Source organism: Staurois parvus, unplaced genomic scaffold, assembly GCF_062004578.1.
Source record: "Staurois parvus isolate SC_StPar_1 unplaced genomic scaffold, SC_StPar_1.0 ptg001253l, whole genome shotgun sequence".
In the NCBI taxonomy this organism is placed as follows: Eukaryota; Metazoa; Chordata; class Amphibia; order Anura; family Ranidae; genus Staurois; species Staurois parvus.
The window spans coordinates 54,191-119,607 of NW_028319049.1; the positions used below are offsets into that span (position 1 = coordinate 54,191).

Consider the following 65,417-nt stretch of genomic DNA (forward strand, 5'->3'; position numbering starts at 1 on the left):
CATATTACAGCCCTCTATCCACGGTCCTGAGAACAGCTATAACACATCATCACCATGAACATATTAATGTCCTCCGTCCATGGCCTCTGGGGGCCAGATAAAACACACCACCCTGTACATGTTACAGCCTCACTCCAAAGGTCCTGGGAACCAGCTGTAACACACCATCAGGTACATATTACAGCTACAACCGAGGGCCCCTGGGGGCCAGCTATAATACATCACCCGATATAACAGCCCTCTGCAGGAGGCCCTTGGAAGCCAGCTATACCACACCACATTGTACATAGTACAGCCTCACTCCAGGGCCTCTGGAGCCCAGATATAATACACCACACTGTGCATATTACAGCCTCACTCTATGGCCCCTGGTGGGCAGCTATAACACACCACCAGGTATATATTACAGCCCTCACTCTAGGGCCCGTAGGACAAGTGTTTGGGAGGTTTGAGAGCTCCCCATGCAGGGGGTACCTTTCCATAGGTGAAACAATTGTTGCCAGATCTTCTTTGTGTGGCTGGTCCAAGATTTCCAGAAAGATCAGAAATGAACAACACAGCAATCCCCACAGTGACCAGCACATATGCTTTTTCCAGATGAGTGTGCACGCTCAGATCTTCAATGTGAACCATTGGAGAAGAGCAACAGGTCCACTTTAATGGTGGCCCTGATGATCCCAGCCATCGGGGGCAGGGAAAATAGCCACAATCAGGCATCAGAGATTGAGAAGAATTTGGGAGTCATAATGAACAACATTCCACTCTCATTTTCCCCAAAATTTGCAAGTCAGTACCAAAATCTACTGGATTGACATCTCAGGTCTATGCTTAAAGTGGTTGTAAACATCAGACATGAAATATGTACAAAGCATATCCCTCTATAGTATGTATTTGTCTCAATTAAGTGCACTTAGTGTCATGTATGTCTGCTTCTTCGTTCCTCTGCTATCTGTAGGAGTCACTTCTGACAAGTTTTCCTGACACCAAGAGAAAAATGGTGACGGGAGGGATCTCCAGCAGATTGACAGGCTCAACTCTGTTCCTGTGATTTGTGTGAAGGAGGGTGTGTCCTTTCCCTCCAATCAGCTCTCTTCATTGAGCTCTGCAGAATGTAAATTCAGCTGTTCGTCCCCTCTCAACACTTTGAAGGGATGAAGAGAATACTACAGATAAACAGGTACAACTTATGTAGGAGGATTTGTTTCATATTTGTGTATCACCTGAGGCCAGTCACTTCACAAACGGTAGACAAAGTTAGAAAGGTTGCATTAGCATCGTAAAACCTTACTGAGCAGGTCTTTAAAATATTCCTAATGAGACCCTGTTATAAATGGCTATGTCATAAACAGTCTGGAGAAAGGTCTGAAGACAACACATCTGTCAAATGGGGGGTTGTGACCTATATTAACTTACAGCTGAATTTAAACAAATACGAGAGTACGGCTCAAAGCCCCAATATTTTCAATCCGGTGATTCCCACACACTGACAAGTGCAGCTCCAAAGGGTCCCGCACCGTCCAATTTGATAAACAACAAGCAGAAGATAGGAGAACCCATTGAAGGGACGGCACAGGTGAGTACAGCGCTGGATCACAGGACAGGTAAGTGTGTTTTTGTAGCTGCTGACTTTTAATAAACACAAAACTGACTGGAACTCAACTTTAAGTACAATGCTTTGTGAATGTATCCCGCCCCTTCCTTGTTTTTATCCCATTTTACCCACAGTGAAGCATGGTGGTGGTGGTTGCAGCATTATGCTGTGGTCAGGAATGAAGAAAATATGGATGGTGCTAAAAACAAAGCAATCCTTGAAGAAAACCAGTTTTAGTCTGCCAGAGATTTGAGACTGGGACACATTCCAGCAGGACCATCGCTCTAAGATTAAAATGGAGTAGTTTAAAGGGAAACATTTTCAGTATATGTCCTGGAAATGCCAGGACCTCAGTCCAATTGAGAATCTACGGCATGACTTGAAGGTTGCTGCACACCAACGCAACCCATCTAACCTAAAGGGGGAGGTATATTCTTTTGCACGCTCAAGATTTCTGTTTTTTTTTCTCTTGTCCTAATTATTGTTTGTGTCATGCTAAAATAATAACTGTGCCTCAGTGGAGAGCTAATGTCATGCAAACTCTGTTACATTCCTATCTGGATGTGCCAGCGGGTGATACATTTTTTTAAAGGTCAAAGTTGCAACAGGAGATGCTCTTGCAGTTAAAGATGAAACATTGGCAACTACCATGTGTAAAAGGTTAACAAGGGCTATCACTCTGTCTGCTGATGCTTAGATTGTTGTCCTATGAACTGGAAAATCTCTGCACAGGATAAGACTAAAAGCATAATTGTCACAGGTACATACAAGTTTCCAGCTCATATTTATCATGTGGTTGGTTTCACAAGTAGGAAATACAATTCTTCCAATATGGGTGCTAAAAGCAGTTCCAATCATCCAAGTTCTGATGTCACAATGCACTTCAGTGGAAGTTCCTCTTCCATTAAAGTATAACGAAAGGCATGTATTTTAGTTCTGAACAGATCAGAGATGTATTAGAAAACCTATTAGGTTTTTATTGCTGTCTGTGCCTCCATTAGGGAGATTCATCCTCTCTATCTGTCCTGTTTACCATTATCATTGAAAGTGAAAGTAAAAGAAAATCCAAATTTTTGGGTTGTCTCCAGAATAGTAATAGAGGAGAAATCTTCCAATAGCCCAAGTTTACACAGGAGCGGTGTGGGAAACCTTCCTGCATTGATTCCCATGCTGAGCAAAGAGTGGGAGAGAACGGCGCGTGGGGATCTATACCTTGGTGGCAGATGAAGGCAGCTCTCAGTTGTAGGAGAGGAAGGCTTTCTCTCTTCTCCTTGCAGGGATAACAGTTCGGGCTAGTGGGTTTTTGATTGGTCAGCACTGTCACATGGACGGTGCTGAGCAATCAGAAGCTGTCTAGCCTGTACTGTCATCCCTGCAAGGAGAGGAGAGAAAGCTGCTTCACAGGTCTGGGAATTTGAAATCCCCACGTCTTTTTCTCCTTCCCTACAGCTGAGCGCCTGTCACCAAGATATACATCCCCACATGCCATTCACTCCCACTCTTTGCTCAGCATGGGATCAATGCAGGGAGGTTTCCCTCACCACTCCTGTGTGAACCCAGGCTTGTCATAGCCCGACTTCACACAGGAGCGGTGCGGGAAACCTCCTTGCATCTATCCCATGCTGAGCAAAGAGTGGGAGAGAACGGTGTGTGGTGATCTATACCTTGGTGGCAGATGGAGGCAGCTCTCAGCTGTAGGAGAGGAAGGCTTTCTCTCTTCTCCTTGCAGGGATAACAGTTCAGGCTAGTGGGCTTTTGATTGGTCAGCACTGTCACATGGATGGTGGTGAGCAATCAGAAGCTGACTAGCCTATACTGTCATCCCTGCAAGGAGAGAAGAGAAAGCTGCTTCACAGGTCTGGGGATTTGAAATCCCGACGTCTTTTTCTCCTCCCCTACAGCTGCGCGCCTGTCACCAAGGTATACATCCCCACATGCCATTCTCTCGCACTCTTTGCTCAGCATGGGATCAATGCAGGGAGGTTTCCCTCACCACTCCTGTGTGAACCGAGGCTTGTCATAGCCCGACTTCACACAGGAGCGGTGTGGGAAACCTCCTTGCATCTATCCCATGCTGAGCAAAGAGTGGGAGAGAACGGTGTGTGGTGATCTATACCTTGGTGGCAGATGGAGGCAGCTCTCAGCTGTAGGAGAGGAAGGCTTTCTCTCTTCTCCTTGCAGGGATAACAGTTCGGGCTAGTGGGCTTTTGATTGGTCAGCACTGTCACATGGACGGTGGTGAGCAATCAGAAGCTATCTAGCCTGTACTGTCATCCCTGCAAGGAGAGGAGAGAAAGCTGCTTCACAGGTCTGGGGATTTGAAATCCCCACGTCTTTTTCTCCTCCCCTACAGCTGAGCGCTGTCACCAAGGTATACATCCCCACATGCCATTCTCTCCCAATCGCAGCATGGGATTGATGCAGGAAGGTTTCCCGCACCGCTCCTGTGTGAACTCGGAGCTATGACAAGCCTCCCTTCGCACAAGAGCAGTGGGGAAACCACATGCGATTTGGACAGGAATAGCATTCCTGTTCAAATCGCATGCTAATCTTTGCAGCGCAATTTCCATCCATACATTTTGTATGGATGCAAAGTTTTGATACTCAGTATAGGCAAGTACCTGACCGAAGGTATTGGTATTCGTTCTCGACAATGAAAAAAACGATATCGGTGCATCTCTATGACAAACCTACGTGCACACAATATCGGTTTCCAGTATTGGAAGCATTTTCAGGAGTATGAGTACTGCTGATAATACTCAGCTTTGGCACTGATGCCAATATTAGTGTATCCCTACTTGGAAATAAATGTCTCCAGCTTCTTGTCTCCCCATTCTGCTTACTTTTCCTTCTTATTACAGTGAATGATCAATCACCGCCACCTACAGGAAAGCTTTGGTAATAACAACTGCTTCATGACCTGAATACAGAGACCAGTCATTGGATGAAAGAAAACCAGCACTGCAAACACATCCTTCTCAGTATCTTCTTATATTGCTATGCAGTTCCAGACTGCCAGATAGGTAGACTACAGGGGCGGACTGACCATTTTGAAACTCGGGCACTGCCCGGGGTCAGTAGGGGGCCCCATGAGATGCCCCTGGTACCTTTTTCATAGGCTTTTTTGAGTTTGGGCAAGGACACAGGGGCCCCATGAGTTGTCAGTCCACCCCTGGTAGACTAGGCACCAGCCCACGGGCCCCAGGCTGTTTTAGGGGGTCCTGCAACAAAGGATCAAAACAATATTGATTTGATCTTGAAAGAAAATACCAAAGAAGTTTCCTTAAATTGCTTACAAAAGACAGAAAAAAAAGAATCAACTCAAAGAAATGAAAACTTTACTTTAACCACTTGCCCTCCATAGGATTTACCCCCCCCCCCCCTTCCTGACCAGGCCATTTTTTTGCGATACAGCGCTGACAATTGCGCGGTCATGCAATGCTGCATTCAAATGAATTTTATATCCTTTTTTTCCCACGAATAGAGCTTTCTTTCAGTGGCATGTGATCGTCCCTGAGTTTTTCATTTTTTGCTCTATAAATAAAAAAAAAAAAGACAATTCTGAGAAAAAAATATATTTTTGACTTTTTGCTATTAAACAAGTCCAGTAAAAAAATGTTAAAAATCCAATTTCCTCATAAATTTAGGCCAAAATGTATTCTGCTCCATGTCTTTGCTAAGAAAAATTCCCAATACGTGTAAATTAATTGGTTTACATTAAAGTTATAGCGTCTACAAATGGCGGTTTATATACTGGAATTTTTGTTCTTTTTACTAGTAATGGCGGTGATCAGCGACTTATAGCAGGACTGTGGCGGGCATTCTGTCACGGGGGGGACTGACTTGGTGTCACTGACATCCCCAGTGACACCAATACAGTGATCAGTGCTAATAAAAAGCACTGACACTGTACTAATGGCACTGGGCACTGTAAGCACACTGCTTTGTATGGCTCTGCTATGCAGAGCCATACAAAGCAGTGTGCAGGACTTGACAGGGGAGAGATCTGTATTGTTTACATACAGGTCTCTCTCCCGTCGGAGATAATTGTCGATCACTGGGTGCCGGCAAGTAATTTTCAGCCAGGACCTGGTGATTTACAGTGGCACAGGTAGGGTGCGCGCCCCCTACCCGCAACTGCAAAATCACGTGTATATATACGTGATTTTGTGCACCCGTGCCACCCTGTAGCAGTATTTCTGCTATAGGGCAGTGTGGAACCGGTTAAAGACTAGAGAAAATACTGTATTAATGTAATGTACCCAATAACTTAATGTACTGTGACAGTACAAGGTTCTGTCACTGTATAAGGCTAGGTTCACATCTGTGCGGGTGGTGCCACTGCAGATCCGCACAAAAATCCGTCAGCCGCACCACCTACACAGAAGAATGCGGACCCGTGGGCAGGTGTCATTAATTCTTATGGCACGCCGCCCGCACTGGAATTCGCAACCGCACTGAGAATCGAGGTTCCTGTGTGGGCTGCGGTTTCCAAAGAAGTGCAGGAACTTTTTCCCTACGTGTCCCAGGGGCACAAGAGTCCAGTCCTGTCACGATCGCACGGTCGTCGCCACCAACATGCGACAATCGCACGACCACGACTAACAGTAATACGTCCCGCCCGCGGCGTCAGACCCCCGACCTTCTCACCAAACTTGTGACCGAAGGACCGACCGATCTAAAACCGCGGTGTAACGTGCGTAACAAGGCCCCACCCAGCTGCACCCTGCACAGCTATTGTCCAGCTAATGGGCTACAATCGGTGCCTGCAGCCTGAATGCGCTTGTTACTGGGTCGGGTTAATTACGCAACTAACCCTCTACTGCCACCACCACTTTTGTCGGAGACTGGGAAACTCCCGTTATCAAATATACACTATAATGATTGAAAAGTCGCCTGTCCAATACGGTCACCTCAGGCCGATTGGGCAGAGGATTAAACAAACACAGTAGCGTCTCTTCAAAGGCAGGAATTCGTGAATTGCAAGTAAGCTCTTAGAAACAGTTTAACACTTTCAGAAAGAAAGATTTATTACTAAAAGAGTCAAACAGGTGCAATACAATATTTACAAAGAGATGTCACGAAAATATATATGTATATAAAGATACAGCAAAGAGATATTAGGAAGAAAGTTACAGGGTTAAGTTACTTGCCCATATGCCTTGGTTTGCAGATCCAAGTTGCAGAGCAGGATGATTCTTTGATCTCCTCTGTTACGATGTTCAGCTGTTAAAAACTCAACTTTCAGGCTTGCAGCCTGTCCTTTTTAAAAATCCCTCTGAAAGGGGGGTTGCTCTCACTACGCTGTGTTGGGAGGGGTCAGGGGAACTCTGAATTAAACTACCAGCTTCATACTCCATGATATGATACATACAGTTGACCTGAGGAATGTTCAATTACTACTGGTCAGTTTTATGATGTGGGGGCTTACACAGTTTTGGGTCAGTGCTTCCCAATTCTCTGAGAAATGCTGGCCTTATCAGAACGTAGGTGAGAAAGGTTACATTTTCCCCAGACTGCTGGCACCAAACCAGGGATGCCTTCACCTGTGTTGACCCCCCCACTATCTGTCACTCAGAAGATAACATTTGCCTCTCAGGAAGGGAGGGGGGTAGGGAATGAGGGCTGAGAATTACTTCCACTAAAAGAAAAAGGGGAACTTTGTGTCTAACTCTGATGAGCTAGTTTGCTACAGTGCCCACACAAAGTCCTGAGTGCAGGACTAGGGAGCAGATGTTCTGAGTGGAGAAAACTGCTTTTTGCAGCTTTCTCCATGTTCTGGTAGCCCTGGATGGGGCTCCCTAGTTTGGAGATTACATAGTGCCTTGGGCGGGACAGAATCTCCAACCCAGTGTCCAGGTTTTGTGGAGGAACAGCAGGTGTATGCCCAGGTGCACACAACCCTTATAGTGGAGGTTTAGGAATACCTCGGGCTCCACCGAAAAGAGACAGAAGGTCTCCTGCAGGAGTCAGAGAGGCTGCAGGTGGCAGCCGGAGTATGAAGGTCTGCAAGAGACAGTTAACGGCCCGAGGAGCTGTGTGCATCTGAGTTTATGGCCTGAGGACTTGGCCAGAGGAGTTGTGTGCAGCTCTAAGCTGTGTGCCTAAAAGAGCTGGGGGTCAGAAGGACCAGTAACTATAGCAGCAGTGCTGCTGATGAGTAGCCAGGTGGGCTAGCATTTTCATTTGGATTGTGTATTTTTTGCTGTAGAAGAACCCCTGCGTGGGAAACATTGTGTTTTGGATTTTTCTTTTTTTTTTCTTTTAATAAAAGTGGGCTACCAAGGCCTGAAAAATAGTTCCTGACTGGCGTGAACTCACTTGCAAACGCATCTACCACTGAGCTAGACATCCCCAAATATTACAGTACATAAACCACAGACATCAGCTTCACATGAAAATTTGTCTCTTAAAAGTTCATCTTCTTTCAGCTGTCAGTTTGTTAAGAAATGTTGGAGCAACATACGTATGTGTAATGTACAGTAGTGATGGTCATCTCTATCTAGCGGCCGGCGCGCACACTACTTAGTCCAATGTTATCTGACTAGAGCATGTTCATGAGAAACCTCCAGAAATGAAGCATTCTATGAGTTAGTGTGACCAGGGGCGGACTGACAACTCATGGGGCCCCCGGGCAATAGGGGATCATGGGGCCCTGTGTCCTTGCCCAAACTCAAAAAGCCTATGAAAAAGGTACCAGGGGCATTCATGGGGCCCCCTACTGACCCCGGGCCCTCAGGCAGTGCCCGAGTTTCCAAATGGTCAGTCCGCCCCTGAGTGTGACACAAGTTTCTGCTGACTCCAGATCCCAATAGAATATTGGGTTGGTAAAATTAAAAACGTAGGAGATAATTTGCAAGGGGGACCCCAAGGTTTCAACTGCCTAGGGGTCTCCACAGAGTTTAATCCATGACTGGTGCTATGGACACTACTACAAAGGGCCACTTCTCCTCTCCTGTGTGCCGGGTGTAATTCTTGGTTATCTGTTCTTATTCTGTATGTATGGACTCTGCACAGTTCCACTTCTCCTGTCCTGGATGCCGAGTGTAATTCTCGGTATCTGTTCCTATTCTGTATGTATGGACTCTGCACAGTCCAACTTCTTTTGCTATTTATGCTGGGTGAGTGTAATGATGGCATCCTCCTGTTCCTCTCCTGGAAGGATCAGAGGCGTCTATTGTGTATTCCGGGAAGAGGCTGTATGAGGTGACACTGATGACCTCATTGCACTAAGGTCCTCCATTGTTCTCCATTTAGATGGATGGCAGGGAAGGCGGCTGGGCTGATGTCCCACATTCCTAGCACCTCCCACTCTGCAGACTGATGAACAATGAGATTCTTCTACTGGTCAGTCTGGGTTCTGTAGTCATGTGACCTCATCATTCTGACCTCCTTTCCCGGGAATGTTGTACAGCAGTCTGTAGAGTTTATATATAAAACTGTACAGCACTAGATGCACCAACGCCTATTCTCTCCCTGTTTGTAAATGTCCCTGATGTCAGAACACCAGACAAAGATTGGGCCTCTCACTTGATTAATGAGTCACACTTAGCTTGGACGGATCTGAGAATACAAAGTAAATAAGTCTGAGGGCCTTCCAACTATGACTGGGTTTGCACTTATTAGTGGAGATCAGGGCTGCTGTTAGAAACTACGGGCCCCATATAGCATACCTGGCAGGGCCACTCCACCAAAAAAAAAAAAAGAGGGCTTCAATTCTGAATGAACACAGTGAGTAATTGATACCGATCACTCATTGTGTTCATTCAGGACAGGAAGGGCTGGTAAATGTGTCATAATTAGGAGACTCTTTGTCCACTCTCCATCCTGAAGGATCCTATTGTGTGCTTGCAGATGCTGGTGGAGAAGAGGGGAGCCAGAAGCACTTTGGGGTGGGGGCACACAGGGGGGCCTGGGCAGCAGGGGGAAACGTATAGTGCACAGGGAGGGTGATGGGTGCGGTGGGGGCAATTACTGGAACTAACCCCCTGTATGGCTCTCTCTACTGCAGCTGAAAGCCAACGGGAGGAAGAGGAGAAGAAGCCAACCTCTCTGTCCACCTCTGATTCAACCAGCTGCCTGGGTCCCCCTGCTGGGATGGGCCCCATACCCCTTATCCACGGCTCTGATTGAGATAACGACTACTATTCTGTCATGTGCACTCCATTAGCGAGGTTCTTGCAGTTTATTCTCTATTCTTCCATAATGATGATTTACCGTATACCCTCAATAGTTTCTGTCTCTGCCCCACCCACAATGGGGAGATTTCTCAGCATTAGGGTGTCTGCCGCCACTACAATGGTGAGATTTCTTTGCTGTGTTTGTGTCTCAGCCCCGCAACAATGGTGACATTTCCCTGCACTAGTTTGTGGATCCATCTCACCCACAGTGATGAGATTTCCCTACAGTAGTTAGTGTCTCCATCCCCTTACAATAGTGAGATTTCTCTCCAGTAGTTTGTGACTCCCCCCTCTATGCCATATGATAGAAAGATATCAGTTGGTAACCCATTCGAGGAGTCGGTAAAGAAATTGAAAGATGGAAAATCTACTTTATCCACAAGGCAAAAAGAATAAGTAGTATTTTTTACAGGCTAAGCCACTACACATTCATAAAGAATAACAAGGTTCTACTGCCTGAGAAGAGAATCTCTTAACCTGGCCATTAGATTAAAGATTAAAAAAAATTTAATTTTCAGGATGTTCATTTGATTTTATAATCATTGGAAGGGTCAAATATATGCTCATTTGTGACCGTAGTGAGGGGCAAATTAGAAGGTGCAGGATGTTCGTATGAAAATCTACTTATGTGTGGGCAGCCTTAGATTCCCTTGGAAAGATTCTGTCTCGGGAATGCTACGCTGAAGACTACCAACTACCAAGGGTCTACAGACGAGTACCACCTAGCTTTTTGGTGGTTGGCTGGAGAGTTTGAAGTCCTCATCCACAAAGCTGAGAGCAACTTGGCTTTAAAGTTTTTTTGGCACCTTCTCTGGAATCAGAAACTCAGGATAAGAGAGGACACCATGACTGCAGTCTGTTATATCTCTAGACCAGGGGTCTCCAAACTGCAGCCTGCAGGCCAGATGTGGCCCTTTGCTTACTTTTATCCGGCCCTTGGGGCACTTTTCCTTCCACTGATACCAAGCACTATTCCTTCCATTGACACCAACAATGTGGTGCTATTCTTCCCACTGACACCAACGATGGGACACTATTCCTCCCACTGACACCAACGATGGGGCGCTATTCCTCCCACTGACACCAACGATGGGGCGCTATTCCTCCCACTGACACCAACGATGGGGCGATATTCCTCCCAGTGACAGCAATGATGGGGTGCTATTCTTCCCACTGACACCAATAATGGGGTGCTATTCCTGCCACTGACAAACGATTGGGTGCTGTTCTTCCCACTGACAACAATGATGGGGCGCTGTTCCTCCCACTGACCCCAATGATTGGGCACTGTTCCTCCCACTGACCCCAACGACGGGGCACTGTTCCTCCCACTGATTCCAACAATGGGGAACTGTTCCTCCCACTGACACCAGGGACAGGGCACTGTTCCTCCCACTGACACCAGCGACGGGACACTGTTCCTCCCAATGACACCAGCGACGGGGTACTGTTCTTCCCACTGATACCAGAAATGGGGAACTAATTATCCCATTGACGCCAAGGATGGGGCACTGTTCCTCCCACTGACCACCAAGCCTAGGGTATTGTTTACTCCCACTGATGCCAGGACATTTTCTACTCCCACTAGCCACAATCCGGCCCCCTATAGTTTGAAGGGCAGTAAACTGACCCTTTGCTTCAAACGTTTGGAGACCCCTGCTCTAGACAATGGGCCACCCAAAGCATTTCCTTTCTTCTGGAATTTTCATCCAGGTACAGTCTAATCTGTAGAATCTAACAGTGGTGATCATCCTAGGGTCTGTGAACATTGCAGCTATTTTTCTGAGCAATGTTTTGATCCCAAAGACTAGCTTCTAAATTTGAAATATCTCATCAGGTTCTTCAGCAAGTGGGGTGTTCTACCATTAGACTTCATGGCGTCAAACTAAAAATTCTGACTTTCAGTCTATTTCTCCAAGATATTGTACTGCAAGGCTCTAGGACAAATGTCTGTTGTCTGCACAGGAAGTTTTCCAATGTGTATTTTTTCTGCAGATCCCTCTAATTCTAAAATGTTTTGCAAAGACTCTGGAGAAAGCACTAGGTGTCCCTACACTATCCACTTCGCAAATGTGCGCCAACTGCAGTAGGACAATGCCATTTATTAGCATTGCCCTTTTTAAAGATGGCCATGGAAGTCATTCAGTGTAGCAGCGTCCAATTGGACAGCTGCTCCCCTGATGACACCTATGGAGGCCTCAGAGGAACAAAAGCTCTACTTCCTTCTATTCCCTCTGCACAGTGACTGCCCAAACATTGCCATCTTCAAAGGGGAGTCTAAACTGCACCTGCCTACAAATGCATACCTTGGATTTCTCCCAAGTGGGGTGAATAAAGGCGTCTCATACAATACTAGTCCTAATACTAAAATGCCCTGTCATCTCTTGCAGGTAAGAAATGGGCTTCAGACTGTTAATCGTTCAATTTTCAAAGGCTTTGCTGAGCTCAGATTGCCCAGAAAAATTGGATCTGCCATTGGTCTTACTAAGTGAGTCCCTCACCTTCTACACTTCACATCTACAGAATGAGTCCCTCACCTCCTACACTTCACACCTATAGAACGAGTCCCTCACCTCCTACACTTCACACCTACAGAATGAGTCCCTCACCTCCTACACTTCACACCTACAGAATGAGTCCCTCACCTCCTACACTTCACACCTACAGAATGAGTCCCTCACCTCCTACACTTCACATCTACAGAAGGAGTCCCTCACCTCCTACACTTCACACCTACAGAACGAGTCCCTCACCTCCTACACTTCACACCTACAGAATGAGTCCCTCACCTCCTACACTTCACACCTACAGAATGAGTCCCTCACCTCCTACACTTCACACCTACAGAATGAGTCCCTCACCTCCTACACTTCACATCTACAGAAGGAGTCCCTCACCTCCTACACTTCACACCTACAGAACGAGTCCCTCACCTCCTACACTTCACACCTACAGAACGAGTCCCTCACCTCCTACACTTCACACCTACAGAATGAGTCCCTCACCTCCTACACTTCACATCTACAGAAGGAGTCCCTCACCTCCTACACTTCACACCTACAGAATGAGTCCCTCACCTCCTACACTTCACACCTACAGAATGAGTCCCTCACCTCCAACACTTCACACCTACAGAATGAGTCCCTCACCTCCTACACTTCACACCTACAGAATGAGTCCCTCACCTCCTACACTTCACACCTACAGAATGAGTCCCTCACCTCCTACACTTCACATCTATAGAAGGAGTCCCTCACCTCCTACACGTCACATCTACAGAAGGAGTCCCTCTTTAGTACCACAAATTTAAGATAGTGTTTCTTGTGTCAGTCACTTAATCTTGAACGATTTCCAAGCATGAAGCCCTACAAAGAATCCTCCTGTGCCATCTTTCAAGGTAAATTAGTGTTAAGACCTTTATTAGAGTTTTTATAAAAAATAGTGCTATAGTTTCACCTTGTGATGGAATTCTGATGTTCATAAGTTGGATTTCATAAGGTCAATTTCCACACGCCTGCAGGGTACGGCCTTTTTCAGATCCTCTGACAAATATTTCTTCCCATTGACTTCAGAAAGGGCCAAGCAGCATTGACTAAGACCTCTACAACCGGATTGTCAGGACCACTTGTACATTTTACATAGTCATAGATATTATTACCCCTGTCAAGTTCACTGCACATTCCACTCGAGGTGTGGGAGCTTTATGAGATTCCCTGGGCCCTTTCTTTTCCCAAACAAAGAACTGAACCTGAATATTGAATCATGATACATAGTTAAACTCTAAATAGGCCTTGCTATCCCTCATATGCTAATTATGATCAGCTCTTATGTTATGAACCCTCCAAGACCTAATGTGATTACTATAAAGGAAAGTTGGCAATCTGTTTATATTAGATATACTTAGGCATCGAAATTCGGATGAAATTTTCATTATTTGGAGATTTGGATGTATCTGAATTTCCAATACCAATAGTAATACATTTCAATGATTCTGAAATAAATTATAATGAAGCAAATTATCCGAATTTGAAAATGAATTCAAAAATGAATTTTAATTCAAATTCTAAAATTAATTTTAATTCAAATTCTAAAATGAATTCAAAATGTAAACATATTGCAATAAATACAGTAAGATATACATGTGAAATAAGGGGATGATTCCTACTTAGGCCGCTGAATAGAATACAATAAAATAGAATAGATAAAAGTATAGAATTAAACCAAATAGATTAGACTAAAAAATGAATAGAATAGAAAATAAAAGAATAGAATAGAAAATAAAAGAATAGAATAAAATATAACTAGTCTATGGAACACCTCAAAGTCCCCATCTCTACAAAGAGTGGTCGCCAATCTCAATCTCCAATGTGATATGGAAAGAAGATTCTCCAGTTCTAACTTATCACACAACAAATTTTACAAAGCCTGGCATATGTGAGCATTTCATCCTAAATGTACAGTTGCAATTTGATGGCATTTACCTTTTTTGGAGTACAACTGACAACTATGCAAGAATATCCTAGCTACCTTGACTGGTATTTTCAAATATTCAGAATCCATAAGTTATAATAGTTTTTCTCTCCCCTTTCCCCCCCAATTCTCCCTCCATCCTCCATCCCCCCCCCCCTTATCTTACCCCACCCCCTCCCCCTATGGTTCAAACTGCCTTAACCGAATATGGTGATTGCATCATCGATACTGTTTTTGTATGCTCATGCACTACTGTGAATCTATGGATGTCCGTGTTCTTGTCTACCTTGTTAACCTAAAACTAATAAAAAAAAGAATTGAATAAAAAAAAAAAAAGAATAGAATAAAACAAAATAGACTAGAAAATACATGAATAGAATAGAATCAAACATAATAGAATAGAAAATAAAAGAACTGAATACAACAGAATAGAATAGACTAGAAAATAAATTAATAGAATAGAATAAAACAGAATAGAAAATATTAGAACAGAGAATAAAAAAATAGAATAAGATATAAAATTAAAATAGAATTAAAAAAAAGATAGAAAAAGTAGGACAGAATAAAACAGAATGAATATAGCCATCTTCCCAAATTCAAATTTCAAATCGATACGAAAGTAATGAATCCGAATATACGAAACATACTCTGAAAACAAATCATTCTAACATGACGAATACGACAAAATGAAATTATTAACTTCCCCCCCCCATATGCAAACTTGGTCTCTCCCACCCCCCATATGCAAACTTGGTCTCTCCCGCTCCCCCCCCCCATATGCAAACTTGGTATCTTCCATTCCTCCCAATACGTAATTCTGGTATCTCGCGTTCAACCCATACACAACATTTGTATCAGCTGTGCCCTATACACAAATGTGAAATCCCCCATCCTCCCTATACGCAAACTTGGTATCTCCTGTTCCCTCCTACGCATACTTGTTATCTTCCATTCCTCCCATACACAAACTTGGTATCTCCCATTTCGTCCCCATACGCAGACTTGGTATCCCCCATAAGCAAACTTGGTGTCTCCAGTTCCCCCCATATGCAAACTTGTTATCTCTCATCCCACCATATGTAAACTTGGCATCACCCATTTCCACCCCCCCCCCCCTCCCATCTTAGGCAAACTTGGTGTCTCCAGTTCCCCCCAAATGCAAACTTGTTATGTCCCGTCCCCCCATATGCAAACTTGGCATTTCCCATTTCCACCCTCCTCTCCATCACTGGCAAACCTGGTGTCTCCTGCTCCCCCATATGCAAAATTGGTATCTCCCATATGCAAACTGGGTGGGGCAGGAAATACCAGGTGTGCATATGGGAGAGTGGGAGATACCAAGTGTGAGTATGAGAAGGGGGGACAAAGATACCCAGTGTGTATGGGGGGGGGAGCGATGGTTGATACCAAGTGCGTGTATGGGGGGGGGGCGGTGGTTGATACAAAGTGCATGTATGGGGGGGTTTGTGTGGTGGTGGATAATTATACAGGATTTATACAGGATAATACCAAGTGAGTGTATCTCCGCACCTCCCCATACACACTTGGTATCCCATGGCCGCTAATACGCGCACTTGGTCACCTCCTCACCTCCCATAGAGTTAAAGTGTTTCTAAAGGCTGAAGGTTTTTACTTTAAGGGCCAGTTCACCAAGTTTGCGTATGGGGGGGTGGGAGATACCAAGTTTGCGTATGGGGGGGCAGGAGATACCAAGTTTGCATATGGGGGGGCAGGAGATACCAAGTTTGCGAATGGGGGGGCGGGAGATACCAAGTTTGCAAATGGGGGGGCGGGAGATACGTTTGCGTATGGGGGGCGGGAGATACCAAGTTTGCATATGGGGGGGCAGGAGATACCAAGTTTGCATATGGGGGGCAAGAGATACCAAGTTTGCAAATGGGGGGGTGGGAGATACGTTTGCGTATGGGGAGCGGGAGATAGCAAATTTGCATATGGATGGATACCAAGTTTGCGTAGGGGGGGAGATACAAAGTTTGCGCATGCAGGGGAGAGATACCAAGTTTGAGGAAGCAATGAACTGGAATGCATAAAAACCACGCATGCAGAAACGCATCTGGACTGCGGTTCTATAGTGTAAATTGACCCTTATACATTCTCTGCATTAAGATAAAAAAAACTTTTGTGATCAGTTCCCCCCTCAGCCCCCCCCCCCCCAAAATACTTACCTGAGCCCCATTGTATGATGTTTTTATTGTTTGAAGAAAAAAATCACTTTATCTTATCCTCCCCCTTCCCATAGTCATTATTGTAAGCCGTGTGACAGGGTGACAACGTAGGAATATAAGTGGAAAACAAGTACAGAGTGTTGTCACCCTATAACAGGAAGTATGTGATCAAGGACCCCCATGGCAGGATCAAAGGGGATTATCCTAATAAAACTGCATGTTAAAACGACTTTTAAAATCCCATGACTTGTGTGTTTATAGATTTATATCGATCGGGTTTATATATAAAACAATCTCTTGCACAGGAGAGGGGCGGGCTCTCTGTCTTGCTGGGGGCGGAGTCTTGCAGCATCATAGGAAATCAGTGGTGCTTCTGCTAGTGACATTGACAGATCACGTGACCCGGTAGGCACACACCCCCGTCGCTAAGCGTCTCCGCCCAATTACCCAGAATCATGTCTATCCTGCAGACAGCCAATGAATAGGCTCCAGCTCAGAGGGACGAACGAGCGAAAGCTCCGCGGCGTGGCCTCGCCTCTTCCGGTGAGGTAAGTTCCGCTCGCCATGGCTCCGTTGGTACCGGCGGTAGCGCTTCTCCTGGCTTTGTGCGGTTCGGTTCGGTCCATTTCCTTCCAGCTGCCGCCCAACAGCCGCAAATGTCTCCGGGAGGAAATTCATAAGGACGTGCTGGTGACCGGAGAGTACGAGGTGTCCGAACCGCACGGCCAGGGCCAGGTTCGCCTGAAGGTAAGTTCGGGGCATACCAAGTGTATCTATGGAGGGGGAGGCAGGAGGAGAGCCGGGGCTTACCAAATGTGTCTATGAAGGGGGGCAGAAGGGGTTGTGTGGGAGGTGATAGTGTGTATATGAAGTGGGGGGGAGGAAGAGAGCAGGTCCACCAAAAGGTTTAGGGGAGGGGTACTATAATTTTGTATAGGGGGATCTATTTCATCTGTATGTGGGGGGAGGGCGACGCCAAGTTTGCGCATGGGGGGGCGGCGGGCGACGCCAAGTTTGCGCATGGGGGGGCGGCGGGCGACGCCAAGTTTGCGCATGGGGGGGGCAGCGGGCGACGCCAAGTTTGCGCATGGGGGGGGGGCGGCGGGCGACGCCAAGTTTGCGCATGGGGGGGGCGGCGGGCGACGCCAAGTTTGCGCGTGGGGGGGCGGCGGGCGACGCCAAGTTTGCGCGTGGGGGGGCGGCGGGCGACGCCAAGTTTGCGCGTGGGGGGGCGGCGGGCGACGCCAAGTTTGCGCGTGGGGGGGGGCGGCGCCAAGTTTGCGCGTGGGGGGGGGCGGCGCCAAGTTTGCGCGTGGGGGGGGGCGGCGCCAGGTTTGCGCGTGGGGGGGGCGCGGCGCCAGGTTTGCGCGCGGGGGGGGGGGCGGCGCCAGGTTTGCGCGCGTGGGGAGGGGGCGGCGCCAGGTTTGCGTATTTAGAAGCCACCCAAGTATACGCACGTGGGGGGAGGGTTGAGGGATGCCAGTAGTGGGGAAGCAGAGTGAGGTACAGATTGTCTTCCCTGAGGGCAGGCTGGACACTTGGATGGACATGGGTGGTAATCTGAGAGAGCGCCCATGTGTGCTTCACCCCTGTCTAATACGGCACACGCCTGGGACGTGAATAAAGGAAACTTTGCATGTTGTTTATATTCAGCGTGTGTGATCACGGGATATGTGCCGCCACATAGGAAGGTGTCAGACTAGTTATTCTGGGTGGGGGAGGGGTAACACCTGGGAATCTGTCATCTGTGTTAGCCTAGATATTTCTACCTGAGAGCAGGGTTGTCCCCAATGAGCCCTCCCCCAGCCACTTATAAATCCATAAATCCACAGCTGTGCTTTTCTTCCAGGGTAAAGCACATCGTCACCCAACACTGGTTATTGACCCATAATGGAACTAGCAGTACCTGGGTGGGGGGAGGGGGTAACATAATGCAATTGACCATATAATATTAGCCCCCCCCCCCAGCTGCTGTGTGTGGCAAGACCTGATCGTGTGCTGATCAACCTGAACATCTCATTTCAGATCACGGACTCTGCTCAGCACATCCTCTACTCCAAGGAAGATGCATCAAAGGGGAAATTTGCCTTCACTACAGAGGAGTATGACATGTTTGAGGTCTGCTTTGAGAGCAAACACCCTGCAGGTTAGTGCTGCCCTGTATGATCGCATTATGGGATGTTCCTGAATGTTAGATTCTGATGTGTTCCATCTTCTCAGGTTCTGGACGTGTCCCGGATCAGATGATTGTCCTCAATATGAAGCACGGCGTGGAGGCCAAGAACTATGAGGAGGTGAGTTGTGACTTATGTGAAAGTCTCTTCTGTAGGAGGGCGCTGTGTCCAGCTTTGATATTTGGGTCCAGGCGGAGGTGAGAAGTAACCTGTGTCTAGCCTTGTGTGTAAGGTATTGGTGAAGGGGAAGTTGCCTCCAGTCTTGTGTCAGATCATGACGAGGATGAGAAGGTAGCAGCATTCTGCCTTGTGTATGGTCATAGTGGGGATGATGAGGGACCGGTGTCCAACCTTTCATTGGGTCATGGAGGTGTCCAGCCTTGTGCCCAGTAGAGGAGGGAGCTGCATCCAGCTTTGTGTAGGGTCCTGGTGAAGTGCGGAGGGCGCTATGTCTAGCCTTGTGTTGGGTCCTAACAAAGGTGGGGAGGGAGCTGCATTCAGCCTTGTCTATGGTCATGGGGGGGGTGATGAGGGACCGGTGTCCAGCCTTTCATTGAGTCATGGTGGGGGTGATTAGTGAGCTGCATCCATCCTTGTGTCAGTGTGGTAATGGTGGTCTGGAGGGAGCTGTGACCAGCCTTGTGCCCAGTAGAGGAGGGTGCTGCATCCAGGTTTGTGTTGGGTCATGGTGGAGTTGGGGAGGGAGCTGCATTCAGCCTTGTGTATGGTCATGGTGATGAGGGACTGGTGTCCAGCCTTTCATTGGGTCATGCAGGATTTGAGGAGGGAGCTGTGCCCTGCCTTGTGTACAGTCATGGTGGAGGTGATGGGGGACCTGTGGTCCAGCCTTTTGTTGGGTCATTGAGAATTTGAGGAGGGTACTATATTCAGCCTTGTGTTGGGTCACAGGTGGAGGTGAGGAGAGAACTGAATTCAGCCTTTTGTATGGTCGTGGTGGGGGTAATGGGTATCTGTGGTCCAGCCTTTCGTTGGGTCATTGAGAATTTGAGGATGGTGCTATATTCAGCCTCATGTTGGGTCATAGCAGAAGTGAGGAAGGAGCTGAATTCAGCCTTATGTATGGTCATAGCGGGAGTGATGGGGGATCAGTGTCCAGCCTTTCGTTGGGTCATTGAGAATTTGAGGACTGTGCTATGTTCAGCCTTGTTATGGGTCATGCAGGATTTGAGGAGGGAGCTGTGCCCTGCCGTGTTTAGTCATAGTGGGGATGATGGGGGACCTGTGTCTAGTCTTTTGTTGGGTCATTGAGAGTTTTAGGAGGGTGCTATGTTTAGCCTTGTATTGGGTCATAGGCGGAAGTGAGGAGGGAGCTGAATTCAGCCTTGTGTATGGTCATGGTGGGAGTGATGGGGAACCTGTGGTCCAGCCTTTTGTTGGGTCATTGAGAGTTTGAGGAGGGTGCTATGTTCTCCTTGTGTTGGGTCATAGTGGAGGTGAGGAGGGATCTGTTTCCTGCCGTGTGTACAGTCATGGTGCGAGTGGTGGGGGACCTATGTCCAGCCTTTCGTTGGCTCATTGAGAATTTGAGGAGGGTGCTATGTTCAGCCTTGTGTTGGATCATAGTGGAGGTGAAGAAGGAGCTGAATTCAGCCTTGTGTATGATCATGGTGGGAGTGAACGGGGATCGGTGTCCAGCCTTTTATTGGGTCATGCAGGGATCTGTGTCCAGTCTTGTGTCATGGAACATGAACAAGGAATTCCTGATATTAATGGTGGATTTTGCTATCCTTGTTCAGATTGCAAAGGTGGAGAAGCTGAAACCACTTGAGGTGGAGCTGCGCCGTCTGGAGGATCTTTCTGAATCCATTGTTAATGACTTTGCCTACATGAAGAAGAGGGAAGAGGAGATGAGGGACACAAATGGTGAGATACTTTTTATTCCGTTCTTTCTCTCTCCTGCAGTTGCTGCTCACCTTTCTGTCCTCTGTTCCCTGACTCCCTACAATCTGCTGTCTGCCCATTATTCTCCTCATGTTCTATACTGTCCTGTCCTCTTGCTCCAATTTGATGGATTTTCTTTCCTCTTGCAGAGTCCACCAATGTGCGAGTTCTCTATTTCAGTATCTTCTCCATGTGTTGTCTGATGGGATTGGCAACGTGGCAAGTTTTCTATCTGCGTCGCTTTTTCAAAGCAAAGAAACTCATTGAGTGAAGGGAGCAAGTCAGTCCTTTATATCCCTCACACCCCCTTTTTGTCATCGTCCTCCTCTCGGGTGTTAATCTGTCAGAAAATCATTGCCGGACTGTGTGGCGATCCTCCAGCTGCTGCAGCCACAGGAAAGATTTGTCTGTCGATGTTCCCTGGTGACAACTCCTTCCCGCCACCCTGAACCTGCTACAACACCAACAGACTGTACACCCAGCCCCTGTCTTCAGCGTACCGCCATTTGCAGGCTTTGCGCTTTTTCAGCTGTATATTTGGGAATTATGTTTTTCACATTAAAGAGGACTCATGGGTGAAATTTGAGTTCTGCCAGTTTTGTGAGCTCAGATGTGATCAGAAGGGGTATGTGTGCCCAGCCAGTGATTAGAGGAGTGTGTGTGCGCGTGCCTGGTCTGTGATTATAGGAGTTTGTGTGCGCACGCCTGGTCTGTGATCAGAGGAGTGTGTGTGTGTGTGCACGCGTCTGGTCTGTGATTATAGGAGTTTGTGTGCGCACGCCTGGTCTGTGATCAGAGGGGTGCGCGCGCCTGGTCTGTGATCAGAGGGGTGCGCGCGCTGGTCTGTGATCAGAGGGGTGCGCGCGCCTGGTCTGTGATCAGAGGGGTGCGCGCGCCTGGTCTGTGATCAGAGGGGTGCGCGCGCCTGGTCTGTGATCAGAGGGGTGCGCGCGCCTGGTCTGTGATCAGAGGGGTGCGCGCGCCTGGTCTGTGATCAGAGGGGTGCGCGCGCGCCTGGTCTGTGATCAGAGGGGTGCGCGCGCCTGGTCTGTGATCAGAGGGGTGCGCGCGCCTGGTCTGTGATCAGAGGGGTGCGCGCGCCTGGTCTGTGATCAGAGGGGTGCGCGCGCCTGGTCTGTGATCAGAGGGGTGCGCGCGCCTGGTCTGTGATCAGAGGGGTGCGCGCGCCTGGTCTGTGATCAGAGGGGTGCGCGCGCCTGGTCTGTGATCAGAGGGGTGCGCGCGCCTGGTCTGTGATCAGGGGGGTGCGCGCGCCTGGTCTGTGATCAGGGGGGTGCGCGCGCCTGGTCTGTGATCAGGGGGGCGCGCGCGCGCGCCTGCCTGGTCTGTGATCAGGGGGGCGCGCGCGCGCGCCTGCCTGGTCTGTGATCAGGGGGGCGCGCGCGCGCGCCTGCCTGGTCTGTGATCAGGGGGGCGCGCGTGCGCGCGCCTGCCTGGTCTGTGATCAGGGGGGCGCGCGCGGCGCGCCTGCCTGGTCTGTGATCAGGGGGGCGCGCGCGCGCGCCTGCCTGGTCTGTGATCAGGGGGGCGCGCGCGCGCGCCTGCCTGGTCTGTGATCAGGGGGGCGCGCGCGCGCGCCTGCCTGGTCTGTGATCAGGGGGGCGCGCGCGCGCGCCTGCCTGGTCTGTGATCAGGGGGGCGCGCGCGCGCGCCTGCCTGGTCTGTGATCAGGGGGGCGCGCGCGCGCGCCTGCCTGGTCTGTGATCAGGGGGGCGCGCGCGCGCGCCTGCCTGGTCTGTGATCAGGGGGCGCGCGCGCGCGCCTGCCTGGTCTGTGATCAGGGGGGCGCGCGCCTGCCTGGTCTGTGATCAGGGGGGCGCGCGCCTGCCTGGTCTGTGATCAGGGGGGCGCGCGCCTGCCTGGTCTGTGATCAGGGGGGCGCGCGCGCGCGCCTGCCTGGTCTGTGATCAGGGGGGCGCGCGCGCGCGCCTGCCTGGTCTGTGATCAGGGGGGCGCGCGCGCGCGCCTGCCTGGTCTGTGATCAGGGGGGCGCGCGCGCGCGCCTGCCTGGTCTGTGATCAGGGGGGCGCGCGCGCGCGCCTGCCTGGTCTGTGATCAGGGGGGCGCGCGCGCGCGCCTGCCTGGTCTGTGATCAGGGGGGCGCGCGCGCCTGCCTGGTCTGTGATCAGGGGGGGGCGCGCGCGCGCCTGCCTGGTCTGTGATCAGGGGGGCGCGCGCGCGCCTGCCTGGTCTGTGATCAGGGGGGGTGTGATTGCATGCATGCGCTCAGCCTGTGACCAGAAGAGGTGTGCGTCCAGTCTGATTAGAGGACGTGTGTATGTGAGTTTGCTTGCAGCCTGTGGTCACCGGAGGGGTATGTATGTATGTGCATGCCTGGCCTGTGATCAGATGTGTTTGCATGCTCGTGCCTAGCCTATGATCGGAGGAGGGGTGTGTGTGAGTGCACACTTGCCCTGCCTGTGATCAGAGGAGGTGTGAGTTTGTCCTGATAAATGTAGACAAAATATTCTGTTTTGTGTTGTGATGTTTACTTTTTATCATGTCTCTTAGTGTTTTACATTCTTGCGGTTTCATATTTTTATATACAGCTTTTTAGATTCTACTTCTGATGAGTGTCCATACTGGACAAGTACAGATGTGAATGGAGCAGGTTTTTGCAGCCTACAAAGTCAGATTTCATCTCATGCTGCTGGGTGGTATAAACTCTGATTGACAATTGTATCTCTTCCATCATATTGCGGGAGTGATGAGAGCCAATGGGAAGTGAGATTACCCAGCAGACTGACATGAACAAATCTTATGTAGGTTCACTCTAAAGCTGTTCAAGGATAAAGTTGTATTAAACCCCCCAAAAAAAGAAAAGCTTACCAATTCTCAAATGTGTTGGTTTCATTATATGCTCTTCCATCCAGAGTGGAGGGACCCTAAGACAGGAAGTATGTTACTGGCCAGCTCACATATATATATATATATATATATATATATATACTTCCTGTCTTAGGGTCCCTCCACTCTATATGAAAGAGCAGCAGACCCCTTTGGACAGTAGCATTGTCAATCTGGGGGGAGGTTATTGTTTAACACCTTCCTGGCCGGCTTATAGCAGATTGACAGCCGGGCGGGACACTCGCTGTTGTGATTGGGCATCATATGACGTCCTGTCAAAACAAGCCGTGGAGCGGCGTGATCTGTCACCGGCTGTGTCTACAGGACACAAAAAATCTTGATCACTTGCCCAGAGTAGTTCAATGTTACTGTGGTAACATTTTATTGCTTTGGTCACAGTGTGCTGAAAAATAAAATAGTAAAAAAAAAGAGAAGAAAATGTAATAAAAAAAAAAATTTGAAAAAAAATACAAATTCTATTATTTTCACCAAAGAAATGTAGCAGAATACATTTTTACCTAAATTTATAAAGAAATGTTATTTATTTGCAAACTTTTATTACAAACGAAGAAAAGTGAGTTTTTGTTTTTTTTTCAAAAGTTTTAGGTGTTTTTTGTTTTATTTAGCAAAAAAATAAAAACACTCAGTGGCGATACTACCAAAAGAAAGCTCTGTTTGTGTGAAAAAATTATAAAAATTTTGAATGGGTACAGTGTTGCATGACCGCGCAATTGTCATTCAAAGTTCGACAGCTGAAAATTGCCCTGGGCAGGAAGGGGGTATAAGTGCCCCATATTGAAGTGGTTAAGGCACTAGCAAACATGTAGACTTTACATAAACATCATAAACAGCGCAAATAATTAAATAATATAAAAATCATGTAAAAATTAAATGTATATATGAGCAAATAGTCCCACTCCAAAACTTGTGTGAAATTTTAAAAAATTTATATAATATATAGTGCCAAAAAAAATATATAGTGCCAAAAAAAATTAATAAAATAATCATATTTAAACACAAACAAAAAAAGTCCTTGTTCCAAAGAAGTGTGTCTCTGAAAACGCCCTGTGGGAGGGGCGAAACGCGTTGACGCACTTCCGGTCTGCTGTCCTACGTCACCTCCGCCTGTCTGGGAGGAGAAGTTTGGAGGTGTTGAAAGTTGGATTAAAGGTCTTATGTGGTGGAGTGGAATTCTGGAAGCTGATCAGCAGGGTCTAGGATCCCTAAAAGGCGTAAAAGTGCGGTATATGTTGGTTGAAGCACTGGTCTATGGTGGAAGTACACTTCTTTGAAACAAGCATTTTTTTTTGTTTGTTTTCTAAAAATTTTTTTTTTTTTTTGGCACTATGTATTTTTTATAATTTCACATGAGTTTTGGAGTGGGACTATTTGCTCATATATACATTTAATTTTTACATGATTTTTATATGATTTAATTATGATGTTTATATACAGGTGAAACTCGAAAAATTAGAATATGGTGCAAAAGCTCATTTATTTCAGTAAAGCAACCTAAAAGGTGAAACTAATATATGAGATACTCAGTACATGCAAAGCAAGATAGTTCAAGCCGTGATTTGTCATCATTGTGATGATTATGGCTTACAGCTCATGAAAACCCCAAATCCACAATCTCAGAAAATGAGAATATTGTGAAAAGGTGCAATATTCTCGGCTCAAAGTGTCCCACTCTAATCAGCTAATTAAGCCATAACACCTGCAAAGGGTTCCTGAGCCTTTAAATGGTCTCTCAGTCTGGTTCAGTAGGAATCGCAATCATGGGAAAGACTGCTGACCGGACAGTTGTGCAGAAAACCATCATTGACACCCTCCATAAGGAGGGAAAGCCTCAAAGGTAATTGCAAAAGAAGTTGGATGTTCCCAAAGTGCTGTATCAAAGCACATTAATAGAAAGTTGTGTGGAAGAAAAAGGTGCAGAAGCAGCAGGGATGACCACAGCCTGGAGAGGATTGTCAGGAAAAGGCCATTCAAAAGTGTTGGGGAATTTCACAAGGAGTGGACTGAGGCTGGAGTCAGTGCATCAAGTGCCACCACACAGACGGGTTCCCGGACATGGGCTTCAAATGTCGTATTCCTCTTGTCAAGCCACTCCTGAACAACAAACAACGTCAGAAGCGTCTTACCTGGGCTAAAGAAAAACACCTGGTCTGTTGCTCAGTGGTCCAAAGTCCTCTTTTCTGATGAGAGCAACTTTTGCATCTCATTTGGAAACCAAGGACCCCGAGTACAGAGGAAGAATAGAGAGGCACAAGGACCCCGAGTATGGAGGAAGAATGGAGAGGCACAAGGACCCCGAGTATGGAGGACGAATGGAGAGGCACAAGGACCCCGAGTATGGAGGAAGAATGGAGAGGCCCAAGGACCCCGAGTATGGAGGAAGAATGGAGAGGCCCAAGGACCCAGAGTATGGAGGAAGAATGGAGAGGCACACACTGCAAGATGCTTGAAGTCCAGTGTGAAGTTTCCACAGTCTGTGTTGATTTGTGGAGCCATGTCATCTGCTGGTGTTGGTCCACTGTGCTTCATTAAGTCCAGGGTCAACGCAGCCGTCTACCAGGAGATTTTGGAGCACTTCATGCTTCCTTCCGCAGACGAGCTTTATGGGGATGCTGACTTCATTTTTCAGCAGGACCTGGCACCTGCCCACACTGCCAAAAGCACCAAAACCTGGTTCAATGACCGTGGGATTACTGTGCTTGATTGTCCAGCAAACTCGCCTGACCTGAACTCCATAGAGAATCTATGGGGCATTGCCAAGAGAAAGATGAGACCGAACAATGCAGAAGAGCTGAAGGCCGCTATTGAAGCATCCTGGTCTTCCATAACACCTCAGCAGTGCCACAGGCTGATAGCTTCCATGCCACGCCGCTTTGAGGCAGTAATTGCTGCAAACGGGGCCCAAACCAAGTACTGAGTACATATGCATGCTTCTACTTTTCAGAGTTGTTCTATGTACAATCCATGTTTTATTGATTACATGTAATATTCTCATTTTCTGAGATTGTGGATTTGGGGTTTTCATGAGCTGTAAGCCATAATCATCACAATGATGACAAATCACGGCTTGAACTATCTTGCTTTGCATGTAATGAGTCTATCTCGTATATTAGTTTCACCTTTTAAGTTGCATTACTGAAATAAATGAACTTTTGCACGATATTCTCATTTTTCGAGTTTCACCTGTATGCAGACTTTACGAACACATTAAAGCCAACACTTTATAAGCAGGTACAGCAGACATGTTTTTTTTTTTTTTTTTTGGGGCTAAAGGTTTCACATAAATAAAAAGTGACCATTAAAGGCACCCAGCCAGGGGAAAACGGTTTGATCTACACTCTGCCATTTTTGCTTGACAGGGGAAAGAACAAAAAGAGGGCGCACAGGCCTAGTGCATTACCATAAAAAATGTTTAATAAAAAATAAAGTAGGTGTTGTACTCACAAACGACAATATAGTCAAGGCACATCATAAAAGAACAGCTGGATCAACACCGCGCTGAGTAACAGTCCGCAATAGGCAGTTTAGACATCCAAAAGGCTGACGCGTTTTGAGGACTTGCCTCTTCCTCAGAGCCAACTGACCAAATGTCTGCTCCCTCTTTTATATGCTCACTACTAGTTAAACCAAAGGTCACATGGGCCGTCCTGGACACTCCCCTGTGCAGGTGGAGGAGTCACAGGGGCAATCGACATAGTGTAAGTAAACACGAAAGGTCTATAAAAAATATATATATATATATATATGTGTGTATAAATAAAACCATTGAAACTAGTGACAATCATAAAATCATATGAACCATAAGAAGTGTGCACAGTGAAAAATGAATAAATAAATGGAAAGTTACACATATATAAAAAATAATAAAAATCCTTCCACTGCACTGCTCGCCTTTAAATAAATGGATGGATGGATGAGCAACGCTACGAAGCTGCCTAGTGCTCTGCTTGCCATAGACAACCATGAGACATGGACTTAATATAGAGAGTAGATCTGAAACCCAGCAGAGACACTTATTAATTCATAGAGATGCAGCCTACAGGGTGTGTGCCTCTCATTCTAGTATAGTCATATGATGAGACGTAGGCATGTGTGGCAATGTAGTGCACCATGGATGGATATGCATATGCAATACTATATACAAGAACAAAGGAGATAAATCACTAGTAAAACATAAATGTTGATATAAAACGTTACAAAAAACTTCTTAATATGGCTCACAAAGTTTAAATAAAATAAAATTAAATAAGTATTGTTACAATATAGTATAATATCTGGTAAAATTGGTATAGTGTATGGTATATGTGTGTATGCATAGACATGGAAGCATAAGAAATATAAATATATAGGAAAAGAAAAAAAAAAAAAAAATTTATAATAAAAAATAAATAAATAAAATTAATAATTATATGTACAAAAGATGTATGTATGTGTTATATATAAGAACTATATAAAAATGTCAAAGGCGCTATGGAACAAGCACTTGCAGGATGAGAAAGCAGTGCTCGAAGAGAGCTCACTGGACAACATGCGTGCGCACATGTGTGTGTGTAACACATCCACATGAGCAACTGCTTTTTAGTAAAAAACATGTCTATACATACATACATAAACCCACACACACATATGGAAACCGAATGAAAAAATGGGTGACCAATGAATGACCCATAGACACAAGCGCATGGGAATGCGGTCATACGCAAGCGCCTAAGGGTGGCACAATAAATATGAAGTGAGCAACCTAATGTGTAAGGATGCAGGGTAATGGTAGCTATACTGATGATACTATAGTAACCATAGCTGATGAAAATGAATATATCTAAAGCATACATCTGTAGTGGATGGTGTACCCACTATAGGTCACAAGGGAAATGATGGAACTAGCACTAAAGAGGGGGGGGGGGGGGAGAGAGGGAAAAAAAAAAAAAAAGGAGGGGGTTTGGGAGAGAGACAAAAGGATGAGAGTAGGACTCTAGGGAACATGTGCAGCTCAGCAGAAGGTACCTATGCATAACGGGGAGTCAGTGGATGACCCCATGTATCTCAAGATCTTTATTAAGCCCAGTGGGTGAGAGGGAACCCAGAGTGAAGATCCAATAGGTCTCCCTCTTACATAGTCTTTGGAATTTTCTTCCACCATCTGAATCTCCTGTGATGGATTCAATCCCAAATACTTTCATGCCTGATGGATCACCACTGTGTGCCTCCTGAAAGTGCCGTGGTACGGAATATTTGTTTTTGCCTTTATTGCTCTCCTTGTAATTAATGATGTTACATTTGTGTTCGCCAAACCTGACCCTCAAGGGGCGCATGGTTCGGCCAACATATAGGAGGCCACAGGGACAGATGAGCCCATAGATCACAAAAGAAGTACCACAGTTGATGAACTGCTTAATCTTATATGTACGGCCATTGGTGGCAGCCACCTCTTTCTTTCTGTGGCACATGTATTTGCAGGTTCCACAATTGCTCACACCACATTTGAAACTGCCGCTTTGATCAAACAGGGCAGACCAAGGATTGACCGTATTCCTGGCACCAGCAGGAGGCTTCTTAATTCTACTGGGTGCTATGTGACTCCTGAGATCCCTAGGTTTCCTGAACACAATTTCGGGTCTGGGGGCAAGGCTCTGACCAAGAACTGGGTCCTGCTTAAGAATTTTCCAATGCTTTTGGATGCTTCGCTGTATGTCGAAGGCTTTAGTATTGAACCTGGTGCAAAACCTGACCTGGTTATTAAATCTATTGTTGGGGTCTTTAGTGGCTTTTTTAGCAGCTGTGTGTGGTATATGCAGTGGACTCTCTTCATATTGGCCCCAATACTTCTGGTATACTTCCTCGATGTGAACCTCACTGTAGCCTTTTTCAAGGAACTTGGTCCTCAAGATGGCGCTCTGTTCCTCATAATCACCTCTGGTGGTGCATGTTCTCCTTAACCTGCAGTACTGACCAAAAGGGACATTACGGATCCATTTGGGGTGGTGATGGCTACTAGCGTGCAAGTAGGAATTGCCTGCGCTAGGCTTAAAATGCGTTTTAGAGCAGATGTTGCCATCAGAGTCTGTCCGTAGTTCAAGATCTAGTAATACCAGACTGTTGGCATCCACCACATGTGTGAAGCCGATTCCAAAGGGGTTATTTTGGCAGTGTGCAAGAAACCCATCCAGATCCTCGTCTGACCCTTGCCAGATGATTAAGATATCGTCTATATATCTGGCATACAGGGCCAGATTTCCCCGATATGGGTTGTTGTTCCATATTGATTCCTCCTCCCAATACCCCATGAAGAGGTTTGCATAGCTGGGGGCAAATCTGGCTCCCATAGCCGTGCCTCAAATTTGTCTGTAGAAGTTCCCTTGAAAGGAGAAGTAATTATGTGTGAGGGTATAATGGATGGCTTTTTGTAGGAAAACCAACTTGAATGGGAGGTATGTCACTATTGTCCAAAAAGTGTTTGATGGCAAACATGCCATATTGATGTTCGATGGATGTGTAAAGCGAAGTGACATCCAAGGATAACCATTTATATTCTGGACACCACTTCGAGGAAGATAGGATCTCCAACATATGCCCAGAGTCTCGGACGTAGGATGGTAGACTCACGACTAGTTCCTGGAGGAAATAATCAATGTAGCATCCCAAATTGCTGGAGATGCTATCAATGCCAGCTATGATGGGTCTACCAGGGGGATTAGTCAGGTCTTTGTGAATTTTTGGTATATGGTAAAAATAAGGGGTCAGTGGGTGTTGTTTGAGCAGGAATTGATATTCATTGTTTGATAGTATTTTATTGGTCAGAGCCTCATCCAGCAACCCTTTTAAAGCATCTTTGTATTCCGGTAGGGGGTCTCTACAGAGCTGTTCGTAGGTGTTACAATCTCCTATCAGTCTAAAGGCTTCCAAAAGATATACATCTTTGTCCTGGATGACCAGACCACCCCCTTTGTCAGCTTGTCTTATGATAATATCATCTCTGTTTTGTATGCGAGTCATAGTGATGTCAAGGTTCTCACCCCCAAAACAGTGTGAGATGTTTTTTGTAATGCTATGATGTTTGTTATGTTTGCAGATCCTCTTGATATCCTATTATTATTTTTGCTTGACAGCTTGTTCTGCTAAATGAAATCTAAAAATAAGATTTATTAGCTGAATGCAGACTAAAAGACAAAAAGAAAACTAAAGAAGCCACCACAACTAAGAACGGCTGCAGCAAAAATTTGTTTTTGGGGTTTAACTCCATGTAAAGTGGAACTAAACCCCTCCTATCCTTTAGAGCGGGGGTGTCAAACTCAATTTCGTTGTATGCACCATCAGCCTTATGATTGCCCTCAAAGGGCTAGTTGTTTTTTTCCTATTACTTCCTTGTGTTTACCAGCATTTATTCTCTCCTTTCAGGATTCATTTCAGAGAATCCTGCTGCCACCACCATGTTTCACAGTGGGTATGGTTCAGGGGCGGACTGACAACTGATGGGACCCCCAGGCAATAGGGGATCATGGAGCCCCTGTGTCCTTGCCCAAACTCAAAAAAGCCTATGAAAAAGGTACCAGGGGCATCTCATGGGGCCCCCTACTGACCCCGGGCCCTCGGGCAATGCCCGAGTTTCCAAATGGTCAGTCCGCTCCTGGTATGGTGTGTTTATTATAATGTGCAGCTTTTGGCTTCGGTTGACAAATAGATCAAATTTCATTGTTCAAAAATGCAGCCTGTTCTTATTTTTTTTCTGCATCCGGAACGCACTGGAACTGCAAGCACTGATGTGAACTAGGACACTGACAACTATATAACCTACTTTCTGTGCATTTTGGATGCAGAAAAAAAACACATGTAGTGTAAATTGGCCCTGAAGAAAAAGGTGAAAAAATGAACTGGAATGTGTCACAAACGCAGCAGAATGCGTCACAAATGCGCATGCAGAAACGCATCTGAACTGCATTTCTATAGTATGGACTGGCTTTATACTGCTTTATATAACATGCTTAATGCTTTGGCTTTGGAGGGTTTTGTAGAATGTGCTAAAGCTAAAGTGACACTTAGATTTGCTGCTAAATGAAATTTTTCCTGCCAGCTGGGGATTCCCCTCAATGTCCATGTTATACCCTTACCCTAGGTCAGGGGTAGGCAACCTGCAGCTCTCTAGCTGTTGTGGAACTACATTTCCCATGAGGCATTGCAACATTACAAAACTGACAGTTACAGCTATGACTTGCAGAAGCATGATGGAACTTGTAGTCCTGCAACAGCTGGAGAGCCACAGGTAGGCTACCCCTGCCCTAGAGGAGGGTCTGATATGGATTTTAGGTGTATGGGCCACCCAAATTCCATACTAAACTCATATTGGAGAATGCAGCCAGGCCTTCCAGGAAAGGAAGAGGCAGTAAGCGTGTGCCCTGCCCCCAAACCATACAAGGCCACATGCCCTCAACATTGGAACGGTACCTTGCCAGGGGCACATGTCCTCATGTTGATGTGAACAAGGGACTTTCCCCCACCTCTCTGACCCAGTTGATGTTAGTGTCTGTGGGGAAGAGGTTGGGGAGGGAGGGGCCTTATCAGAATCTGCAAGCCCCCTTTAAAGCAAGGGGTCCTCCAGATATCTGGCTTCTCCCACATGCAGAAGGGCTCATAGTACCTCTGGCTATTCATTTGCAAAAAAAAATATCATAAACGCACACACACGCCATAGGTAAAGTCCTTTAAAAAAGAAATGTCTCACAATGTCCACAAATGATGTCCTATAAATTGAATGCCCCATGGTGATCCTCTCCTGTAGATACTCTGGGGTGCTGGCTGATGTCATTGCCCAAATTTGGACATGCCCATATTTGGTCAATAATGTCAGCCAGTCCTCCGACTGAATTGTTTACATTCAGCAGTCAGCTGGGGTGCTAGCTGACTTCATTGCCCAAATATGGACATTACCATATTTGGTCAAATATGTCACCCAGAATGCCCGCTTGTTTACAATCTGAAAGTAGCTGAAAGGTAGTGGGATTGTTGGTTGCTGGATTCTGGTGGCCACCTGCATCCTATTAGCCATTGATTCTGTACAGCCGCTTGTATCCCAGCAGCCAATGATTCTGTACAGCCGCTTGTATCCTATCAGCTAATGATTCTGTACAGCCGCTTGTATCCTATCAGCTAATGATTCTGTACAGCCGCTTGTATTCTGTCACCCAATGATTCTGTACAGCCGCTTGTATCCTGTCAGCTAATGAATCTGTACAGCCGCTTGTATCCTATCAGCCAATGATTCTGTACAGCCACTTGTATCCTCTCAGCCAATGATTCTGTACAGCCGCTTGTATCCTATCAGCCAATGGTTCTGTACAGCCGCTTGTATCTTATCACCCAATGATTCTGTACAGCCGCTTGTATCCTCTCAGCCAATGATTCTGTACAGCCGCTTGTATCCTGTTACCGAATGATTCTGTACAGCCGCTTGTATTCCAGCAGCCAATGATTCTGTACAGCCGCTTGTATCCTATCAGCCAATGATTCTGTACAGCCGCTTGTATCCTATCACCCAATGATTCTGTACAGCCGCTTGTATCCTATCAGCCAATGATTCTGTACAGCCGCTTGTATCCTATCACCCAATGATTCTGTACAGCCGCTTGTATCCTATCAGCCAATGATTCTGTACAGCCGCTTGTATCCTATCACCCAATGATTCTGTACAGCCGCTTGTATCCTATCACCCAATGATTCTGTACAGCCGCTTGTATCCTGTCACCCAATGATTCTGTACAGCCGCTTGTTTCCTGTCAGCCAATGATTCTGTACAGCCGCTTGTATCCTATCAGCCAATGATTCTGTACAGCCGCTTGTATCCTGTCACCCAATGATTCTGTACAGCCGCTTGTATCCCATCACCCAATGATTCTGTACAGCCGATTGTATCCTATCACCCAATGATTCTGTACAGCCGCTTATATCCCATCACCCAATGATTCTGTACAGCCGCTTGTATCCTGTCACCCAATGATTCTGTACAGCCGCTTGTATCCTCTCAGCCAATGATTCTGTACAGCCGCTTGTTTCCTATCAGCTAATGATTCTGTACAGCCGCTTGTTTCCTCTCACCCAATGATTCTGTACAGCCGCTTGTATCCTGTCACCCAATGATTCTGTACAGCCGCTTGTATCCCATCAGCCAATGATTCTGTACAGCCGCTTGTATCCTGTCACCCAATGATTCTGTACAGCCGCTTGTATCCCATCACCCAATGATTCTGTACAGCCGCTTGTATCCTGTCACCCAATGATTCTGTACAGCCGCTTGTATCCCATCACCCAATGATTCTGTACAGCCGATTGTATCCTATCACCCAATGATTCTGTACAGCCGCTTATATCCCATCACCCAATGATTCTGTACAGCCGCTTGTATCCTGTCACCCAATGATTCTGTACAGCCGCTTGTATCCTATCACCCAATGATTCTGTACAGCCGCTTGTATCCTGTCACCCAATGATTCTGTACAGCCGCTTGTATCCCATCAGCCAATGATTCTGTACAGCCGCTTGTATCCTGTCACCCAATGATTCTGTACAGCCGCTTGTATCCTGTCACCCAATGATTCTGTACAGACGCTTGTATCCCATCAGCCAATGATTCTGTACAGCCGCTTGTATCCTGTCACCCAATGATTCTGTACAGCCGCTTGTATCCTATCACCCAATGATTCTGTACAGCCGCTTGTATCCTGTCACCCAATGATTCTGTACAGCCGCTTGTATCCCATCAGCCAATGATTCTGTACAGCCGCTTGTATCCTGTCACCCAATGATTCTGTACAGCCGCTTGTATCCTATCACCCAATGATTCTGTACAGCCGCTTATATCCTATCACCCAATGATTCTGTACAGCCGCTTGTATCCTGTCACCCAATGATTCTGTACAGCCGCTTGTATCCCATCAGTCAATGATTCTGTACAGCCGCTTGTATCCTGTCACCCAATGATTCTGTACAGCCGATTGTATCCTATCACCCAATGATTCTGTACAGCCGCTTATATCCTATCACCCAATGATTCTGTACAGCCGCTTGTATCCTGTCACCCAATGATTCTGTACAGCCGCTTGTATCCTATCACCCAATGATTCTGTACAGCCGCTTGTATCCTGTCACGCAATGATTCTGTACAGCCGCTTGTTTCCTGTCAGCCAATGATTCTGTACAGCCGCTTATATCCTATCAGCCAATGATTCTGTACAGCCGCTTGTATCCTGTCACCCAATGATTCTGTACAGCCGCTTGTATCCTGTCACCCAAAGATTCTGTACAGCCGCTTGTATCCTCTCAGCCGATTCCTTACGGGTACAATATTGCACGACCGCGCAATTGTCATTCAAAGTGCAACAGTGCTGAAAGCTGGCCTGGGCACGAAGGGGGTAAAAGTGCCCGGTAGGCAAGTGGTTAATCAGCCACAGAACCTGTATAATTAATATGTGTTCGGTTTTAAAGGGATGAGGTGGCTACCTTACATCTGAGCAGTCATGGGATGTCTACAGGCAGTTCCCGGCACCCGAACATATTGAAGTCTTTGCAGCGGATGGGCGATTACTTGGGCGATAATGATTGTTCAGATTTTTTTCTGTAACATCATTTGCGCCGTGACATTGTGGCGTCTTGTGCAGATTGGAGCGATAAACACCTAAACTAAAACCATTTTAAGATGAAAAGATGCAAAATGCAGAAAAATCGAAAGGAGGGTGGGGGGAGTGAACACTTATGCAAGGCACTGTACCTCTCATAGCAAAAACAAGGTTTGTCCTATTTTATTGAACAAAATAAAAATCCCCCATGGAGGGGGCTGGACGGGTCTGAGGTCGAGCTGCGCATGGAAGGGTAGCAGGAAAGGTGTCCGGTACGTGATGGGAGACTCAGGGGGTTCAGTTTTGTTTCTTTCTTTTTTTTGTTCTCATTGATCTGTTGTTCTTGTCAGGTGGAAACATTGGTGGAAATTGTGGTGAGAAGTTGCACACACGTGTGTCTGATGGAAAGTGATGTCAGTGCGTCACAGTGTTTCCTGCCCCCCCCCCCCAGCACTGCGCGCACGCAGCACATCTTCCCCCCCCCCCAGGGGCTTTCCTGGGCCTGTTCACTGCCACCTCCGCTTCTACAGAATGTGACGTTTCACATGTGACTTCCAGCTCAGGTCTCCAGACCCTGAAACCACACCAAGAGGTGATAGCGTCATGGGAGTGAGACACTGAGAAGCGGGGGAGGGGGGCACTGACATCCTGCAGGGGAATAGGACCTGTCCTACCAGAGACACTGACATACTACAGGGGAATAGACAATAGGAGTGAAGAGAGTCATTGACACCCTACAGGAGAAGAGCACCTTCCCCCAGACACTGAGAGTGAGGAGAGTCACTGACACCCTACAAGGGAAGAAGACCTTTCCCCAGACACCAAAAGTGAGAAGAGGCACTGACACCCTACAGGGAAGAGGCCTGACCCTGGCACTGAGAGTGAGGAGAGGCACTGACACCCTACAGGGAAGAGGACCTCTCCCCAGACACCAAACGTGAGGAGAGGCACTGACATCCTACAGGAAAGAAGACCTGACCCTGGCACTGAGAGTGAGGAGAGTCACTGACACCCTACAAGGGAAGAAGACCTGTCTCCAGACACCAAAAGTGAAGAGAGGCACTGACACCCTACAGGGAAGAGGACCTGTCCCAAGACACCAAAAGTGAGGAGAGGCACTGACATCCTACAGGGAAGAGGACCTGACCCTGGCACTGAGAGTGAGAAGAGTCACTGACACCCTACAAGGGAAGAAGACCTGTCTCCAGACACCAAAAGTGAAGAGAGGCACTGACACCCTACAAGGGAAGAGGACCTGTCCCCAGACACCAAAAGTGAGGAGAGGCACTGACACCCTACAAGGGAAGAAGACCTGTCCCCAGACACCAAAAGTGAGGAGCGGCACTGACACCCTACAGGGAAGAAGACCTGACCCTGGCACTGAGAGTGATGAGAGGCACTGACACCCTACAGGGAAGAGAACCTGTCCCCAGACACCAAAAGTGAGGAGAGGCACTGACACCCTACAGGGAAGCGGACCTGTCCCCAGACAACAAAAGTGAGGAGAGGCACTGACACCCTACAGGGAAGAGGACCTGTCCCCAGACACCGAAAGCAAGGAGAGACAGACACCGTGCAGAGGAAGTGCACCTGTCCCCAGACACAGAGAGTGAGGACAGGCACTGACACTCTACAGAGAAGAGGATCTGTCCCCAGACACTGAAAGTGAGGAGAAGCACTGACACCCTACAGGGGAAGAGCACCTGTCCTCAGACACTCAGAGTGAAGAGAGGCATTGACACCCTACTGAAAAGAGGACCTGTCCCTGGACACTGAGAGCAACAAGAAGGCACTGAGTGAGACACCAGAAGAAGGGGACCTTTCCCTGGACACAGAGAAGCAAAGCTAACCTGCAGATTATGCAGCCAGATTCCGACAGCAATGAAGCCGGGTACAGCAGCTCTCCGGCCAGCAATAGACAGGTACCATCCATATGTGTTTTGTGTGCTGTGAGTCCGTCATGGTATGTCCTTTGGCGTCACCTCTTTCTCATGTCACCATTCTGATCCTCAGGACTCCTCAGATGATGTGAAGAAAGTTCAGAGGAGAGAGAAAAATCGGATTGCAGCACAGAAGAGCCGCCAGCGTCAGACCCAGAAGGCAGACACTCTCCATGTGGTGAGTGTTGGCTTTATAGTAAAATCCCTAGAGAGACAATCCGCCAATTAGCCCACAGCTATGCAGTGCTGAGGTCGTGTCTGCATGGAGTCTGTATGTTCTCCCTCACCTCCTTCTGTGGTCCACCCATAATACAAAGGCGGAGCAGAGAAATCTTTCATCAGAAAAGAGACACACTGCAATTAGAGTGTAAGCTCCTCTGGTGCACAGACTGATGTGACTGGCTCAGTGTTCCCTGTACAGCACTATGGTATATGTCCGAGCTATATAAATGTATAATAATAATAGTGTGCGACTGGGGTGGGGGACATTAGAGTGTAAGCTCCTCTGGTGCACAGACTGATGCAATTGGCTCAGTGTTCTCTGTACAGCTCTATGGTATATGTCAGAGCTATATGAATAGTATAATTAATAATGTGTGATTTGTGGTGGGGGCATAAGAGTGTAAGCTCCTCTGTGCAGAAACTGATATCGCTCACTGATATTGGTGCAGTGATGGTTCTGTGCGATGTGCATTGTGGACAGGAAATGGTGAGGAAGTGATATGAGAGGCAGATAATAGGTCTGTGTGTGCAGCTGCTATGTGATTCCTGATGCAGGTGAAGTGTATGTAAACGTTTTGTATTTGCTCACTTTTGGTATAGTTCAATATCCCATTGAAAGTTTTCTTATATCTCTTTTCTAAGTGTAGAAAATTCCTGTACCTAGACCCCTTCCCCCGCTTCATCTGGACTACAGAACACCTCCCCATGTTAAAGAAATGGGAGAAGGAGGCATTTTATAGTTCTATACTAGGGTTACAACACTGCCTCTCCATAGATAGGGTATTGTGAGTGAGTGTTGTCACCCTAGGACAGGAGAGAGCTTGTCACAAGAAAAGTATTGAAGCTGTCACTGCCGACCTTCTCCCCTGTCCTAATTGGGTGTGACCCAAAACAAGTATGTGGCAAGTTACATAGTTAGTCTACAGCAATCCACTGAGACGGCCAGAACCAACTCTTGAGGGAGTCTATTACACATTCTCACAGCTCTTACTGTGAAGAAACCTTTCCGTATTTGGAGATTACATTTCTTTTCCTCCAGACGTTAAGAGTGCCCCCTTGTCCTCTGTGATGACCTCAGGGTGAATAGCTCTACACTGAGTTCACTATATGGACCACTGATGTATTTATACATGGAGATCATATCCCCCCCTTATGTATTATACATGGAGATCATATCCCCCTTATGTATTGTACATGGAGATCATATCCCCCTTATGTATTATACATGGAGATCATATCCCCCCTTATGTATTATACATGGAGATCATATCCCCCCCTTATGTATTATACATGGAGATCATATCCCCCTTATGTATTATACATGGAGATCATACCCCCCCTTATGTATTATACATAGAGATCATATCCCCCCTTATGTATTATACATGGAGATCATATCCCCCCCTTATGTATTATACATGGAGATCATATCCCCCTTATGTATTGTACATGGAGATCATATCCCCCCCTTATGTATTATACATGGAGATCATATCCCCCTTATGTATTGTACATGGAGATCATATACCCCCTTATGTATTATACATGGAGATCATATCCCCCCTTATGTATTATACATGGAGATCATATCCCCCCTTATGTATTATACATGAAGATCATATCCCCCCTTATGTATTATACATGGAGATCCTATCCCCCCCTTATGTATTATACATGGAGATCATATCCCCCCTTATGTATTATACATGGAGATCATATCCCCCCTTATGTATTATACAGGGTGATCATATCCTCTTCTTATGTATTATACATGGAGATCATATCCCCCCTTATGTATTATACATGGTGAGCATATCCCCCCTTATGTATTATACATGGAGATCATATCCCCCCTTATGTATTATACATGGAGATCATATCCCCCCTTATGTATTATACAGGGTGATCATATCCCCCTTATGTATTATACATGGTGAGCATATCCCCCCTTATGTATTATACATGGAGATCGTATCCCCCTTATGTATTATACATGGTGATCATATCCCCCCTTATGTATTATACATGGAGATCATATCCCCCTTATGTAATATACATGGTGATCATATCCCCCTTATGTATTATACATGGAGATCATATCCCCCCTTATGTATTATACATGGAGATCATATCCCCCCTTATGTATTATACAGGGTGATCATATCCCCCCTTATGTATTATACATGGAGATCATATCCCCCCTTATGTATTATACATGGTGAGCATATCCCCCCTTATGTATTATACATGGAGATCATATCCCCCCTTATGTATTATACATGGAGATCATATCCCCCCTTATGTATTATACAGGGTGATCATATCCCCCCCTTATGTATTATACATGGAGATCATATCCCCCCCTTATGTATTATACATAGTGAGCATATCCCCCTTATGTATTATACATGGAGATCGTATCCCCCTTATGTATTATACATGGAGATCATATCCCCCCTTATGTATTATACATGGAGGTCATATCCCCCTTATGTATTATACATGGAGATCATATCCCCCTTATGTAATATACATGGTGATCATATCCCCCTTATGTATTATACATGGAGATCATATCCCCCCTTATGTATTATACATGGAGATCATAATCCCCCCTTATGTATTATACATGGCGATCATATCCCCCTTATGTATTATACATGGTGATCATATCCCCCCTTATGTATTATACATGGTGATCATATCCCCCCTTATGTATTATAAATGTTGATCATATCCCCCTTATGTATTATACATGGAGATCATATCCCCCCTTATGTATTATACATGGTGATCATATCCCCCCTTATATATTATACACGGAGATCATATCCCCCTTATGTATTATACATGGAGATCATATCCCCCCTTATGTATTATACATGGAGGTCATATCCCCCTTATGTATTATACATGGAGATCATATCCCCCTTATGTAATATACATGGTGATCATATCCCCCTTATGTATTATACATGGAGATCATATCCCCCCTTATGTATTATACATGGAGATCATATCCCCCCTTATGTATTATACATGGCGATCATAATCCCCCCTTATGTATTATACATGGCGATCATATCCCCCTTATGTATTATACATGGTGATCATATCCCCCCTTATGTATTATACATGGTGATCATATCCCCCCTTATGTATTATAAATGTTGATCATATCCCCCTTATGTATTATACATGGAGATCATATCCCCCCTTATGTATTATACATGGTGATCATATCCCCCCTTATGTATTATACACGGAGATCATATCCCCCTTATGTATTATACATGGAGATCATATCCCCCCTTATGTATTATACATGGTGATCATATCCCCCCTTATGTATTATACACGGAGATCATATCCCCCTTATGTATTATACATGGAGATCATATCCCCCTTTATGTATTATACATGGAGATCATATCCCCCCTTATGTATTATACATGGAGATCATATCCCCCCTTATGTATTATACATGGAGATCATATCCCCCCTTATGTATTATACATGGTGATCATACCCCCCCTTATGTATTATACATGGAGATCATATCCCCCCTTATGTATTATACATGGAGATCATATCCCCCTTATGTATTATACAAGGAGATCATATCCCCCCCTTATGTATTATACATGGAGATCATATCCCCCTTATGTATTATACATGGAGATCATATCCCCCCCTTATGTATTATACATGGAGATCATATCCCCCCTTATGTATTATACATGGTGATCATATCCCCCCCCCTTATGTATTATACATGGTGATCATATCCCCCCCCCTTATGTATTATACATGGAGATCATATCCCCCCCCTTATGTATTATACACGGTGATCATATCCCCCCTTATGTATTATACACGGAGATCATATCCCCCTTATGTATTATACACGGAGATCATATCCCCCCTTATGTATTATACATGGAGATCATATCCCCCCTTATGTATTATACATGGAGATCATATCCCCCCTTATGTATTATACATGGAGATCATATCCCCCTTATGTATTATACATGGAGATCATATCCCCCCCTTATGTATTATACATGGAGATCATATCCCCCCTTATGTATTATACATGGAGATCATATCCCCCCTTATGTATTATACATGGAGATCATATCCCCCCTTATGTATTATACATGGAGATCATATCCCCCTTATGTATTATACATGGAGATCATATCCCCCTTATGTATTATACATGGAGATCATATCCCCCCCTTATGTATTATACATGGAGATCATATCCCCCTTATGTATTATACATGGAGATCATATCCCCCCCTTATGTATTATACATGGAGATCATATCCCCCCTTATGTATTATACATAGTGATCATATCCCCCTTATGTATTATACATGGAGATCATATCCCCCCCCTTATGTATTATACATGGTGATCATATCCCCCCTCTTATGTATTATACGTGGTGATCATATCCCCCTTATGTATTATACATGGAGATCATATCCCCCTTATGTATTATACATGGAGATCATATCCCCCTTATGTAATATACATGGTGATCATATCCCCCTTATGTATTATACATGGAGATCATATCCCCCCTTATGTATTATACATGGAGATCATATCCCCCCTTATGTATTATACAGGGTGATCATATCCCCCCTTATGTATTATACATGGAGATCATATCCCCCCTTATGTATTATACATGGAGATCATATCCCCCCTTATGTATTATACATGGAGATCATATCCCCCCTTATGTATTATACATGGAGATCATATCCCCCTTATGTATTATACATGGAGATCATATCCCCCCTTATGTATTATACATGGAGATCATATCCCCCTTATGTATTATACATGGAGATCATATCCCCCCCTTATGTATTATACATGGAGATCATATCCCCCCTTATGTATTATACATAGTGATCATATCCCCCTTATGTATTATACATGGAGATCATATCCCCCCCCTTATGTATTATACATGGTGATCATATCCCCCCTCTTATGTATTATACGTGGTGATCATATCCCCCTTATGTATTATACATGGAGATCATATCCCCCTTATGTATTATACATGGAGATCATATCCCCCTTATGTATTATACATGGAGATCATATCCCCCCTTATGTATTATACATGGAGATCATATCCCCCCTTATGTATTATACATGGAGATCATACCCCCCCTTATGTATTATACATGGAGATCATATCCCCCTTATGTATTATACATGGAGATCATATCCCCCCCTTATGTATTATACATGGAGATCATATCCCCCCTTATGTATTATACATGGAGATCATATCCCCCCTATGTATTATACATGGTGATCATATCCCCCTTATGTATTATACATGGAGATCATATCCCCCCCTTATGTATTATACATGGAGATCATATCCCCCCTTATGTATTATACATGGAGATCATATCCCCCCATATGAAGTCACACTTCCTGATCTGCAGCTTTTTTTTTTTTTGTTCAAGCAGTGGATTGAATGAAAAAAGAAAAAAAACTTTATTCCTCTAGCCACACATTCGATGTAGATGGGGAATCCTCCTACTGAGGTATTGCATTCTGACAGCAGGAAGACTTCCCCACCATCAGAATACACTGATCTGAGCTGCTGGTTATAGCTGGCGGCGCTGATTAAGGAGGGTAGATTGACGTCGTACAACCTACCTTCCCCTACATGGATCACAATTTGTCCAGTTCAGCAGGACTTTGATCTATATGTGGCCGGCTTAAAGTAGGACTAAATACACACTGCTTCATTTACATTATCCTTTCCCTTTTTGTATGTAGATGATGGCTTTGGAATTATTAAAAAGAAAACATCCTTTGTACCTTTTGTTTCCTTTTCAATATACAGCTGTCACATGACCCAGCTCTTTCCCAGCCTGTCTGAAGGGAAACAGTGGCAGGAGGAGCTTCTAGTCCTCTGCTGCTGGTCACACGTTAAAAAAAAAAGCAGCCTTTGGGATACAGGGGAAAAATAAATAATTAACATAATTAAACTCTTTTAAATACAACTATATATTTGAAGTCAGATCTTTATTATTGTTTGGAAATAACATGCTGTGGGTGGATTTCTGCCAGTCACAGGCTGTGTCACTCCCCTCTAGCCTGCGTCTTAGAGTAACAAGAAGGTGAAGCCTCCATCGATCAAGATGTAATATCGCGCCCCTTTGTGTTTAACTGGTTAGTGGGCATAGAGGGAGGGGGGAGGGAGCAGGCTGTCATTTACCACTGTGTATATGCCCACATGTGTGACTCTATAATCTCATGGGCTGCTCAGATGTGATGTGCTCAGGGTAGGAATACGTTGAAGGAGAGAAGAAGAAGCGCCTCTAAGTGCAGCAGACCACTTTAATATATAATAAAAAGTAAGAACACTCACATGGTAGTAGAGTAATAAAAGCATGTAGGCAGTGGCGGACTGACTATTTGGAAACCCGGGCACTGCCCGAGGGCCCAGGGTCAGTAGGGGGCCCCATGAGATGCCCCTGGTACCTTTTTCATAGGCGTTTTTGAGTTTGGGCAAGGACACAGGGGCCCCATGATCCCCTATTGCCCGGGGGCCACATGAGTTGTCAGTCCGCCCCTGCATGTAGGGTATTGTGGTGTAGAAACACCATTTGGAATGGCTGCCACTGGTGCCTGTATCGTCCACGTCTCAGTGGTAGAGAGCGTGGTTTAGGAGGGAGACAGATGTGGAGCCGCCGGCTGGCATGCACGCACTGCTAAAGATGGAGGCTGGAACGCACGCTGAACCTGCTTGAGAAAGGAGTGCGCTTCCGCCATTAGAAGCAAGCGCGTCCTCCGAAACGCGTCGCATTGCATCTTGGTCACTGACGACATCACGCCTACGCCGATGTTGTGGTTCAGCATGCGTTCCAGTCTCCATCTTTAGGAGTACGTGCATGCCGGCCGGCTGGCTCCACATCTGTCTCCCTCCTGAACCATGCTCCCTACCACTAAGATGCGGACGATACAGGGACCAGTGACAGCCGTTCCACATGGTGTTTCTACACTACAATACCCTACATACAGGGGTGGACTGACACCTCATGGGGATCATGGGGCCCTGTGTCCTTGCCCAAACTCAAAAAAGCCTATGAAAAAGGTACCAGGGGCATCTCATGAGGCCCCCTACTGACCCTGGGCCCTCGGGCAGTGCCCGAGTTTCCAAATGGTCAGTCCGCCCCTGCCTACATGCTTTTATTACTCTACTACCATGTGAGTGTTCCTACTTTTTATTATATATTAACCTCCCTGGCGGTATTCCCGAGTGTAGCTCGGGGTAAAGTTTCAGTACCATCAGCGGTAACCCCGAGCTACACTCAGGAATACCCTGCGGCGCTGCTCCGGGATCCCTCGATCACTTACCTTGTCCTGCGCTCCCGCGATTTCCCTCCTGCAGTGTCCCCGGCAATGTAATCTGGCGTATGCCGACATCTGTCTTCCGGGTTCCGTCCCCTGTGAGCGTCGGGATGTACGGGAGACGGAAACGGCGGGAAATTCAAAAATGACAAAAAGTGACATTCACTAAAATCAGTAAAATCACATAGTATAACATTCCTGTATCAACCCATTTCACATACATTTTGTCTCGAGTGCTTTGTCCTGTGCCCTGCCTGCATTTTGACTGTTCTTTCTGCCTGGAAACTGAGAAACGTCCATGGCGTCCAAAAAGCGTCCCTTTAGGTCAAAAGCGGTTTTAGACCAACTAGAGCAGTGGTCGGCAAGCCGCGGCTCGCGAGCCACATGCGGCTCTTTACCCACTCTAATGCGGCTCTTCTGTGTGCCGGGCGCCTGCTCCCCTCCCTCCTCTTGGTCGGCCGCTCCCCTGCCTCCTCTCGGTTGGCAGCCCCAAAAGTCCGCGTGGACCTTTTAATCCGGCCCGCGGATGTGGCTGTCAGGATGTGTGTAGGCGGGGCAGCGTGCCGAACGTGCAGGGAGGGGAGCTAGGCTCCTCTCACAGTCCGCCCTGAAGACCCGAACGGCGCGGGAAGACAGCGAGAGGAACGCAAAAGGTAAGTGAATTGACACGGGGGACTTGGCTTACTAGAAGGGGGGGGGGGGGGAATAGTACTGTGGGGGATGAAATACTATATGAGGGATGAATTACTATATGAGGGATGAATTACTATATGAGGGATGAATTACTATGGGGGATGAATTACTATGGGGGATGAATTACTATATGAGGGATGAAATACTATATGAGGGATGAATTACTATATGGGGGGATGAAATACTATATGAGGGATGAAATACTATATGAGGGATGAATTACTATATGGGGGGATGAAATACTATATGAGGGATGAAATACTATATGGGGGGATGAAATACTATATGAGGGATGAAATACTATATGAGGGATGAATTACTATATGGGGGGATGAAATACTATATGAGGGATGAAATACTATATGGGGGGATGAAATACTATATGAGGGATGAAATACTATATGAGGGATGAATTACTATATGAGGGATGAAATACTATATGGGGGGATGAAATACTATATGGGGGGATGAAATACTATATGAGGGATGAATTACTATATGAGGGATGAATTACTATATGGGGGATGAAATACTATATGAGGGATGAAATACTATACGAGGGATGAAATACTATACGAGGGATGAAATACTATACGGGGGATGAATTGCTATGGGGGATGAATTACTATATGGGGGATGAATTACTATGGGGGATGAATTACTATGGGGGATGAATTACTATATGGGGGATGAATTACGATGGGGGATGAATTACGATGGGGGATGAATTACTATGGGGGATGAATTACTATATGGGGGATGAATTACTATGGGGGATGAATTACTATGGGGGATGAATTACTATATGGGGGATGAATTACTATATGGGGGATGAATTACGATGGGGGATGAATTACGATGGGGGATGAATTACTATATGGGGGATGAATTACACTATGGGGGATGAATTACACTATGGGGGATGAATTACACTATGGGGGATGAATTACTATATGGGGGATGAATTCCTATATGGGAGATGTATTTTCAGTTTTAAAAATGTGGCTCTCAAAATAAATTTCAATCATGGTTTTGGCGAGATTTGGCTCAGTTGAAAAAAAAGGTTGCCCACCACTGCCCTAGACCAGTGGTCGGCAAGCCGCGGCTCGCAAGCCACATGCGGCTCTTTGGTGTGCCGGGCGCCCGCTCCCCTCCCTCCTCTCGGGCGGCCGCCCCAAAAGTCAGGACTCTGCAGCTAGCCCAGCAATGGGCAAACTACGGCCCGGCGGACCTTTTAATCCGGCCCGCGGAGCGTGGCAAACATTGGCTGCCAGGATGTAGGCGGGGCAGCCAGGATGTAGGCGGGGCAGCGTGACGAACTCCTCTCCTCTCACAGTCCGCCCTGAAGACCGTAACGGCGCGGGAACACGGCTAGAGGAACGCGCGGAGCAAAGGTAAGTGAATTGACACAATATGGGGAATGAATTACTATAGGGGGGATGAATTACTATATGGGGGATGAATTACTATGGGGGATAAATTACTATGGGGGATGAATTACTATATGGGGGATGAATTAGTATATGGGAGATGAATTACTATGGGGGATGAATTACTATATGGGGGATGAATTACTATGGGGGATGAATTACTATATGGGGGATGAATTACTATATGGGGGATGAATTACTATGGGGGATGAATTACTATATGGGGGATGAATTACTATGGGGGATGAATTACTATGGGGGATGAATTACTATATGGGGGATGTATTTTCAGTTTTAAAAATGTGGCTCTCAAAATAAATTTCAATCGTGGTTTTGGCGAGATTTGGCTCAGTTGAAAAAAAAGGTTGCCCACCACTGGGCTAGAGAACAGCGATAGTAAATCAGAACTACTTGCAGAATTGAGTGATAATGATTCGTGGGGGAAATTCATCATCAGACACTGAAAACGATTCTGCGACTTTGCTCAGCGATGTGCGAACTTGGCGCTCTATTTCACATTTCAGTGTTTTCGGTTTGATTATATTATTGAATAAAATTTATTATTATTATATTATTATTTTTTATGATTATTAAATTATAATTTATGATTTCGTGTTTCAAATGTTATCCTACCCAGGATGTTTAATAGACTCTTGTTCGGACAGATTTCAGTGAGTTATTCCTAAAAATTACAGGCCTACAATAAAAAAAAATACATATTTCCATGCAAAAAAATGTACTGCTTTGAGCACAGAAATACAGACATAATCAGACCGCTAGGGAGGTTAAAGTGGTCAGCTGCATTTAGAGGCGCTTCTTCTTCTTACTACACAGAGTCTGCTACAGTACTGCATGGAGCTTGCCCTAAGTGCCACACGGACCCCCCCTTATCCAAGTTTCTAAATACTACTAGACTTTTCAGACTTTGGTCCAGTATTTGCGCCGATTATTATTACTTCTATAGGAATACATTGAAAACTGAGCATGTGCACTAGCTGCCAACACTGCTCTGCAAAATCCCCAATGCAGTGGGGACATGGACAGAAGGGGGAGATAAAGAACAGCAGGATCAGACAGTTTGTTTTTGCAGAATACAGAAACCGAATCCTATAGTGACTGAGTGAGAGTGAACAGTATGTAATACGGCATTTACTGATAGTTTTTAATGATGTGAGTTTTAATGACACGTTTAGGGCCAGTTCACACTACGTGCGTTTCAGTTGTTTTTTTTCTGCATCCAAAATGCACAGAAAGTAGGTGATAAGGTTGTCAATGTCATAGTTCACATCAGTGCTTAAAGTTCCAGTTGCAGAAAAAAAAAAGTAGAACATGCTGCATTTTTCCTGTGCAGAACTGTACTGGAACGCAGTAAAATGCATCAGAAATGCACTGCAAGGCACTAAAACCGCACTGGAAGGCACCAAAACCGCACTGGAAGGCACATGTCCCTATCTGAATTGAAGAAAAAGAGAGGGGGAAAAAATGAACTGGAATGCATAAAAAAAGCACCGGAACGCGTCAAAAACGTGCATGTGAAAACGCATCCGGAATGCATCTGTACTGCGATTCTATAGTGTGATACGATATGGAGAGCTGAATTGTGGGGACCATGGGACAGTGGGTCCATGACAGTTACCATGAAAGCCGGCCAACTAACATCATCAGAAAGAGCCTAGCAGTGGAAGAGTCAATGTTTGTGCAGTCACTCCAAAAGTAGTAAAACTGTGTGCAAAGTCTTGGATGGAAGCTGCTCTATTCTGATCCCCTCTAGTCAGTAGAGCTGAACCTGCTTGGTGTAAATAAAACCCCACCACCTTCTACACCGGCGTGCCAAAGGATGGCAGCTTCCATCTCAGGCTTCTCACACCAGTTGCACAAATAGTAGAGCACAGGGGCGGACTGACCATTTGAGCACTCAGGCACGGGTCAGAAGGGGGTCCCATAAAATGCTCCTGGTACCTTTTGTAGGCTTTTTTGGGTGTGTTTTGAGTGTGGGCAAGGACACAGGAGCCCCATAATCCCCAATTGCCCGGGGACCCCATGAGTTGTCAATCCGCCCTTGGTAGCGCAGCATTTATTTTGCCGTCTGATCTGTCATTTGTATCCCTGCAGGAGAGTGAGAACCTGGAGCGCGTGAACTCGGCGCTGCGCAGAGAAATCCGCTTCCTACGTGAAGAGATCAAATGTCTGACATACGCCTTGAGCAGTCACCAGCCCACCTGCACCATGGTAACCCATAAGATAGCCGCCGTCCCACCGCGCGTGGCATCCCCCCGCTTCCAGGAGTGACGTGTGCGGAACCTGGACTGAATCCACCTAGAATGAAGGGGGAGGGCTTTTACATCCAGACACTTGGGGGCAGGGCCATATATACAGATATCGACTCCACCAAGATGTAGATGACCAGCTATTCACCATAATCCAATGTAGACTTCCACTGTACCGATTCCGGTGACGTATACCAAAGAGAACTAGAGAAAGACACATGTTGCTCCATGAAGTTGGACTTTTAGAGATACAACATGAGGCAGTCAAAGAGGTCCTGGGCTCCTAATATATGGTGGATGAATATGGTGGACGAATACGGTGGATGAATACGGTGGATGAATACGGTGGACGAATATGGTGAACATTTCTCTACACCTCACCTTTTACATCACTTAGGATCTGTGTGGCATTTTGGCTTCCCCCCCGATGATACTTTGATGTGGATAAGGTCCACCATGTACAATCTTTGTATGGATGGTCATTTGTCAAGGTTTATCCCCTTGCCCTTCCTTGAGTGTTCCTGTGATTGCAGCTTGTGTTGGTTCTCTGACAATCTGCCCTGCCCTTCCCCAGTGGATCCTGGGTGTTGTGGGTTCTATGGACCCCCTATGTCCACCCCCAAGACCTCCTTGGTGCACAACTACTACGCTGCCTGCGAAAACAGCAATATCAAATATCCACCCCGTCCTGAAGAAGCAACGTTCAACGCGAAACACGTTGATGGTGAATCCGGAAACAACGCCTGGTCATACATCATCAGATAAAAATTGTGATTTTGTGACTGTTAAAGGGGCAGGCGTCTAACGCCGGTTTTGTTAGGGTGGTATTTATGTATTTACCCTTTTTAGGGGTTTTAACCAATGAATATATATTATTATAATGAACGTAATAAACTTTAACTTTTTATATTTTTAGAATGTTTGTCTGCCTCATGTTGTACCTCCAAAGTTTCGGCTTTATGGAGCAACCAGGGGCGGACTGACCATTTGGAAACTCGGGCAATGCCCGAGGGCCCGGGGTCAGTAGGGGGCCCCATGAGATGCCCCTGGTACCTTTTTCATAGGCTTTTTTGAGTTTGGGCAAGGACACAGGGCCCCCATGATCCCCTATTGCACGGGGGCCCCATGAGTTGTCAGTCCGCCCCTGGGAGCAACATTTGTGTTTCTCTCTTTTCCTTTTGGATGGTCAGCTGTTGCCTCCTCCGTGTGCAATGCCATGACTGGCAGTATGGTGGGAAAGCTGAAGGACCCGGGTGCCCCGGCACAACAGCACATCCTATCACCATCGAGAGCCCGACTCCATCAGGGCAGCCAACCCACGTCCTTCCACTTGTAGCAGATGGACAACTGGGACCAGGGACGGACTGAAAATTCATGGGGCCCCCGGGTAATAGGAAATCATGGGGCCCCTGTGTCCTAGCCAACACTCAAACCACACCCAAAAAAGCCTGTGAAAGGTATCAAAGGCATCTCATGCGGCCCCCTACTGACCCCGGGCCCTCGGGCAGTGGCCGAGTGCTCGAATGGTCAGTCCGTCCCTGACCAGGACAATGACCAATCAGGATCCCCTCACCACCTGTACAGAGAAGAATACAAACCCGGCACTCAAGTCCTGTCTCTGGCAATGCCACTTTCCTGGCTGTGTCTGGCTGCCGTATTCTAAGTTGCAAGATTGCAGAAAATAAAATCAGCCTTCCTATATATATTTTGGGTTGATGACTCCAGAACCGGAAACCAGAGGATTAACCACACCACAGGTATTTTTAGGAGAGAGGTCAGCAAAGGCAGCTGGGTTTCCCATAATGGGAAAAAGTATGGGGGCTGCCACTGCTGGCTGCAAGCTTCGGGGTAGTGATCTTCATGCCCTGGCTTCAATATATTGATAGTCATTGGCCTGGAGGGCGTTCAGTCTTTGCTGGCTGGGAGCTTGTTTCAAATTAGTGACTATAGAGCGAAGCAATAGGATGATGATGACATTTCTGGAGCCTGGACCTTGCTCCCCTAACAGGTTCAATTGGAGTAAAAAATTGTCCTTTATAGGTACAATATGGCAGCCTGGCAGCAGGTGGCGCTAGTGTTGTGCAGAGAGATGGTGTCACTCCCTGTGTGCTGATCTGCCTGACCTGCAGAAAGCTTCATCCGTCCCTGTGCACACAGGGCGTCAGAGATCCAGAAGGAGGAAGATAACATATTTCATCAAAGCAACCATTCTGTCTGTTCCTTGATCTCTCTGATTCTTGATTATGTTTCTTTTTATTTTGGAGTCAGGAAGACCACAATCATGTTTGTTTTATCTCATCCTGCTATGTATTTAAATATAGATATTGAAATACACACTGAATTCTGAGTCCATTACATTCTCAGCCTCAACCTGTATGAGAATTTCCAGCTCACAGGACAACAATCTGTATTCCCCCATTGGTAAGAATAGAGAGGATATGTATATCAGTGTTTTTCAGTTAAGGCGCCCTTTAGAACTGTGCACAATGCCGGGGCAGTCTGAGGGCTCGCTCACACCAAGAGGGGTGTATGACCACGCGCTTTTTGCATGTTCGCGCACGTCGCAGTTTTTAATGTTTGGTTACCTTAGGTTGTAACTGTTCCCCCCCCCAATTCCCTCTTCTAGCCCAAATCCCCCTCCTAGCACCCCCCCCAATTCCCCCTTCTAGCACAAATCCCCCCTCCTAGCACCCCCCAATTCCCTCTTCTAGCACAAATCCCCCCTCCTAGCACCCCCCCAATTCCCCCTTCTAGCACAAATCCCCCCCTCCTAGCACCCCCCCCCCATTTTCCCCCTTTTAGCACAAATCCCCACTCCTAGCACCCCCCCCAATTCCCCCTTCTAGCACAATTTCCCCCTCCTAGCACCCCCCCCCAATTCCCTCTTCTAGCACAAATCCCCACTCCTAGCCCCCCCCAATTCCCTCTTCTAGCACAAATCCCCCCTCCTAGCACCCCCCCAATTCCCCCTTCTAGCACAAATCCCCCCTCCTAGCACCCCCCTCCCAATCCCCCCTCCTAGCACCCCCCCCCCAATTCCCTCTTCTAGCACAAATCCCCCCTCCTAGCACCCCCCCTAATTCCCCCCTCTAGCACAAATCCCCCCTCCTAGCACCCCCCCCAGTTCCCCCTTCTAGCACAAATCCCCCCTCCTAGCACCCCCCCAATTCCCCCTTCTAGCACAAATCCCCCCTCCTAGCACCCTCCCCAATTCCCTCTTCTAACACAAATCCCCACTCCTAGCACCCCCCCAACTCCCTCTTTTAGTACAAATCCCCCCTCCTAGCACCCCCCATTAAATTCCCTCTCCTTGCACAAGCCCCCTCTTACTCCTTCGAGGACAGCCCCCCCCTCGAATCCTCCCTCCTAGTACAAACCCCCAAGCTCCCACAATCCCACTTCTGGCACAATCCCTGCTTCAACCCCCCATCCCCTTTCCTAGCACAACCCCCTCAAATCCCCCTTCTCAACACAAATCCCCCACCAATTCACTCCACCAAGACCACCCCCCCCCCCCCCAAATTCCCACTTCTAGCAGAACCCCCTTAAACTCCTCCTAGCACACCCCACCCCCAGTACAAACCCCTCCCTGCTCCCAAACCCCCACTCTTAGTACAAACCCTGCTCAGACCCCCCCCCCCCCATTCCCTCTCCTAGCAAAACCCCCTCAAATCCCCCCTCCTAACACAAATCCCCCTAATTCCTCCTCCTTGCACAAATCCCCCCTCCTAGCACAAATCCCCCACCAAATCACTCCTCCAAGCACCCCCCCCCCCAATTCCTCCTCCTAGCACAACCCTCCCATCCCCCCTGTTCCCAAATCCCCACTTCTAGCACAAACCAAGCTCCAATCCCCCCTTCCAGCACTATACCCTCAAATCCCCCCACTTAGCACCCCCCCCCAAATCCTCCTTGCTAGCACAAATGTGGGCTGTGCTCAAATCCCCCTTTTAGCCCCCCCTTGTTAGCCCCCTTAGAGCAACTCTCTGCGAGCTGTACTTGCCTCCGTTGGTGATGCAGCCAGTGTAGCAGTTTGTTGTAAGTACAGCGGGGACTGGGGAGTGCAGAGGTAAGTACAGCAGGGACAGGGGGGTGCAATGGTAAGTTCAGCGGGGACAGGGGGGTGCAATGGTAAGTTCAGCGGGGACTAGGGGGTGCAGAGGAAAGTACAGCATGGACTGGAGGGTGCAGAGGTAAGTACAGCGGGGACTGGAGAGTGCAGAGGAAAGTACAGTGGGGACTGGAGGTGCAGAGGAAAGTACAGCAGGGACTGGGGGGGACTGGGGGGTGCAGAGGAAAGTACATCGGGGACTGCGGGGTGCAGAGGAAAGTACAGTGAGGACTGGGGGGGTGCAGAGGTAAGTACAGCAGGGACTGGGGGGTGCAGAGGTAAGTACAGCAGGGACTGGAGGGTGCAGAGGTAAGTACAGCAGGGACTGGAGAGTGCAGAGGAAAGTACAGTGGGGACTGGAGGTGCATAGGAAAGTACAGCAGGGACTGGGGGGGACTGGGGGGTGCAGAGGAAAGTACATCGGGGACTGCGGGGTGCAGAGGAAAGTACAGTGAGGACTGGGGGGGTGCAGAGGTAAGTTCAGCGGGGACTAGGGGGTGCAGAGGAAAGTACAGCATGGACTGGAGGGTGCAGAGGTAAGTACAGCAGGGACTGGAGAGTGCAGAGGAAAGTACAGTGGGGACTGGAGGTGCAGAGGAAAGTACAGCAGGGACTGGGGGGGACTGGGGGGTGCAGAGGAAAGTACATCGGGGACTGCGGGGTGCAGAGGAAAGTACAGTGAGGACTGGGGGGGTGCAGAGGTAAGTACAGCAGGGACTGGGGGGTGCAGAGGTAAGTACAGCAGGGACTAGGGGGTGAAGGGGAAAGCACAGCAGGGACTGGGGGGGTGCAGAGAAAAGTACATCAGGGACTGGGGGGTGCAGAGGAAAGTACAGTGAGGACTGGGGGGTGCAGACGTAAGTACAAAAGGGACTGGGGGGTGCAGAGGTAAGTACAGCGGGGACTGGGGGGTTAAAGGGGAAAGTATAGCGGGGACTGGGGGTGCAGAGGAAAGTACAGTGGGGACTGGGGGGGTGCAATGGTAAGTACAGTGGGGACTGTGGGGTGCAGAGGAAAGTACAGCGGGGACTGGGGGTGCAGAGGAAAGTACAGCGGGGACTGGGGGTGCAGAGGAAAGTACAGCGGGGACTGGGGGTGCAGAGGAAAGTACAGCGGGGACTGGGGGGTGCAATGGTAAGTACAGTGGGGACTGGGGGGTGCAATGGTAAGTACAGCGGGGACTGTGGGGTGCAGAGGAAAGTACAGCAGGGACTGGGGGGTGCAGAGGAAAGTACAGCGGGGACTGGGGGTGCAGAGGAAAGTACAGCAGGGACTGGGGGGTGCAGAGGAAAGTACAGCGGGGACTGTGGGGTGCAGAGGAAAGTACAGCAGGGACTGGGGGGTGCAGAGGAAAGTACAGCGGGGACTGTGGGGTGCAGAGGAAAGTACAGCAGGGACTGGGGGTGCAGAGGAAAGTACAGCAGGGACTGGGGGGTGCAATGGTTAGTACAGCGGGGACTGGGGAGTGCAATGGTAAGTACAGCGGGGACTGTGGGGTGCAGAGGAAAGTACAGCGGGGACTGTGGGGTGCAGAGGAAAGTACAGCGGGGACTGGGGGTGCAGAGGAAAGTGCAGCGTGGACTGTGGGGTGCAGAGGAAAGTACAGCGGGGACTGGGGGGTGCATTGGTTAGTACAGCGGGGACTGGGGAGTGCAATGGTAAGTACAGCGGGGACTGTGGGGTGCAGAGGAAAGTACAGCGGGGACTGGGGGTGCAGAGGAAAGTGCAGCGGGGACTGGGGGTGGAATGGTAAGTACAACAGGGACTGAGGGTGCAGAGGAAAGTGCAGCGGGGACTGGGGGTGCAGAGGAAAGTACAGCGGGGACTGGGGGTGGAATGGTAAGTACAGCAGGGACTGGGGGTGCAGAGGAAAGTTCAGCGGGGACTGGGGGGGGGCGTCCGATTTAGGTCACCTTTCAGTTTTTCTGTAAAGGTGAGCTTACACTTTACAGCACACTAATGCAGAAGGTATATCTCACGTACATTTCCAGCTTGGAAGCCAGGGAAGGATCTGAGAAAACCTGAATACATTTCCACATTTGTTTCTGCCCTCCAGGGAAATAGTGTCTGGAATGGTATTTAAAGTGTTCCTCATTAGCATAAATAGAAAGTCAAATCAGTATAAACTGTCAACATTTTTAACACATTGAGGGCAATAAAATAAGCATTCCCCAATAAACGATTTGTTAAAATTCTAAACCCCAACACATGCTGTTTACAACTTTCAATGCTGCTGGCTCCTGGTCTTTCAGTGCTGCTTCCCTGAACTTCAGATCTTCACGGGACAGTTAAAGTGGTTGTAAACCCTTAAATAAACCCAGTGAAGTGACTGGCCTCAGGTGATGCACAGAGATTAAACAAATCCTCCTACTTAAGTTGTACCTGTTTATCTGAAATAAAAGTCTAGAATTTATACCGCTTGTCTGAGCTTTCAGAAAGCAGAGAGAAGGAAACTGAAGTTGCTCTCACAGTGAGGAGAGCTGATTGGAAGGAAAAGACATACCGCCTTTAACACAGCACACAAGAATAGAGCTGAGGCTGTCAGTCACAGACTGTGTGCTGGAGCTCCCTGTCCCTGTCATCTTTTTACCTTGGTGTCAGGAAAACCTGTCAGAAGTGAGCCATGTAGATAGCAGAGAAGGCAACAGAAATAAATGACACTTAGTCCCCGGTCACACAGTCTAAATCGCACCCTATGGTCCGCAATGGAAGTCAGAGTCACACCGATTTTGAAACTACTTGCACTACTTTTTGCAAGTTCAGGTGTGACTTGCATAGACATCTGTGAATAAAGTTGCACAGATGTCTTCCAAGTCGCACTGACAGGTGTGACAGAAGACAGTGCATCAGATTGAGACAAGCGCATACTATAGCTATTTTTGGCAGGTATCGCCTAGGGCCTAGGCGATTCCACTAGAAGTTCTTCCACCCCTGACAGTTTGCTGATCACAGCCAGTTCCAGTGTTCCCAGTTTGCTGATCACAGCCAGTTCCAGTGTTCCCAGTTTGCTGATCACAGCCAGTTCCAGTGTTCCCAGTTTGCTGATCACAGCCAGTTCCAGTGTTCCCAGTTTGCTGATCAGAGTCGGTGTCAATGTTCCAAATTTGCTGATCACAGTCGGTGTCAGTGTTCCCAGTTTGCTGATCACAGCCAGTTCCAGTGTTCCCAGTTTGCTGATCACAGTCAGTGTCAGTGTTCCCAGTTTGCTGATCACAGCCAGTTCCAGTGTTTCCAGTTTGCTGATCACAGTCGGTGTCAGTGTTCCCAGTTTGCTGATCACAGTCGTAATCAGTGTTCCCAGTTTGCTGATCACAGTCGGAGTCAGTGTTCCCAGTTTGCTGATCACAGTCAGTGTCAATTTTCCAAGCTTGCTGATCACAGTTGGTGTCAGTGTTCCCAGTTTGCTGATCACAGTCGGTGTCAGTGTTCCCAGTTTGCTGATCACAGCCAGTTCCAGTGTTTCCAGTTTGCTGATCACAGTCGGTGTCAATGTTCCCAGTTTGCTGATCTCAGTCAGAATCAGTGTTCCCAGTTTGCTGATCACAGTCGGTGTTCCCAGTTTGCTGATCACAGTCGGTGTCAGTGTTCCCAGTTTGCTAATCACAGTCGGTGTCAGTGTTCCCAGTTTGCTGATAACAGTCGGTGTCAGTGTTCCCAGTTTGCTGATAACAGTCGGTGTCAGTTTTCCCAGTTTGCTAATCTCAGTCGGTGTCAGTGTTCCCAGTTTGCTGATCAAAGGCTGATGTGACTGGCTTAGTGTTCTCTGTACAACACTGCAGAATATGTTGGTGCTATATAAAACAATAATAATTCGGCCAGTTCAGAATGAACCGACCGAATTTTGGTCCATGTGTAACCCTGTCAGCTTCTATCGAACAGTTCTGCTGGAAAACCAGTATTTCATCAGCGCATGCAGCCAATGGCTGCAGTGCTGATCTGTGTATTCTGCTGGGGGCGGGGAGAGTCCCTTTGTCAGAAAACAATAGCTCATCTGGGGAGATCCCTGTATCCTCATCGCCCGAGTATTTTTTTGTTCAACCTGGCTCAGCGTTCTCTGTACAGCGCTATGGTATGTGTCAGAGCTATATAAATGTCCAATAATAATAGCGTGGGACTGTGACGGGTCATTAGAGTGAAAGCTCTTCTGGTGCAGAGACTGATGTCACTCAGATTGGTGCAATGACGGTTCTGTATGGAGCAGAGTGTGATGCGCAGTGTGGATGGGGACAGGAAATGATGAAGAAATAGGATGAGAGGCACCGGACATCCTTCTGGCAGACAGCGGCTGTGTATATGCAACTGCTATGTGATCGCTGATGCAATAAAAGTCTATGTAAGTTCGAGCAATCAACGTATTTTCCCCCTTTTGGTCTGTTCAGTATCCAATGGAAAGTGTTTGTTACATCTGTTCAGTAAGTGTAAAAAAATACTTAGTTTTAGAAATTCAGTGAGCTGATAACTTCCTGTAGTGAGGTGACAACGCTGCCTCTGCTACACTTAAATCCCGGTTATTGTCCCTTCCTGAGTTCTCCCCTGCTGGATTACAGAACACCTCCCCGCATGTGGTGGAGAAGGGGAAGTGTCATGTAGCCCCATTCTAAGATGACAACACAGCCCCCCCATAGATGCAGTCCGATGAGTAACCGTTGTCACCCTAGGACAGGAAGTGTGTCACTGTCAGGTTCACTGGGTAAACCCCCCTCCCCCCAAAAAATAGGGGAAAACAAATACTAATGGATATGAACTTGTTCATACTTACCAAGTCAAACATACAGTAGTCCTGTATCCCAAGACACTGTTAACCAGGACAAGGGGTGGTGAGAAGGGACAGCTGCCCCGGGCGCAGGTGGGGATTTGGAGGGTTGTGCTAGAAGGGGTGATTTGGAGGGGGATTGTACTATGAGAAGGGATTTGTGTTAGGAAGAGGGATTTGAGGGGGGGTGCAAGAAGAAGAAATTGGGGGCGGGAGAATTGGTGCTAAGACAGGGAATTTGTGTTAGGAAGAGGGATTTGTGCTAGAAGAAATTGGGGGGAGGATTGGTGCTAGGAGAGGGGATTTGTGTTAGGAAGAGGGATTTGGGGGGGGGATTTGTGCTAGCATGGATGACTGGGGGGGGGGATTTGTGCTACAAGAAATTGGGGGGAACGATTGGTGCTAGGAGAAGGGATTTGTGTTAGGAAGAGGGATTTGGGGGGGGGGGATTTGTGCTAGTATGGATGATTAGGGGGGATTTGTGCTAGGAGAAGAAATTGGGGGGGACGATTGGTGCTAGGAGAAGGGATTTGTGTTAGGAAGAGGGATTTGGGGGGGGGGGATTTGTGCTAGTATGGATGATTAGGGGGGATTTGTGCTAGGAGAAGAAATTGGGGACGACGATTGGTGCTAGGAGAAGGGATTTGTGTTAGGAATATGGATTTGGGGGGGATTTGTGCTAGTATGGATGATTGGGGGGATTTGTGCTAGGAGAAGAAATTAGGGGGAGGATTGGTGCTAGGAGAAGGGATTTGTGTTAGGAAGAGGGATTTGGGGGGGATTTGTGCTAGTATGGATGATTGGGGGGATTTGTGCTAGGAGAAGAAATTAGGGGGAGGATTGGTGCTAGGAGAGGGGATTTGTGTTAGGAAGAGGGATTTGGGGAGGGGGGGATTTGTGCTAGTATGGATGACTGGGGGAGGGGGGGATTTGTGCTAGGAGAAGAAATTGGGGGGGGGGGGACGATTGGTGCTAGGAGAAAGGATTTGTGTTAGGAAGAGGGATTTTTTTTTTTTGGGGGGGGGGATTTGTGTTAGTGTGGATGATTAGGGGGGGTTTGTGCTAGAAGAAATTGGGGGGGAACGATTGGTGCTAGGAGAAGGGATTTGTGTTAGGAAGAGGGATTTTGGGGGGGGGAATTTGTGCTAGTATGGATGATTAGGGGGGATTTGTGCTAGGAGAAGAAATTGGGGGGGCGATTGGTGCTAGGAGAAGGGATTTGTGTTAGGAAGAGGGATTGGGGGGGGGGGGATTTGTGCGAGTATGGATGATTAGGGGAAATTTGTGCTAGGAGAAGAAATTGGGGGGGACAATTGGTGCTAGGAGAAGGGATTTGTGTTAGGAAGAGGGATTTGAGGGGGGTGCAAGAAGAAGAAATTGGGGGCGGGAGGATTGGTGCTAGGAGAGGGAATTCGTGTTAGGAAGAGGGATTTGTGCTAGGAGAAGAAATTGGGGGGAGGATTCGTGCTAGGCGAGGGTATTTGTGTTAAGAAGAGGGATTTGGCGGGGGGGATTTGTGCTAGTATGGATGATTAGGGGGGATTTGTGCTAGGAGAAGAAATTGGGGGGAACGATTGGTGCTAGGAGAAGGGATTTGTGTTAGGAAGAGGAATTTGGGGGGGGGGATTTGTGCTAGTATGGATGATTAGGGGGATTTGTGCTAGGAGAAGAAATTGGGGGGGACGATTGGTGCTAGGAGAAGGGATTTGTTTTAGGAAGATGGATTTGGGGGGGGGGGGATTTGTGCTAGTATGGATGATTGGGGGGATTTGTGCTAGGAGAAGAAATTAGGGGGAGGATTGGCGCTAGGAGAAGGGATTTGTGTTAGGAAGAGGGATTTGGGGAGGGGGGGGATTTGTGCTAGTATGGATGACTGGGGGGGGATTTGTGCTAGGAGAAGAAATTGGGGGGGTGGGGGGGGGCGATTGGTGCTAGGAGAAAGGATTTGTGTTAGGAAGAGGGATTTTTTTTGGGGGGGGTGGGATTTGTGTTAGTATGGATGATTAGGGGGGATTTGTGCTAGGAAAAGAAATTGGGGGGGACGATTGGTGCTAGGAGAAGGGATTTGTGTTAGGAAGAGGGATTTTGGGGGGGGGGGATTTGTGCTAGTATGGATGATTGGGCGGGATTTGTGCTAGATGAAGAAATTGGGGGGGAGGATTGGTGCTAGGAGAAGGGATTTGTGTTAGGAAGAGGGATTTTTTTGGGGGGGGGATTTGTGCTAGTATGGATGATTGGGCGGGATTTGTGCTAGATGAAGAAATTGGGGGGGCGGATTGGTGATAGGAGAAGGGATTTGGGGATGATTTTTGCTGGGAGATGGGAATTTGGAAGGGGAGAGAGGATTTATGCTCAGAGGGGAAATTTGAGGGGTACAGGATTTGTGTTTGGAGGAGGGAGCGGATTTGAGCTGGGAGAGTGGATTAGTACTGGAAAAGGGTAAATATCTTGTTTAGGGAGATTTTTGACTTGCAAAGGGAATTTTTGCTTAAGGGGCAAGTGTGAAGATTAGTGCTTGAATTTTACATGTAGCACTGCCCCTTGGGACAAGCTGGAATATATTATGGGTCCTGCGCTCAATAGATCCAACCCTAAGCAAACCCAATCCCTCTGGCACAACTGGTAATGAATAGCAAATACCCCACCAAGAAATTTGCTGACACAGGGTTAAATGAAACAAGAACAATTTTATGGAGAATGAAATGCAGTGTAGAGGGGTGGGGTTCCCCTTTCATCTTCAAAACTTACTTTTCTTCTTTTATGCAATGCAGTAAATTTGGTCTGCCACTAGAGGGCTTCACAGCCAAAAATCTCCTGATGGCAGAGTTGCACTTTAACTAGAATACAACTGATATCAAACAAATAAACTTACTTATACTCTATCAATGAAATGTATTACCCACACCGATGTATGATTCTGCTTCTGAGGGGCGTTAGCCAAAAATCACCTCAGAGTCAGAACAGAATGCAATAAAGAGGTACCTCTAATAAGGCTACTAAGCCAGATTCCCCCACTTCAGTCCTTGTAACGGTGGAGCTCTAGTTGGTGCACGTTTACTCCTTACAATGAAGTAAATAGCAGCTGACGGCTTCTTTTGGAGTTTCCGCTGGTGTGGGTTACATCAGATTTCACTAGGTTTCTGGGCTGAGAGGGTCCAACCTCAGTGTCTAAAGGCAACACAAAGCACCCCAAGACCAGGGGCAGTCGCAGGATGCAATCTCCCAGTATGTGTCAGTCCCCGGGGCAGACAGTCTCAATTACACTGGTGGTGAGGGGCAAAGCAGGCAGGAGGATCTGTGGCTTGCACAGGGCCCCGGATGGGTGAGATCCCAGCAGTGGGGTGTGGATGTCCCAGTCTATATGCAAAGTGTAAATGGTGTGTCTTACTCTCTCCAGGGGGACAGCTCACCAGACTCTGAACACACAGCAAGGTCCCTCTATCCGCGCTGGGTGCTGTAGTGCCTCCTCCTCTGCTTGCACGGGCTCCACATGTCCCTGTCTTTTCTCCAGCCTCGTGTCTCCCTGTTCTCCCCTTCACTTCCTGCTTCCTCCCCCTCCCAGCGTTCTTTGCTGTGTAGTGGATGAGTCATGAACTTGGCAGAATGCCCAGGTTTTACAAATAGGAGAGAGAGAGAAAGGACTGACTGCTGATCATGTGATTCCTTCTGAATCCTCTTGTACAAGGAGCCTGCTACACACTCCCCCCACCAGAGAAGCTTTGGTCCTCCAAAGACAGCAGTAAAAGCAACCTGTTACATGCTTTTTATATACACGCGGAGAAAAAGCAAAGTTAGTACACACAGGAAATTAAATTATTCACACTTGCATAAGAATCTGGCAGAGGAACCTCCCACCATGTAGCAGAGTGAGGGTTGTCCTGCCCATAGGCCACACTAATGGGAATGGCCCAACCAGATGTGCCAGGGGGTGAGTTGGGGCTGTTCTCTACCGAAACTGCTGTAGGAGAACCAGGCGTCACGAGATTCCTTTGAGAAGCATGTACTACTTCCTCAGAGTTTTCACCCAACACATCATATGTCAGTCTCTTTGGGGGTTGAATAACTCTACGCTCTCTCTGTTCTCTGGGCTCTAGCAATGGTTCTGGCGTTGCTTCCGATGTTGGTTCTGACACTACTGACTCATCAACCCTCGCTTCTTGCTCGACGCTCTCTGTCTCTCCCAGTTCAGCCTCCTCCACATCTTCTCCCTCATCAACAATGGACCACCAGTCTTCAGGTTCTTGCAAGTCTTCTGCAGGTTGGGCCTGAGGCACAAATTCAGGAGCCTCTGGCCTAAGAGGAACTACGTCAGTCACTCCAGTGGAAGAAGGAATTGTGGGTTCGGAAATGTCACATGGCCACAGCAAATCTGTCCCTTCCTCCTCACTCTCACTGTCCTCTTCATCTGCAGGAGGTGGTATGGGTTGAGACCTGGTCACAGATCTAGTCCTCTGAGAAGTTGAGGGGGTAGACTGTGGATCAGATTGTGATGGTAGACGGACTGCATCTGACAAAGGCAAAAGGTGGTTGCGGTGCCAGGTTTTGAGTGGGCCAACACCCTTTTCCGGTCGAATCTGGTAAACTGGCAATCCAGGCAATTGTTTGCAGATGACATAGGGCTCTGATCGCCACCTATCCGCCAACTTGTGTTTTCCAGGGATACCCAGATTTCTCAGTAAGACTCTGTCTCCAGATTGTAAGTCCTGTACTCGCACTCTGAGATCAAAGTTCTCTTTGTTTCTCTGACCCCTGGCGTCTGAGGTGGCTTGAGCCTTCTCATAAGCAATCTTCAGGCTTTTCCTTAGGCGGTCCACATATCCTCTATGGGAAGCTTCAGAGGTATGGTCTACAGAGGTTCCAAAAGCCAAGTCTACTGACAGTCGGGCTTCCCGGCCGAACATCAGCCGGTAAGGAGAGTATCCTGTAGCGTCGTTGGCAGTGCTATTGTAGGCATGTACGATGGCTGCTACATGCTTACTCCAGTGTTGCTTTTGCACTGAAGTCAAAGTCCCGAGCATATTCAGGAGGGTACGATTGAATCTCTCTGGCTGAGGATCTCCCTGAGGATGGTATGGAGTAGGCCTCGACTTTTGGATGCCTAGTAGACTCAAGAGTCTCTTGATGAGATTGCTCTCGAAATCTCTCCCTTGGTCTGAGTGGATACGTTGTGGTAGTCCGTAATGCACAAAGAATCTTTCTACTAAAATCTTTGCCACAGTTGATGCTAACTGATCTCTAGCAGGAAAAGCCTGGGCATACCTGGTAAAATGGTCAGTCACTACCAGGATATTTCCCTGTCCACTCTGATCCGACTCCAGGCACAGGAAGTCAATGCACACCAACTCCATGGGTCCCTGACTTTGAAGGTGGCCCATTGGGGCAGCTCGTTGAGGCAGAGTCTTCCTCTGAATACATCGGATGCAGGAGTGACAGTAACTTTCAACTTCTGTCCGCATGCAGGGCCAGTAGAAGCGGTCTCTTACCAAACAAAAGGTTCTTTCTGGTCCCAGATGGCCATGGTCATCATGGAGAGCGGCCAGCACCGTTTCTCTGTGTTTTGCGGGCAAAAATAGCTGCCATTTCTCTTCAGGATCATCAGAGGGGCCCCTTCGGTAGACCACTCCGTGGCGTAACTGTAGCCGATCCCACTCACGATGTAGCCACCGGGCCTCCCTTGACGATGTAAGAAGCAAATCAGGGCTTTTGCTTTCTAAAGCCTTCAATACTAGGCCGCAGAGGGGGTCTTCCAACTGATCTCTTCGCAGATCCTTCCTGGAAAGCTTGGGCAGGCCTTCACCCCCAACCTGGGTGACATTGCAATAACACCTGGGAACGCCAGACGCCGAAATCCCAATGTCTTCTGCCCTGGACCCACCTCTTGTTCGGTGTTCCACTCCTTGGCATAAGGCTCGTACCCCTTCAGAGGGCACCTGAGTCCACTCTTCTGGGGAATCCTTGGAACAGTGAGGTCTTCGGGATAAGGCATCTGCATCCCTATTCCCAATCCCTGGCCAATAACTGAGGCTGAAAGTGAACTCTGATAAGGCAGCTAACCACCTGTGGCCAGTAGCATCCAGCTTAGCTGTAGTGAGAATGTATGTGAGGGGGTTATTATCTGTTTTTATCACGAATTCTGCTCCATATAGGTAATCTCTAAGTTTGTCCACTACTGCCCACTTCAAGGCCAAGAATTCAAGCTTGTGGGTGGGGTAGTTCTTCTCAGCGGACGCCAAACCCCGGCTCGCATAGGCGACAGGTCGCAAGCATCCATTCTGTTCTTGATAGAGGACTCCCCCTAACCCATCTCTACTTGCATCCACATGCAATTCGTACGGCTTGGCTGGGTCTGCATAGGCCAGGATTGGGGCGGTGGTTAGACTCTTTTTCAGCCGTTCAAAGGCCTCTTCACACTGGGTTGTCCATTGTCCTTGAATAGATTCCCTAGGCCTCCTGGGTCCCACTGCTGGCTTCGCAGGTCTAGAAAGATCTGCATCATCATTGTCTTCTTCGTTTCTGAGCAGTTCATTGAGTGGGTGGGCTATCCGAGCGAAGCCCTGGACGAATCTGCGATAATAGGAGCAAAACCCCAGGAAAGATCTGAGCTCTGTGACATTTGTGGGCCTTGGCCATGAGGTGACAGCTTCTAGCTTCTTGGGGTCAGTGGCCACTCCATCGGCAGATACGATATGACCCAGGTAATTGACCGAGGGTTGGTAAAACTGGCACTTCTCCAAAGACAACTTCAGTCCCTCATCATGAAGTCTCTTGAGCACCTTCTCCAATCTCTCCTCATGTTCCTCTAGGGTCTTCCCGAACACAATGATGTTGTCCAAGTATACCAGTACTTCAATTAAATTCATGTCACCCACCGTCTTCTCCATCAGCCTTTGAAAGGTGGCTGGAGAGTTGCACAAACCTTGAGGCATCCGGTCAAATTCAAAGAACCCTATTGGGGTTATGAACACGGTCTTTTCTCGGTCTTCCGGGTGCATGGGGATCTGGTAATACCCATTCAGGTCCAGCACACTGAACCACTTTGCCCCTGATAGGCTTTGCAAAGCATCCTCTATCCTGGGGGTGGTATACTGATCAGGAACAGTTCTTCGGTTTAGCGTCCGGTAGTCGATGCACAATCTTAAAGATCCGTTCTTCTTCCGGACCACCACTATCAAAGAGGCGTATGGGCTTCGGGACTCTCTGATGATGCCTGTCCTCTTCAACTCTGCCAATTGCTCACGCAGGTCTTCCAAATCTCCCAATGGAACTCGTCGAACCCTTTCCCTGAATGGGGCGTCTTCTCAAAGCCGGATCCGATGATGGGCACACTCTGCACACCCCACATCGAACTCACTTCTGGAGAATGCAGCCCGCCACCTTAGGAGTTGATTCTTCGCTCTCTCTCTCCATTCCGGGGAAAGGGGGGTGTTCCTTGGGTAAAACGCATCGACAGGGATTTCTTTCTCCCTTCCGTCCCCTAGCTCAGTGGGCAAGATTGGGGTTGCAGGATCCACATGTCCTAACAGCACCCGAGCTGGGATTTTCACTGGGGCAGCAGTTGGATTATGAACACTGACCGAAACCTTTCCGTGGCTCCTCCGTAGCGCT

The 65,417-nt window shown here is 47.3% G+C and overlaps 2 protein-coding genes and 1 long non-coding RNA gene across 3 annotated transcripts in view; all 3 read left to right on the top strand.

Annotated features, from left to right (window-relative positions):
- Window positions 1-7,889, top strand: part of LOC149437803 (uncharacterized) — an 8,072-nt gene extending 183 nt beyond the window's left edge. Inside the window, exons 1-2 of the long non-coding RNA XR_016308001.1 lie at window positions 1-1,177; window positions 4,453-7,889. The exon at window positions 1-1,177 is cut by the window's left edge and continues 183 nt beyond it. This is a non-coding gene — a long non-coding RNA (uncharacterized LOC149437803). The remainder of the gene's footprint in view (window positions 1,178-4,452) is intronic.
- A 9,063-nt stretch (window positions 7,890-16,952) lies between these two features.
- On the top strand, window positions 16,953-21,084 carry TMED10 (transmembrane p24 trafficking protein 10). The gene is made up of 5 exons (XM_089660561.1): window positions 16,953-17,174; window positions 18,453-18,573; window positions 18,648-18,721; window positions 20,359-20,485; window positions 20,653-21,084. Exons 1-5 carry the CDS (start codon window positions 16,992-16,994, stop codon window positions 20,772-20,774), a joined length of 627 nt encoding a protein of 208 aa, XP_089516687.1. The 5' UTR covers window positions 16,953-16,991; the 3' UTR covers window positions 20,775-21,084.
- Window positions 21,085-35,494: 14,410 nt separating this feature from the next.
- Window positions 35,495-51,282, top strand: BATF (basic leucine zipper ATF-like transcription factor). Its single transcript, XM_089660562.1, has 3 exons — window positions 35,495-36,914; window positions 37,006-37,110; window positions 48,794-51,282. The coding sequence occupies exons 1-3, from the start codon at window positions 36,852-36,854 to the stop codon at window positions 48,968-48,970; spliced, it is 345 nt and encodes a 114-aa protein (XP_089516688.1). The 5' UTR covers window positions 35,495-36,851; the 3' UTR covers window positions 48,971-51,282.
- The last annotated feature ends 14,135 nt before the right edge of the window (window positions 51,283-65,417 follow it).

Excerpts from the sequence above, each read along its gene's own strand:
- TMED10 (XM_089660561.1), top strand. The coding sequence starts at position 16,992 with ATGGCTCCGTTGGTACCGGCGGTAGCGCTTCTCCTGGCTTTGTGCGGT. Across the intron at positions 17,175-18,452 it reads AGGGCCAGGTTCGCCTGAAG|ATCACGGACTCTGCTCAGCA; the intron begins GTAAGTTCGGGG and ends ATCTCATTTCAG. Across the intron at positions 18,574-18,647 it reads TGAGAGCAAACACCCTGCAG|GTTCTGGACGTGTCCCGGAT; the intron begins GTTAGTGCTGCC and ends CCATCTTCTCAG.
- BATF (XM_089660562.1), top strand. The coding sequence starts at position 36,852 with ATGCAGCCAGATTCCGACAGCAATGAAGCCGGGTACAGCAGCTCTCCG. Across the intron at positions 36,915-37,005 it reads CTCCGGCCAGCAATAGACAG|GACTCCTCAGATGATGTGAA; the intron begins GTACCATCCATA and ends TCTGATCCTCAG. Across the intron at positions 37,111-48,793 it reads AGGCAGACACTCTCCATGTG|GAGAGTGAGAACCTGGAGCG; the intron begins GTGAGTGTTGGC and ends GTATCCCTGCAG.